The 72,089-nt window shown below is 35.7% G+C and overlaps 3 protein-coding genes and 1 long non-coding RNA gene across 4 annotated transcripts; 2 read left to right on the top strand and 2 right to left on the bottom strand.

Annotated features, from left to right (window-relative positions):
• Positions 1-23,772: 23,772 nt before the first annotated feature.
• On the top strand, positions 23,773-26,519 carry LOC111878209 (3-isopropylmalate dehydrogenase, chloroplastic). Its single transcript, XM_023874714.2, has 11 exons — positions 23,773-24,126; positions 24,222-24,351; positions 24,538-24,649; positions 24,799-24,874; positions 24,966-25,054; positions 25,139-25,225; positions 25,312-25,428; positions 25,515-25,622; positions 25,738-25,791; positions 26,032-26,184; positions 26,292-26,519. Exons 1-11 carry the CDS (start codon positions 23,910-23,912, stop codon positions 26,364-26,366), a joined length of 1,218 nt encoding a protein of 405 aa, XP_023730482.1. The 5' UTR covers positions 23,773-23,909; the 3' UTR covers positions 26,367-26,519.
• A 112-nt stretch (positions 26,520-26,631) lies between these two features.
• LOC111878208 (probable glycosyltransferase At5g03795) lies at positions 26,632-34,285 on the bottom strand. Its single transcript, XM_023874713.3, has 4 exons — positions 33,727-34,285; positions 27,785-28,130; positions 27,246-27,554; positions 26,632-27,005 (listed from the first exon to the last, which is right to left on the bottom strand). The coding sequence occupies exons 1-4, from the start codon at positions 34,158-34,160 to the stop codon at positions 26,634-26,636; spliced, it is 1,461 nt and encodes a 486-aa protein (XP_023730481.1). The 5' UTR covers positions 34,161-34,285; the 3' UTR covers positions 26,632-26,633.
• On the top strand, positions 33,993-34,950 carry LOC128127538 (uncharacterized). Its single transcript, XR_008225390.1, has 3 exons — positions 33,993-34,127; positions 34,385-34,461; positions 34,540-34,950. It is a non-coding gene; the product is annotated as an uncharacterized LOC128127538 (long non-coding RNA).
• A 20,735-nt stretch (positions 34,951-55,685) lies between these two features.
• LOC111878218 (probable glycosyltransferase At5g03795) lies at positions 55,686-61,812 on the bottom strand. The gene is made up of 4 exons (XM_023874724.3): positions 61,384-61,812; positions 56,906-57,251; positions 56,342-56,650; positions 55,686-56,145 (listed from the first exon to the last, which is right to left on the bottom strand). The coding sequence occupies exons 1-4, from the start codon at positions 61,752-61,754 to the stop codon at positions 55,774-55,776; spliced, it is 1,398 nt and encodes a 465-aa protein (XP_023730492.1). The 5' UTR covers positions 61,755-61,812; the 3' UTR covers positions 55,686-55,773.
• Positions 61,813-72,089: the final 10,277 nt, after the last annotated feature.

Raw genomic sequence — 72,089 nt, 5'->3', positions numbered from 1 at the left:
ATTATGGGTCGTGAATGCTTTTATGCGTAAACACAACCGTAAACAGGTATACGACCATAAACACCAAGCTGTTTACGGTCCAAGACACAAAAATACATTTTCCTAGAAAAGTAAAGTATAAACCATATTTTTGACCCAACAATTTCCCCCTTGGTTTATAACTTTCTTTTCTTAATTGACCCAACAAGCTCCCCCTAAAAAGTAGTTGGCTTTTCTTGTTAATCTTCATCGAGAGCTTGGGTTCAACATTAATCTTGATATTCTTCACAACTTCAAGATGAACTTGATGAATCTTCAATGAATCTTGAGCAGTTGGGCTTTTCTTCAGAATTTTACATTGAACGCCCATTGGGTGAGGAGGCTTGACGTACTGATTCTTGAAAGATAGTGCTTTCAGCTTGAGAATCTTCAGAGAGAACATCAGAGAGAACAAATCTTTTGGATCACTTCAGCAGGTTTAAGATAGCAGCAGACTGATTGAGGAGGCTTCAATGCAATCTGTCATATAATCTTCAATTTCAGCTTCACCTTGCTTCTGGGGTTGATAGATTGAATGTCGAAAAAATAATCTTCATTTCTTGCTCCTTCAAATGAGAATTCTTCGATGAGCATGGATGAAGCCTTGGCTCATAAATTCTTCGATACAGTCTCCATGAGTCTTATCTATACCTAAAATCACTTTTCAAGACAAAACAAAACTAAAAGAAAATTTAGCACACAATATTTTTGGGTTTTTCATACTTTCTGAAAAAAAAACAAAAAAAAAATATTTTTGGATTTTTGATTTTTCTGAAAAAGAAATAAAACAGAAATAACACTTTTTTTGTTTGATTTTTGATTTTTTTTAATTCCCCCCCCCCCCTCCTAAATTTGTGCATAGAGGAAAATTATGAACAAATTTAACAAAACAAAAATATTTGGGATCAAAGTTGTGAGACAACCTGAACTTGTTTATCAATACCTTCACATTCATGAATAGATATGGTCAATTGTTGGTATTGTGGTCCACTTAAACACGAAGAATATTGACAAAATTTTCCAAATATACCATTTAGCTGACAACGACCACATGTATTGTTGTCCACTTAAATTAAGCAGCGAGATCTACAGACAACCTCTAAATGGTTCGATTTTAGTTGTACTAGAACATGTTCCCCACTTCCCGATATACTCTGGTTATCAAGAACTTCCAAAGAACTCCTTACTTTAGGTGAGTAAACAATTATTAAGGAAGAAGTCAGATTTAGAAATGGGTGCATATGTTGTGTCCCAGGTCGGATATATTTCAATCGCGCAGAGGGGACAACATATGGCTAACTAGGATAGAGGGATTGAGAGGTAGAATGTTGCATATGTTGTGTCCCAGGTCGGATCTTCCGATCACACATAGGGGACAGCATATGACTAACCGATAGATATAGTTTCATAGATAAGAAGGTGTGTAGAAATAGAGTTACATATGCTGCATTCCAGGTCGGATAAGCAATATATGACTAACAGACAGAAAGAAAGAAAATAATCTTCTACAAACCTACTTTATCAGAACCCTCCAGTCGCCCTATCAGAACCAGAATTAAGGACATAAGTCCGTACATCAAAGAAAATTCGAACCATTGTTCTAGATGCGTATTAATTTAGTGTATCCTGTAGGTTCCCGTGTTTATCTCACTGCGCAATCTACCTGAGCGTCGTATGGTCAGTCCAAACAATCCTATCTAAATCCACACTTTCAAATCCTTCGTGCCTACCAGCACATTGAACACACAGTCTAGACAATTCAGATTCAGTCCTTTACACATGTTTTAGACTACCCGTTATCACTTTATTGATATCACTTCCCCAACAATACTAACAAAGCTATAAGAAAATAAAAAAATTATCTTCAAAATGAATCAGATTAAGATAAACTCAAGAGTATAGAGAAGAAAACTCAAACCGTAAGTCACCGATTGAATTTGCATCCAGAAGGTCTGAGAACAGCACGCATAATCTCATAATAGATCCGAAAATTCTTCATGTCATTAAGCACTAACCCCATTTGTGATCTCTTCCTTTCCTCCTTTCCCGCAAAAGGACACATACTCTCAAGCAAAGGTCAAAATGTTGTACAGTTGAGAGATGTCCCCTATCATGTGCCTAGAACAGCCACTACCAACAAACCGAAGTCTGATGATATGCCTCCATAGCTGCTCCAGCACAGAGCAGGATCAGTTGGTCTTTGGAACCCAGTCCATTTTGAAACTGGGTCGACCTTTGTCATCATTGCAAGGTACTCTCTCCCATGACATATCCTGTTTATCACAAACAGAAGACGATGAAATATTAGAGTCATTAGAAGATTTGAGAGTTTTCACCTTTGGTACCCATCTATATTCGGGTTTAACCCATTTCTTGTTCGATCCGATGGGTGCCTCGACACTTGATTTGGAACTTGAAGCTGACTGCCGAGATGACTTTGACCTAACTAGTCTTGGTTTCGCTGGAGCATCTCTTTGATTTTGCTTCTTCGCCGACATTCCCTTTTTGCCCTTGGGATTTTGATTTTTGGACCTTGTGGGCATTCCAGTCGCCATTGTCTGAACGTGACCTTGAGGGATTTCTGTTGGAGTATCTCCCTCTTGGCGCGTTGTGCCACCCTTGTGATCATCTTGATGATTAAGAAACCATATCACAATTGGTTTTCTAAGGACGTCTTAGTGCATTCTTATGGCTAAGAAGAGGAGTCATGAATTGTTGAAGTGGTTAAATCAAGAAGATGATTCATACTTCGTTCCAAAAACAATTCTTAAAGTTATACTCTAAGATTGTAACTTGAGTGACATGTCTTAAAGAAGGTTTAGAACACTTGTCAAATGTAAGAGTAAAAGTTTTCTACTCTTGTACATTTGAAATTGGTAAGTTGTGATGTTTTGGATAAAACAAAGACCAACTAAGGCTAATTGTGTGAAGTGTTTGTCTTGATTAGAATCTACACTATCTCTTGAATATTTGACAAAAGAGTCTTATATGTCAAGAGGACGGTGGGAGTCTTAAAGGTCTTGAAAGTCTCAAGAACTAATCAAGAATAAAACCTGAGGTTCTTCACTAGCACACGACTTGAGGTTCATAACCTATCGTGTTGACATATTTTGTGCCCATTCCAATTAAATTTGGCTTTGCATATGAGTTCTTAGAGTTCTCAATTGGTTGCACAACAACTTGGAAGCAATAGCAGGCCCTTGAGCTGCCAGGTGGCAAGAAATTAAGATTGAGTTCAGTCCATATGAGTTTGGATTTGTCATTATCCTTGTCTTGTGACTATGGTTTTGAAAATTCACGTGGATAAGAACACATACACCATTAAATCTAAGTGTCATAAGGTTTCTCTCCGATTCATGAAAATGATGGTGAGGAAACACTTTCACTAAGTAGATTTTAGCTAGATAGCAATTGTGATATTTGCATTCTCAAAGTCGTTAGTGGAGCGTGTGTGGTTTACCGGCACACTAACATGGACTTGTGAGAAGTGGCAAAGGTCTAAATAATTGAGACTATGATTACGGCATCCCTTTTCATAGTACTTAAAATTTTTTAGACACACCTATGAGCTATCTAAGATAAGGTGTATGATTATGATAAAGTTTTATCAAAACAATCTAGTATCAGAAATCTGAACTTTGGTAAGAAAGTCAATAAAGTATTGATTTCTAGAAGTCCAACTGATTTCTGAGTATATGTCAAAGCTAGTGGGAGCATAAGTGTTATGCTAATAATCATCATGTTAGTGGTAGCATGATAATTATGATAAAGGTTGCAAGTTAGCAATGTTAATTATAGAAAACAAACAGGTCTCAATTGGGAAAAAGTTGTTTTGCTATAATTAAGGGAGAGGAAATTATACTTCATCTCAAATCTAAAAGCTTAGATTGAGGTTTTAATCGTATTTAGTCAAGGATATATATATATATATATATATATATATATATATATATATATATATATATATGAACTTTATGTTGGAATGACTCAACATAAAGAAATTCTGTATATGGGTCCATTATTTGCGTTCTAAAATTTGATTATGATTGCGGCATCCCTTTTCATAATCTGAATTATGAGAACTTGGCAAATAGGAATGGAAATGTTATAGCAAAAGACTGGTTTAGTCTTTATGTGAGAGATCATGAATCGTGTCCCATATGCTTCAGATATAGGATTGATTATATGTGCTATATTCATCATTTCTAAAATTTTCCAAATGCGTGGGGCATTAAGAAGGGAAAAGGTCTAGAATTGGATATGACTAAAAGGATTAAACAATTGTCGAAGACAATCTAAGGTTTACCAAGGATTGGTTGCTCAAGGACAGTTGGAAGTATAGTGATAATTCTAGAAGGACCATATTGACATAATTTGTAAGGAGGCAACTCTTATTCAGAAGTGATAGTCAAAATGGAATCTGCAAATGTTTCAAAGTTAGAAATTATTCAATCTGTGTAAGATTAGGAAACTTAATGTAAGAAGGATGTTTCCAAGGAGCTGATCTCCTTTGGAATGCTCTGTAATGAGTGTTGTCAAGTCTTTCTGAATTTGTGCATAATCATTACAAGTGGATCAATGCATATAAGTTTAGAATCTAACAGATTTCAGTAAATGACATGAATTTGGAATTCTTGCATTTGCAGTAAGGATTTGGGACGGTGAAAAGAGGATCATTGGAGTTATGTTCAATTGATCTATTTCACAAAGTAAAGATCATAGACAAACATAGTATGCATACTTGGTGTATGGCATGACTAGTGTTTAGAAAACAACTATTGTTTTAAATTCAAGAATAGATAGTTGAAACAATATACAATGAATAATGTGTAATCATATGGTGATAAATAAAAGGTGTTTTATTTATGTTCATAGGTTTTGATACCATATTGGATTCAATTATTATTGTGTTTCACTTTGCATGTTTTAACTTCCTGAATAACTAGGTCATTGTTCTGGATAACTAAGTTATTCAAACCATCCACAGTCGGTCATATGTTGGAAGTAGATATGAATTAAGACTGTCATGGGTTGGCTTGTAGAGGTCTAAGATGTTGGACAAAGGGCTACAACACTCATGAGTGCTCATAAGTTCTGAGTATTGGATTCAACCCGCGCTCATTGGAATCACTTCATGGATTTTATCACAAGTGATCATGAGACGATAATATCTTATATTCTTCAAACCTAGAGATATGAGTTGTTACTATGAGTTGGTTGTACATTGATTGCACGAAAACGCATTCGGTAACTCGATGTTGTAAAACGTGCCTTTATGTATGATTCAACAAGTAGTAGAACAAGCCATATGAGTCGAAGTTTATCCATTCCTTTTACCTTCGGGATAAAAGCGATATCTGTGCGCCCCTCGATGATTTGGTGATGACAAATGTAAGTGCTCGGCCGGGCCAGGACTGATTTGATTTGTTCAATTAGTCAGTCGTAATAAATCGGAAATCGGGAAACAACAAATGGACAGAAAGAATGATTATAATCCATGTCTCAGTCCATATGATATCTAGAATGGAGGAATATATGATCCCTTATCTAATGGACAAGTCATTGACAAAGGTCAGAGTTCATCTACAAGGTCAGAGTTCGACAGAAGCTTTTGAGAGCTACGATTGCCAGTCGGTTCTTGAAGTCATACGCAATAATAGTTTTAGACTTATCCAGGTGGGTGACTGTTGGATTAATGTCTAAGTCCATAACTATAATTGGTGAGACTTGACCTGACCCGACATGGTCCATTTGGGTTGCATGGCATCATGCATTTGGATAGACTATAATGAGAGAAATAACACTTAAGGTTTGTTAATATATTATAACTTCTAATATATTAATAAGATTATTTAATTAGTATTGATCAAGAATTAATCTAGGATTAATTAAGTGATCAAAAGAAGACTAATTAAATATATGGTTTGATTGTGTAAATCATCCATACTCGTATAGTGGGCTAAGACTCCATGGATTATCAAGTTGGGCTAAAACCCATATGATGCTCCATGGTGTATTTGAACCCATGGATTCAAGTAAATGGAAAGCCATGATAATTAGGGTTTACCCTAATTGTGACACTATATAAAGATCATATTCTAGGGAAAATCGGCCACTATGTGTGAGAATGAAGGGCTAGCCGATTTTATGAAGTGTTCCAATTTATCTCAAGTCATTCCATGTGTATTTGATGTTGTGTGAACCATTTGAGGTGTCACACTTGGGGCACTAGGCACTCAAGCTTCATGAAGACAATCTATATCAAAGAGGTATGTAATTCTAACTTGATATATTCATTTGAATCAATGTTATTATGCTAGTTAGGATGAATACCTTGGAAAGTTCATATTTGCATGTATAATAGAGAAAACATAGATCCATGGTATTTAGGGTTGCATGTACACTTAGGAGTGTCAGAATGCTCAAAACCCAACAGCTTCTTCCTGCCCCTGGTGGCGTATCTGTCACACCCCCAAACCAGAATGGCGGAAACATTCAGGGGTGGATGACTTCACGTAGTATCACAACCATTGAATATTGTAAAGAAAGTAACACAACCATCACATATATAATGAAAACGTATGTTGTTGCGTTATACGTATTAGCAAAAGAATATTATAATAAGATGATAAATGTTTAATAATAAAACATCCTTAGTGTTCCCTTCTCCAAATGCTGGTGGTTACCTGTATTACTGATTCCCTTAGGAATACAAGTGGTTTCGAAAAAGTGTCAACAATTAAGTTGGTGAGTTCATAAGTGTTTTGCATTGAAAAGTATGTCCTTTTTTATAGTAAATTGATGAACGAGGTTTTCAGAAAATCCAATATTTTCTATAAATGATTTGAAAAGTTTCCCGTGTTGGAGTGCGTTAGTGTTTTCCATACTTGAATAATAGTGAAAAAATTTGTGTTAACAATAAAATGGAAAACTGATATGCATATATGAATCTCGTAAATCAAACTTTTTTTTATACTTTTATGTGAGTTTTATAACCATACTATTGACACTGACGGCCTGCAACAACATTCTTCAAGTGTTGACATTTGTCACCCCAGACCTGCCGGTCTAACTATAGCTAATAGTTTAGGTGCGGGGTTGTCAATCCCGTATAGATCTATACACAAGTATCACGCTCTCTCTCCAAGAGATTATGGTATATAATACAGGACTTGAAATGCATACATACGAGTACGTTGAAGTTTAAATGTCTCACATTACTTGGTATAAACAGAATTACGATAATAAAGACTTTTACTTCTTTTGAAAGCATTTCATTTGTCGAGATGTATATGTAAAATGTATGAATCACTTGAATACTACACTCATTATAGTTTCTCAAAAGTATGTTTCCATTTAGTAAGAACAACTTGGTGATATAATAGCCCTTTAAACATAACGTTATTTTTGTATCAAAACCCTATAAGAACGATATTATAATTATGTTTATAAAATGATACTTTGAGTTGTAATGTACTTGTATTCCCCCCCCCCCCCCCCCTAAAATGTGAAAAGAATTGAAAAGTAGGGGTATGAACTCACTCGTTAAGTTTGAAGAGAGAGGCTAGAGTTGAGCAGAGTTTCGACCGCGGAAAGTTGCGTCTTCGGGTTCTCGGGAATCTCTGCAGCGTAGATCCTTCGTCGGGGGCTCGAGTGCGGAAACCAAGGTAAGGAAATGGTCTCTGGAGCTAGAAGAATGGCTGAGGAATTGTGAAGGTGTGTCAAAACTCGAAGCTCATGCCATCTATTTATAGTGCTGGAAGAGTGAGTACGCGGGGCGTAATTTTGGAGTACGCGGAGCGTACCTCGTTACGCTGGGCGTAATATGGCGTCATGGCTTACAACTCCTGGCTAGCTAAGCGTAGAGGGGGCGGGCCGATGGGACTCGACTCTGGGTCTAGTACGCGGGGCGTACTCCCAGAGAACGCGGGGCGTAATCCGGCCTGTCCTCTTCTAAATTCCGTAACTTTCGCGTACGAGCTCCGTTTTTCGTGTTCTTTATATCCACGCGTAGGTGAGATTATGCTCTACAACTTTCATTTAGACTCCGTCGGCTAGTTTTGACTTTATTTTTAATGATATATTTTTAATAGGCCGGGCCTCCTAAAGTTCGTTAAAAATTCATAGGTTCTTTATTCGACATCGGTTTTCGTTTGTCTTTTTATCGTTTTATTACCACTGAGGAGATCTTCAACTTCCGTTTAGGTGGCGATAGCTAATTAACGCTCGGTCTTCAATCCGAGTTTTTAGCCCTCTACTACTGTTACGAAACTTTGAAAATTCGTAACTTCTTCATACGAGGTCCAATTTGGGCGATCTTTTTATGCACGCTCACCTTTCAACGAGATCTACGACTTTTGTTTAGATACTTAAGGCTAAAATGTATTTTATTGAGATTTTACTTTTTACGTCAAATAATGTTTTATCGTCGTGTCGAAAATATACGAGTGGTTATACTTTCTTCAATATAACCCGGTTTTGAGCGTGCTTTATGTTTTTGGAAACCTTGGCATGATATCTAATATTTGAGGCATCCCAACTTAGATACTTGAACACTTTATTTTCGAGGTTAATTTCGTTGTATTTGGCTTTCGACTGTTACAATGCTTTTGGAAAATATAGGGTTGTCACAGTATCCTTGCCTTGTCTCTTATTGTTCCCACATACACACTTGTAACAAGAACTCTGTTGCTTTGGAATTAGTGGTCTGTATTTCTCAACGACAGGTTTGTCAAGAGTAACAGAATTCGAAGCAACAGATTCTGAGTTCAAGGAGTCATTGGTTTGTTCAGTGGTTTTCTCCTTGTTCTCATCTTCTGCTACTTTATCTGCACATAAAGTAGAAACATTAGAATCTTCAACCTGAATACCTCCTGACACAAATCTAGATGGTTTGCCATAATAAAGATGTGCCTCCTTGTCAAATTCTTCCTGAGTCATAGGGATAGATGTGTAGTTATGATTGAAAGGTGGAGGAACACTATTATACCCTAGACCCTTGTTTTGATTATCTTTGAATTTTAATTGGGTTTCAAATAAGGACTCGACTGTCTGACTTGACGCAGTATAATTTTTGAAACTAACATCTGTTTTTCCACACTTAATTTTCAAAGTGTCAAGTTCTTCAGTTACAGCAACAAGTTGTCTCTTAATATAGTCATAATTTTCACACATATTGTTATACTCTTCCTGAAGCTTCCTAAAGTCTTTGGTTTTTTACTTCTAATTCAGCCTTCAGGGGTTTCTATCCTTTCCTAAGTTGATATTCTTCGTATTTTAGGTCCTCGACTTCCCTTTTTAGCAAATCATTATGTTCATGACGAATTTTAATCATATCTTCACAAGATGGAGTACATGAAACTTCATTGGTCGGGATGTTTGTGAAAAATGCCCTTTGACTATAAACCTCAAAAGTCAACCTTAAAAGTCAAATTTAAAAAGTCAAACTCAAAAATCAAACTTGAAAATTCAAACCGAAAAGCTAAATTTGAAAATTTAAAAGTTAAACGAGAAAGTCAAAGTTTAAAATCAAAGGTCAAATTTTAAAAGTCAAAGTCAAAATTTAAAGACTAAATTTTATTATTATTATTATTTTTTATTATTTTATTTATTATTATTATTATTATTATTATTATTATTTTTATTTTGGATGAAAAAAGAATTAAAACTAAAAGAAATTGAGTTTTTGGGTTAAAAGTGTCAAATTTCAAAAGTTGGAACCGAGAAAGACGTCTTTTGAATTAAATTTCACAGGAATGAATCAAGAGGCTTCTTAGTGCAACTGGTAAGGCGCGTCGTTGATTAATCAGAGGTCGCAGGTTCGATCCCTCGCACCCCCAAATATGTTTCGCCTTTTTTTAATATGCGAAGGAAGATGCTGCTGCGAACTTCGGATCCTATGCGAGGCTGAGAAGCGATGCGAGGATGCTTGGATGCGAGGACGAGGCCGTAAACTCCGAGTCGTAATCTCGGACCGTGAACTTCGGGCCGTGAACTCCGGAAACCCTAGCTGCTGGCCGCAAACTCCGCCACCCCCTCGCAGGTTACAACCAAAAACAGTGATTTTTGCCCTTTTTTGCTCCAAAAGTCGATCAAGACCCCGTTTTTATGAAAAATGCGAAGAACAAACCCCCCCTAATTTTCAGAGGTCTATCAAAAAACGCAAAAATCTTTCGGGAATAAAATCAAATAAGCTCTAGATCTGACAAAATTGACTGATACAATCCAAGCTCTGATACCAATTGTAAGTCCTTGATCTGCTTGTGTATCACTCAGATCCGTTTTATGGTGCAGAATCTCAATCAAACGGATGATGTCAGATCAAATAGAAGAGAAGGATAAGAAAATGATGAATCTTGTATGTATTGATATGAATGAAGATTCAGATACAAGATTCACACACACTTAAGCTCCCTATTCTCTTATGTTCATCACTCTACTCCTCACCCCTTACACCTATATTTATACATAAGAAACATGGGTTTGGTGAACATGGGCCATGAATGGGTTTACGACCGTAAACCTGTTTACGGCCGTAAACACAACCGTAAACACATATACGACCGTAAACACCAAGCTATTTACGGTCCAAGACACAAAAATACATTTTCCCAGAAAAGTAAAGTATAAACCATATTTTTGACCCAACATAGGATGCTTAATTCATTAATTGGATGAGATTAAGAGACATGTAATGAAAAGTTAGATTAATGATCCATTAAGTGGTTATTTCGACTTAGAGGGTTAAAAGCTCTTAAAAGGCCAAGACAAGTATTAAGATTCTTGTGTATGTGTATGATTAGGCCTAAGATCAAAGAAGATGGATTCATAATGCATTAATCGCAGAGTAGAGGAAAATAAGATAGTTAGTCTTTACTAATTGATAAAGTGAGTTATTTCTCTCATTCCCTCTCTTTATATTATATTATATTATATTATATTATATTATATTATATTATATTATATTATATATGTGTGTGTGTGTGTATGTTGGATCTTGGGGCACTAAGTGAATGTCCCCAAGTAAATAGATAAAGATGGATGAAGAATATGTGTATAAGAGCATGTATCAAAGCATGCACACATATTAAGAGTATGTAAAAGGTATACACAAGATACATGTGGCAGAACATGTATGTATACGAAGATTATATGGGTTTAGATGAGAATGGTAGTTGTTAAATACCTAAGAGATGGAAGATGATTATATGTAATATAATCATAATAGTAAGTATGTATGACTAGCTATCCTTAGTATTCTGTAGAATGCTATATGATACTAGGCATAGATAAAGATTAAGTAATTAATGACTTAAGTACTATAAGAGAAAGAAATAGAAGATTTATTCGGGAACAAAAGTAAGGTTCCTTCGGGGACAAGAGTATGGTTCCTTCAAGTACAAAAGATAGAAGATTCCTATGGGAATAAGAGTAAGGTTCCCACGGGAAATTCCTTCAGGAATAAGGGTAAGGTTCTTACGTAAACAAGAGTATGATTCCTTTAGGAATAAGAGTAAGGTTCCTAAGGTAACAAGAGTATGGTTCCTACGGGAACAAGATTATGGTTCCTATAGGAACAAGAGTAAGGTCCTTTGGGGATAAGAGTATGATTCCTTCGGGGACAAGAGATAGAGTTTCCTTCGGGAATAAAGTAGAGGTTCCTATAAGGACAAATATTAAGATACCTTCGGGAATAAGAGTATGGTTCATACGGGGACAAGAGTATGATTCCTACGAGAATGAGATGATGGTTCCTTAGGGAACATAAATAGAAGATCCATGTTGGGGATGTAAACAAATGAATGTTGAACATCAGTGGAAGCATTTGTAATGGATTTTTGTTTTTCCTCTTGTGAAATTAAAGAAAAAGCACAATTAATAGAAGGTAAAGGATCCATGAAAAGAATTTGACCATGAGATTGAGATAACGACTCATTTAATCCCATGAGGAAATTCATAATGTGCTATGATTTGAAATATTTCTCGATTTCTTGTACTGTATTACATTCACACTTATTACAAGTGCAATGTGGGTGAAAATTGACAAGCTCTTCAGTCAAGTATTTTAGCTTGGTGAAATAAACACCAACAAAGTCTTGGTTTTGCTTCAGACTGACAATTTATTTGTGGATCTAAAAAATATGAGGACCATTACTTTGTTGAAACCGATCCTATAGATCCTTCCACATGTCATGGGTAATTTTTGTAAACATAATACTCGCTGAAATTTCTTTTGATACAGAATTTAAGATCCATGAAATCACCAATTTGTTGTTGTACATCCAAGCATTGTAATTAACTTGATCCGACAAACTTGGTTTAGGAAGTGTTCCATCAATAGATCCACTTTTATTTTTCAAAGAAAGAGCTATTTGCATAGCTTGACTCCAAGAATTGTAATTATCACTGGTGAGAGGTTACGAAACGAGAATAAAACTAGGACTGTCAGAATAATGGAGATAATAAGGATGCATGCGATCATCAATCAGAGCGATCGTAGATCCAGAAGAATTCGATTAAGATGAAAGATTAGTTGACATCTTTGAACAATCAAAGAACACAATAAGAAAAAATGAACGAAAAACAGTAGATTGGAGCAACGAAGAAGATGAACATGATCATAAAGTGATCGGGAAATTAAACGGAAGCTTGAGCATTGCGCTCTGATACCATATTACGAAGATAATATTGAACCATTAACGAAAATCTATTATTGATTCATTACGATTTACAATGAGCTGATCTTACCTTTATACAATGGATACTAACAACTCTAACAACTAATCTAACCGATTAAAGATAAATTACAACATCGACCCTCAACTTCTTTTATTTACAATATAACTCCTAATATGCCATGAGTCGTATCATGTTCTTTCCTTATAGTCAAGTGCCCGGATCCACCTCCTGGTCTTCCATGCAAGCATCACAAAGACAACAAGCATACTATCTATACACATAAACTATCTATCTATTTTCCAGGGTGCGATCCTTGGTCTTGCATACAATTTTCCTGGAGCCACCTCCGGGTCTTTCAAACAAATGCCAAGGGCGACCCCTTGGTCTTCCTATATCTCATAAGTCAATGGGCCGACATTGGTGCCTTCGACCTATAGTATAATGAGGAGACTCACCTCAGCTGCTAAATATCATAGACGGACTACCAATTCAGAAAATCCTCGCGCTAACAACATCAAATAGCACCAAATAAATAATTGGTCCTTTACCCATAGCTAGAAATCTAGACCAATTGCCCAATACTCAGGGTAAAAGTCCATTTACCCTTTCCTCATTTGGCCTAACATCCTAAGCCCAAACCAAAAACTCACAAGCCCACCATAGCCTAATTTTCAATTTGGCCCAAAACCCATCATTGGCCTAATCCAAGAAGTCCCAATTTTCGAAAAGGCCTAAAATATCCATCGGTCAACTTTGGTCAAACTTCTGGTCAATGGTTAAAGGTCAAAAAGTCAACAAGTCAAAGTAGTCCATACATACTGAGTACGCCCTGCATACTCATTTGGTACACCCAGCATACTACGGATCTTGACCAGCCCACGGGGGTTTGACTCAGTAGGTGTTGTGTACCAAGAGGTACGCCCAGCGTACACTGCATGTTCTTAATCCATCTAGAAAAGGTTTAAAACCTTTAATCCAAAACGTCCAATGCTCAGAACTATTTCCAAATCATGACTTCACCCATAAAGTCATTAACTTTGAGCTTTTGCATGGATCAATGGGTCCCAAATCCAAGCCCTAACTTTACAACTTCAACAAGGAGCTAATACACATGCATGGGTAGATATCAACCATCAAGATTACATTTTCATGCATTTGGGACACCTAAAACGTCCATGTAACACCCTGAATTCAGAAGACCTAGAAAGGAAAGAAAACCTCAAGATGAGGAAGTGACTCGTTGAGTAGATGGGTGACTCGATGAGTAGGAGCGCAATTTTGGTTGCGGGTTAAGTGACCCACTCGACGAGTCAGAGGACTGACTCGGCGAGTTAGCCATGTTTTGGGAAAACCCTAAATTGGGAGTTGGTTCCCTATTTAAGCATCTTATTCTCATTCTATCAGCCTCATTTGTAGCCTCCATTATCCAGAACCTGTCCCACGAAACCCTAGTGTTCTCTTTGAGTGTGTGAGCCTTATTGAAAGATTTAGAGTGTTCTTGAAGTCTAGAAGAAGAAGGAGGAGGTTGAAGGTCCAAGAAAAAGGTTGTAGATCCAGGAAGTTTGCTTCTTTATCTTCATTTTCTGGTAATCAAGTTCTCACCTTGACTTCTAGTTTGATAGATCTCTTTATGACCTTTTTTATGGAGTTTATGGTCCAAGAAGGATGTCTTGTGGGATTTGGACGTCCCCAAGCTAGATCCTTCCAGATTTAGAGGTGTTCAGAGTAGTAGAGGCATAAAGGTGGAAGCTTTATGACATTATACCTCTCCATGCAAACTTTAAGGAGTTATTTTGGCCTTTTGAGAAAAAAGGGCCATGCATGGTGCAAAGGTAGTGGCTTTGTGTGATATCACGACCCTAGGAGGCCAGATTTGGGTCTTGGATGCCTTAAGCTAGTTGGAAATCATCTGAATAGTGTTGGACATAAAGAGACTCGTCGAGTCAATTGTGGGACTCGGCAAGTCAGGCCAGTTCTTGCCCCAAAACCCTTCTGTTAAGGGTATGAGTGAGCTTGGAAAGGGACTCAGTCGGCCCGAGTCCATAATGGTCATGAAGTTCATCGTACTCGGCGATTCTAAGGCAATCTTCTTAGTTATGAAGATGGACTCGAAGAGTTGTTCATACAGCTTGGTGAGTCACAGACTAGACATATTCATATGTGGATGATGAACTCGTCGACTTCAAGGATGAACTCGGCGAGTCAGATGAAGTTGGTCCCGATTGTGTGATTGAAGGAGAACTCGTCGAGTTATTGCTAGACTCGACGAGTGGATTCAAGGTTGTATGGGGTTAGAGGAGTATGGACTCAACGAGTTGGTAGACCAACTCGGTGAGTCAGGTCAACTGGATGTTGACTTTGACCAAGTTTGACCAGGGTTGACTTTTGGATTATTATTGTCTAAATGTTGTTTTGGGTATTGATAGTTCGGGAAGCTGAAGGGTCAGCAGTTCAGAAGTGTCAGTTAGCAGTCAAAAGTGTTCTGCAAATCTTCGGCAGTGTGAGGTGAGTCTCCTCACTGTTTGTATGGGTCTACGGCCACAATGTCGGACCATTTAGTTTATGTATGATAGGAAGACTTGGGGGTTATCCCTAGGCATTATGCATGAAAGACCAGGAGACGACTCCTGGCACACAATATGCTATTATGTGTGGCAGGAAGACCCGTGGGTTAACCCTAGGCAATATGTATGAAAGACCAGGAGGTGGCTCCTGGCGCACTGTATGCTATTATGTATGAAAGACCAGGAGGTGGCTCCTGGCACACTGTATACTATTAGGTATGAAAGACCAGGAGGTGGCTCCTTGCACACTATATGTGGAGTAGTCTAGTATAGTAGTATGTATAGTTGTCTTTGTGATGCTTGCATTGAAGACCAGGGAGTGGCCCTTGGCACTTGTCTGTAAGACCCAGGGAGTGGCCCCAGGCTTGACCAGGAAGACCACATACGGCCCGTGCCATAACAGCAAGACTATGTTTGGCACATAGCACCTTATCAAGACTATGTTTAGCCCATAGCACCTTACTTGATTATAGATATGTTTGTTATATATGGCTCATGGTTATGTATGGCATGTATGGATCAGTTGGTATGTATGTTATGTGGTATCTGGGGAACTCACTAAGCTTCGTGCTTACGGTTTTTCAGCTATTTGTTTCAGGTACTAAGGTTTTTCCAAGGAAGGAGCTCGGGGTGATCGCAACGCATCACACCATGTTTTTTCGCACTAGATGATCTTTGGGATTTAAAACTCTAATAATTGTTATATTAAGAATGTTGTTAAATGTTTGAGCAAAATTTATTAAGCGGGTTTTAATTAACAAAAACGAAAATTTTGGTCTTGAATTTTGGGATGTTACAGTTCAGATCTAGTAACCAAACTCTTGGAGCAAACTCATTGTAACATCCATAAAATTCGAGTCAATTTAATACTATTCAGTTATTACAATTTGTTTTCAAAATAGTTTAAACATCAGAGTTTCCAAAAATCAAAATCATCAATCGAGGAAGTGTATGGTCACGCCTTCGCCTTCTCGCGGTCATCCGCTGAACCTGAAATGTGACAACCCGAAATTTCCATTCTGTACAAACTATATCACTTCAATAGAAGTTATAGCAGTCACAGTTAATTTTCAGACTTTTTCGCGTAAGTTTGAGTAATTCAGGGTTTACACTTCAGGAAATATCAGGAGAGTGGGTGCACTAGGGTTTTGTGCAACACTGTTATTCCAACACTCTATTGTATTAGAGATCATTACAGGAATAAAAATATTTTCTGCCAAAAATATCTCAGGACTATAAATAGAATTCTGAACCAAATTCATTCATTATTCGCATTTCCAACTAGAGAAAATCCATTTTCTCTCTCACGGATCTTCGGGTTTTTATCCCAAATCATGAGTACCTCTTTCTAGTAGTGTTAGAAAGCTTTATATGTGTTAATAACATGATTTAGAAGGCTAAATCACTAGATTTAGGAGTTTACTCCCCAAGGTGTTCTTGGGCGGTAAACTCCCGAAACAAAGCCGAGACCGACCCTTGTGTTATGCTACTGCCTTAGACTCATTTATATGTGTATTAGGGACATGAAATCAAGCAAGAATCACCCAAGTTTGGGAGTTTACGGCCCAAGAGTATCTTAGGCCGTGAACTCCAAATTCAAGCTCAAAATGGTGCTTTTAAGGCACCTAAAGCCTTGGACTTTTACCTAGATTTGTTCCCAATAAATCAAGGGCCTTAAACACATAAGAAGCACCTTGCAAAGTGAGTTTATGGCCATGACATGGTTCATGGGCCGTAAACTCATTAAAAGGGCACCAAAGTGTGCCAAATGCCTTCATATGCTTTAGGTAAAAGTCTAGAACCTATCCTTCATATGCAAGAGACTTGAAAACAACAAAAACACCATTCCAAGGGAGTTTATGGCCGTAAACTCCAAAGGAAATGGACTTGGGGCCGTAAACTCCTCTAGGGAGTGTTTCTAGGCCTTAAACCCTTTCAAGAATTGAACCACCAAGTTGGAATAATTCTAGGAATCATTTGGAACTTCAAAACACACAATACACCCATGGTTGGGAGTTTACGGCAGTAAACTCAAGAGTTTACAACCGTAAACTCCATGTGTGTTAGTATATGAGGAGTAAACTCATATATGGGGTCCTTTGGAACCCTAAACACAAGTGCCTTGTCCCACAATAGCTTAGATGCAATCCTTAGGGCTTAAAACACTTATATAAAGTGTTTATTATGTCTAGGATGTCTTAAAATTATCAATTAGTAATTAGAGACTAATTGAGTGCATATATGTGTGATTATATGTTCATTAGGATCATAGTGTGTGTGCAAGTCCTCGCTTGACATCTAGCAATCCTATACCGTTCAGTTCATCCCAATCACCAACTACAGGTGAGTTCATACCCCTAATCAATGTTTTAAATGATTTTAAATTCTTAAATGGGGGGGGGATACAAGTAGAAACAAACATGTTATTAAATCATTGATATGTATTTTATAACTATGTTTTTCATTTAACAGATTTCACATACTACAAAATGTGATGCATGAAATGGTTTTAAATCTTAAAAATAATTTGTTATCAAATGTTTTACTTTTGAAATGTTTAATTAAAATGACATCAAGTCATTGTTAATTATTGTTCAAAACCCATAAGATGTCTTATAAAACCATTTTACATTCTTGAACTAAACTATGCATATACACTTATATTCTTATATATGTATTGATGTTATAGTTTACACCTTTCATTTAGTTTCCCACACCCTTGAGTAGTAAGAGTGTATAAACCTACTTGAACAACCATTTACCTTTCAGTAAATTATCATAGGGATAATTTGTAGATATCAAACATAATTCCTATTACAAGGAATCACACAAGAGTCAGTTTATTCATGAGTCTATACCAGTACATTACCTGATACATGAGTACATTTACATTTGATTACATGATACATGAGTATGTTTACATATACTTACATGATACATGAACGCATTACATGAGTACCTTTACGTAGATACACTTACCTGTGTATATTAACATGAATACTTGTATCTCGAATTTCGAGGATGATTTATTAGTACCTTCTGTGTAACTTATCCTCCCTATCCCCCAGTACCTCGGGATATTTAGACGGGACCCTATCCCCCAGTACCTCGGGATATTTAGACGGGACCCTATCCCCAGTACCTCGGGATATTTAGACGGGACTTACCATTCTGAACCCCACTGATTAGCACCAGTGGTCGATGACCATCTACGGAGGTCTAAGGTTACTACTTATACTAGGTAGATCGATAACCGGGGCTAACCCCTCCACCCACCTGCTGCTGCTACATAGGACAAATGGACAATCTTCGATTGTTCATAAGGTTATACTTTTTGCTTATCGCGATGTTGTGTTACTCCTAGTACCCAGCGATGACACTTACATTATTACTTTTTCTGGACAATCTTCGGATGTTCATTAGGTTACATATTTCGCTTAATGCGATGTTGTGTTGGTCCTAGTACCCAGTGACAACACTTACAATAGTACATTTTCCTGTTTACTTTATTTTGTGATACTTTCACATAAACGATGAGTTAGACTAAGTACTTTAGTACTAAACAATTAAAGGAAAAACTATCATTTTACTTACAATACATTCGGGTCTTGGTAGAAGACTACATTGTCATAACAAAACATTCGGGTCTTGGTAGAAGACTACATTGCCATAACAAAACATTCGGGTCTTGGTAGAATACTACATTGTCATAACAAAACATTTGGGTCTTGGTAGAAGACTACATCTCAAACTGATAGAAAATAAGGGATTTTCTAGGGTTTTCATACTTACATCAACATTTTCATTTAAAGGTTTACATGGCCTTCATAACAAATTTTCATAAGCAAGACAATGACACTTAATTACTTATGAATTCACCAGCTTTAAAGCTGATACTCTCTTTCAAAATAACTTGTATTCTCAGGTCAACAGTAGACAGGTACGATGGCCAGGTTTTGAGAAGACGGAGCAGACAAGTCTCGTCTTTTATTTTGATTGTATATTTTTGGTGTCTTATTACAATGAAAGAACACACATGTATTAAAACTTTACTTATAATGCAATGGATGATGTTGTTTCTTGTTTTTTATATTACACTGTTGTGATACTGTACATGACGTCCTCCACCCCTGAACGTTTCCGCCGTTCGTGGTTTTGGGGTGTGACATGAAACAACAAACTGAAACTGTAAGCTCAAAGGCTTAGTGAGTTACCCCAAAATACCCATACACACAACAATACACATACAATAACAAACAACATACTATGGGTCCAATCATCCATCAGGATGGAATACCCCAGGCCCTCAACCATCGGGTTGGAATGTCCACATACTACGAGTCCAATCATCCTTGGGATGGAATACTCTCAGCCCACAACTATCGGGTTGGAATTCCCACACACAATACATATATAACAGATACTATGGCTCCAATCATCCATCGGGATGGAATACCCCAGGCCCTCAACCATCAGGTTGGAATGCCAACATACTATACATATATAACAAATACTATGGGTCTAATCATCCATCGGGATGGAATACCCCAGGCCCTCAACCATCGGGTTGGAATGCCAACATAACCAATCAAACATGTGCACCTATATCAAATAATCATATAACAGTCTATAAAGACAGCATACTAGGGTCGTATCATCCTCGGGATGGAATACCCTCAACTACCAATCAATCATGTGCACATATAATATGTAATCTCCTACCAGCATACAGACAATCAGACCAAACTATAGGTCACTAAGCATAACCACATCCGATCTACCAGGATACCGATCTAACAGATCATACTAGCATATAACCATCCTATCTACCAGGATATCGATCTAATAGATCATATTAGCATATAACCATCCTATCTACCAGGATACCGATCTAACATATCATACCAACATATAACCATCATATCTACCAGGATACCAATCTAACATATCATACCAGCATATAACCATCTTATCTACCAGGATACCGATCTAACATATCATACTAGCATATAACCATCTTATCTACCAGGATGTCGAGCTAACATATCACAATAGTAACAATCCCAAATAACAAATCAAAGGGCCGACCTTGGTGCATTAAACGTGAGGATAACTCACCTCACAATGTCGATCTGAACTAAAGAATCAAACTCCCGAATCGCTATCTCACCGGAAATCCCGAAATATCACATAATAAATACCACAACATAACATTCTTGACTAAGGATCCACACAATACATCTTGTCCATTCTCTTTATTTGGGCCAAGGCCTAATGCCAAGTCCATAACCTTGAAAGTCCTTATGCAAAGCCCATTATTGGCCCAATTTACCAAATTGGGCCCAACTCCCTAATTGGGCCTCGTTCCAAGATCCATTATCAAAACTTGGCCCAAAACATTATATTCATAAAGTCAAGCAAAGGCCCAAATCCAACTAGTCCATAAACAACCCAAAATTCGAAGCCCAATTGTCAAAGGCCCAACAAAGGACATATGTGGGGCGTACTCGCCTGATGTTGACCACCATCGGGGTGGTTGACCCAGTACGCTGGGCGTATTGGATTTACGTTGGGCGTACGCAGGGTTTCACCAAGACCCTTATAAGTGCTTAATGGCTTAAGCACTTAAGCCCAAACTCCAGATCCATCGACCAAATGTGCCATAGGACTATAAAGTCTCGAACTTTATCACTTTGGAAGTCCAGAAGGTTCTTAGCACATGGTCTTAATCCATTAAGACCTTCCTACTTCATGTATGAGACAAATCTAGCTATTGGGACACCATTTTTATCACTTAGACCTCTTATAAGGTCTGAAAGGACAACTCATTTCGTCCAAATCAAAACATGCACCATTTTGGGACTTTTGGGACAAGAATGCTTCCATAAAGCTAAAATGACTAGATCTATCTCATACAAGTATAAAGTTCCAAGCTTTTTACCTTCTGGAGCTTATTGGGCACAAACCAACTTTAGATATACAAGCTTGATCTTCTTCTCCAACTCCTTGATGCAACATCTTCTTCTTAACATACTCAAGAACACTCAAAAAGCTCAAACACTCAAGGAAATGGCTAAGGTTTAGGGAAAACGACTCTAAGTAGTGGAGCCTGGGGTAAGGGAGGGTTTTGTGCTCATAATGTTGCTTATATAGTTCCCAAACCCTAAATATTAGGGTTTCCTTATGCCATGAGTATGCCCAACGTACACAAGTGTACGCCCAACGTACTAGGGCGTGCCTAGTACGCTCAACATACCCTTATGCACGCGCAGCGTACTCCTCCCGATCCCAATAATTGCAATTTAGCCTTAGACTTTCATAGCTCCACCCTTCTATCCCTAGGGACTAAAAATGACAAATCTTGGGATGTTACACTCATCCTCGTAAAGACAAACCAAAGAGACCAAAATATGCCATAAACCACCCCAAACTAGATCTACCCAAGGAGACGTCAATATCAGAGCTTTTACCTTCAATATGCTGCAAAAGATGTGTAACTTTTGGATCTCCAAGTTCCACTCCAAGTGATGATTCTTTAACAACCTTCTATGTTTTAAAATTATACAAGAACACACCAAGATTCCTCACAAGAGCTCAAGAACTCAAAGATGGTGGCTAGGGGTCGAGATTAGGGTTTAGGAGGTATGGAGGCTGATAAAAGGCAAGACCCTATGAACATAATGAGCTTAAATAGGGGTAAGACCCTAAAAATTAGGGTTTCAAGATGAAGGGAGTATGTCTTGCATACTCTTGAGTACGCCCAACGTACTCAAATGACATCCGCGATCATATCTTCCACTACGCCATGCGTACTAGTCAAAGCTCCAAAACACTTCAACTTTAATCGATCATAACTCTTTCGTTCTAAGTCCATTTTCGACGTTCTTTATATCCACGGAAAGGTAACGAGAAGCTCTACACTTCTATTAACTCATCCTCTTCTTAAGACTTCCTGAATAGAAACCCAAAATTCATAAAGGCTGAACTTGCCAATTTACGGTTATATCCTTGGGCTTTGAAACATAACCGAGCTCTCGGATCACCTAATATATACCCACATCCAAAAGGGTCTAATTATATTTTCCCCTGAGGCTCGAAGCCTTATGAAAACTGATATTCGGGTCACGACCCCGAATAATGAAACGATTCGAAACCGGGTGTTACACACCTTTTATCTCAAGGCTTCCGGTAATCATGACAACATCAAAGAAAGGAAAACAAAGCTCACCAAGAAGAGAGTTATGGAATCAGATATTGAGCTGCTGGCGTTGGTAAAGCCTTGGCCAGAGGCGGAAGATGGTCTCATTGGAGAGAGAAAATAAGGAGAGGGGAGATCCGATTCACATGGGACGTGAGTAAGGTGGGGGAGATACGACACAAAGTTATTCACAAATCTTTAATTGTAAATTAAGGATTTTGAAGAAGAAGATGGGTGGTGTTGTTTTAGGTTGAGTGCTTGTGTGTGTGTGTGTGTGAGAGAGAGAGAAAGAAAGAGACCTGTAGGGTGGGGTGGGTGGTCCCAATCTTTTATTATTAATTAATAAAGCATTAAAAATAATATGAAGAACTACAAAAAAGAAATGAAAGGAGAAAGATTACCCTTTCAATTTTTTCAAAGACCAAAACCACGAAAAATTATCAATTTTGGACTTTTCATACAAGACAAAAAAAATTTAGACTCTGTCTATAGTTTTTGTGAAACCATAAGGACAATTTGTTTAGTTTAATCTTTGTTTAAATATAATATGTGTGATAAAACAATTAAAATTTCTCTTACTCTACCTAAGTTAAATTCCACAAATCCAATTTAAATTAACCATCATCAGCACACAATGTAAATTGCAAGGTTACATTTGTTTTCTAAATTATTCATGCTACATGTTTATCGATTGATAGTGATTGATTGAATTTTTTTTAGAAAATATAGGTGAATTTGAGATATTTGAATCCGCATATGAAACTTTGGATATCTGAAATTCAAATTTCTAAAGTTTCAAGTACGAATTCAGATATCAAAATCGACTATCCAAAATTTTAGATATCCGGTTTTGAACACTCTATGGAAAATAACTTAGGAGGGTAACCAATTATTAATTTTGTTCATATCTAGTTATTTTTTGTATACCATTTGCGGTGAATTTTTGAATTTTGTTTAAGTTATACCCTTATGTATCTCTAGTAGGTTAATGCACAATTGGCATATACGTGGTATCTCCGTCACATATAAAATTGAAAAAATAACTTCAACGAATAACCAAATTTTATTCAAATTGTTCATATTTAATTATTTTTTTTACATTATTAACCATTAAATTCTCATTTGTATTCAAATTACATCATACGAAATTGTTTGGATTATCACTAATACTTGTTGAAATGGATTTTGGTTCTTTAGGTTTGGAATATAACTAACCTAATTTTCGATATCCAAACTTTCAAATTTTTGGATTTCTAATTGGATTGAGGTATAAATGTGAGAATATGATTTTGTTCATTTTAGGACATCCTCCTTAAAGTGAGTTTTTAGGTTTTAATATTATTCATTGTCTATCATGTTGACATATAGGAAGGCACATCGGCACCTAACCACAAGCTCTATTTCAACGATTCAACAAATCCTCACCGTTGCGACGTCGTTTACCATCAACAATGGCGTCCTCAATGCAAGCTCTCAACGTTAGACCCTTTGGATTCAACTCTACATCCGTTGTTCCTCAACGCCAGCCACGGCCGGTGATTATCCGGTGTTCCGCCGCCTCATCCACCGCCAAAAGCTACAACATCACTCTGCTTCCTGGCGATGGAATCGGCCCTGAAGTCATCTCCGTCGCCAAGAACGTTCTTAATCTTGCCGGCTCAATCGAAGGTATGATAAAGATACATATTATTAGTTTGGAGTTAACGATTCGATTGTTATCAGAATGTATGTTTATGTTATAGCGTATGTATGATTTTCGTTAGGGATTGAATTCAAGTTCAATGAGAAGCTTATGGGAGGCGCTGCTTTGGATGCTACCGGAGTTCCGTTACCGGAGGAAACACTCACGGCTGCGAAGCAATCTGATGCCGTTCTTCTTGGTGCTATTGGCGGGTGAACATCTTTTTGTATATCATACCTAATACTTTGATTTTGATTTTACTGAAACAACTTAAACGCATTATACAAGAAAAAACATAATTGGAGCCCTATCCTTTCATCAAAGCTTCAGATTACCAAACATATTTTGTTAGAATTGGAGTTCTGGACACTCATCTTTATTCATGAAATGAATTGAAGGTATAAATGGGATAAAAACGAGAAACATTTGAAGCCTGAGACCGGATTACTTCAGCTTCGTGAAGGTCTTAAGGTTTTTGCAAATTTAAGGCCAGCATCTGTTCTACCTCAGGTAAGTCAATCATGAACATGTAGATACTTGATTATGTTAATTCATTCAATACCTATTAAGGAGCTGTTTCTTTTTGATCTAATGAACTTAAGTTGGATACAATACAGCTCAATTCTTGCTTTACTCTTTATTCTCCTTACCACTTTCAGTTAGTGGATGCTTCAACTTTGAAGAAAGAGGTTGCTGAAGGTGTTGATTTGATGGTTGTAAGGGAACTTACAGGAGGTTAGTGTATAAATTGAAACTTTTTTATTTGTCTTAATGGATGAAGAACTTTTCTTCTGGATATGCCTTACAAATGTTTTATTTCTTAAAGGTATCTACTTTGGAAAACCAAGAGGATTTGGAACTGATGAAAATGGTAATGAGATTGGCTTCAACACCGAGGTTTATGCAGCATATGAGGTTGAATTCTCTCTCACACAATTTCATATTTAAATAGTTTATATTTTATATAAATATGCTAAAATTACCTTTCTGCCCTCCCAGATTGACCGAATTGCTCGTATTGCATTTGAGACAGCTCGAAAGCGCAGTGGCAAACTTTGTTCTGTTGACAAAGCAAATGTCCTCGAGGTTCCAATGCCCTTTAATATTCTTCTTCTTAATTTATTCTTATTCCATTATGAGAAGGGTATTTACGTCTTTTGTAAATTGAACAGGCGTCAATGTTGTGGAGGAAAAGGGTAATAGCAATAGCTGCAGAGTATCCTGATGTTGAACTCTCCCACATGTATGTAGACAATGCAGCCATGCAACTTGTCCGAAATCCAAAACAGGTTTTTTACGATTTTGCCCTTTGTTTATTTTTTTTCTTTTCCATTTTTCCAAATATGCAATTTATTCTATCTCCATTTATTTGCAGTTTGACACAATAGTTACAAACAACATATTTGGTGATATTTTATCAGATGAGGCTTCAATGATCACTGGAAGCATTGGAATGCTTCCTTCTGCTAGTCTTAGTTCATCGGTATTTTTATCTAATTTCTACATTTTCCAAGTATTTATATAATATTATTAATTATTATTATTAATCGTACTTATAAGTTTAGTAATTAGTTTAATATTATTTTATTTTTTTGTAGGGACCCGGACTATTTGAACCAATCCATGGTTCTGCACCTGATATTGCTGGACAGGTATAGTTAATATTTGAAATTCTACTATTTTTTTTCTTTTTTAATAATTTAAAAAAATTGATTTTTTTTTGAGTAAATTACACAAATGGTCCCTATGGTTTGGGGTAATTTGCACGTTTTTGTCCCTAACTTGTTGTTTTAACTCAGAAGCTCCTACAGTTTGTTTTTGTTGTGCGCTTGGTCTCTGTCTTACCTAAAAAGACTATTTTGCCCTTGATTGTTTAATTTATTATTATGCAGGATAAAGCAAACCCCTTGGCAACCATTCTGAGTGCTGCAATGCTTTTGAAATATGGCCTCGGTGAAGTGGCGGCAGCTGAGCGGATTGAGCTGGCGGTGTTGGATGCTTTAAATCGGGGGTTTCGTACCGGTGACATTTACTCAGATGGGAATGTATGTATCTTTTTTCCTATTAAGAAATTGTACTTTTACTTCTTTTTTTATTTAGAAATTAATTTTTGTTTTTTAAAAAACTACTTAAATTGATATATTGGATTCAGAAATTGGTTGGATGCAAGGAGATGGGGGAGGAAGTGTTGAAGTCGGTGGATACAAAGAAAGTTGTATCGGTTTAAATAAAAAGTGAGTTTTTTTAGAGGTTGCTATTAATTTATTATCTCATTTTGAGATTAATCATCTTTGTTTTTTCGGCTCTTTTTATTGAAAATTATTGTATGTAATGTGAAATTGTGGGAGTTTTTCAATCGAAAGTTTTTGGAGTTTATAAAGTGTTTAAATGAATAAGATTCGACAACAATTGGAACAAAATTAAAAGTCGATTTATGAAAGAAACACATATAGATACGATTTACAAACATAATTATCAATCAAAATATTATGATTCACATTTCATTGTGCATATCTCGGATATGAATGTTGAGTCTTCTAAGCCAAATCGAATGAAGCATCATATGGAAAACATCGTACCTCTTTGGAGTCAAATTAACAACGAAATGCTTTCGAACTTGAACACCATTCCTTTGTAACTTTATATACTTCCTTTGTGGTATTGCCATTAAAATATCTTTCAATTGTGGGATTTTCTTTGTTGGTATATCAACCGAGAATGTATCCCAATTCAAAACATCGCTAAATGGCTTTGCATAATCATCCTTGACAAGTACCGGAACACATCCCATGTAAAGAGCTTCCACCATTCTTGGGCTTGCAACTTCCCATCCACTAGCACAAATGCAATACTTGCTCTTTCTCACCTATTAAGAAACCCATATCAACTACATTGTTAAAAAAATTGTTGAGTTGTTGAGTCTGATTGTTTCTATACCTAATAGTTGCTACAACGACCATAGAAACAACCACAAAATCAGACGACTACCCTAGTTGTGTGAACCATGTAAATTGATAATAAACCTCTCTAGTTTGCCTGGATTAATCCAAGCTCTCTCTATATATGAAATCTCAATGTAATTGTAAACTTCAATTTAAAATAGTACCTGTTGATTGTAATCCTCACCTTTTGGGAGGTATTTTAGAATTTTGACGCCATCTTCCGTCTTATTCTCCCAATGTTTGAGAAGTACCTCACGAATGTAGCCATGGACGCCACCGGAGAAAAACACCAAGATTGTTCGTTTCGAGGGGGGTGGCCCACCAAGTAAACCCTCTGTGGTCCCATGTGGGAGGTAGATTTCAGGGATCGAAACATCTCTAGAGAGTTTGAACCCTTCTGATGTATTTGCGTTACATAAGGCACGAATCGAGTTTTTGTATAAGTAAGGAACGGATGTCGATATTTTAGGCCCCTATGAAAATAAAAAATAATAACATGGTATTAAATATTGGTTAGTTAAAGCACTCATGTTGTGACATGACATGCATGTGATTAGACATGATTTATAGTTCTCTTTGATGACCGGTGGGAAATATTTAATCTCAGTCAGTCAAATACATGTCAAATGACATATATGTTCTCATGCCCATTATATGTCGTGCATTCGAGACGTGAACAATTTCTCAAAAGTCAAAAGTGTACCCAATCATGGCACGCAAACATGAAATGGTCTGCTCCGTGACTTCGGTTCCAGTAGAGGTGATTTTGGCTGATAACTTTGATATAGTCTCGAACTGTGTTGTACATAGGATTCCAATCATGGGATCCTACTATGTAAACATAGTTGATAAGTGTTATGATACTAAACGGGAGGAAATACACATGAGCTTTTTCAGGATCTCGTGTACGAAACCGACTGATTTCCATATCGTTGATGAAGATCCCCTCTAACCCGAGGATTCCGTAGCATGGTGCACTATGAAATATCGGAGGGTCTCCTTCTTCATAAACGAAAATTTTGAATCGCTTTTCCATTTCTAGGTAACTCCTACACAAAATTTGCATTTTATGAGTATTTCAATTATCACACGTGCAACATAAAATACACTGGGTGAAAAACAAAAAGTACTATAACTATTCAAACGAACAAAATGGTCTCACTCTTCCTAGCAGTGGCGATTAAGGATTATTTATTTATTTTTGTTGGGGCACTGTTGAAGTTTTTTCAAAAACATAAAGAGGATTTCAAGTAAACTTTAGAAAATTAAGGTATTTATATAACACTAGTTTTATGTTATTATTATGTTGTTATATATATAGTATTGTAGTAAGTTTTAATATAAATATTAAAGTATGATTATTTATATATCGATTGCTGAATAATGATATAAAATTCATAGCAAAATAATAACATAAAAATTGTGTTTTCATGTTTTCACTTGTAAAAAGGATTACCAATGGGAACACGAACTCAGTTGTTCTAATGTGAAAGAAAAACATAAATTTGCAGGGAGTTTTTTCTAAGCTCTCCTCTCTTTTTAATTGTTGGCACTTAGTGCCAACAACTGAAAATGACCTCCTCGGTGACTACCTATTTTATGTTTTTTTTAATTATTATTATTAAATGTTTTAAAGATTAACCCTTTAAATACATATCCAATCTATAATTTTACCAAACCACATTTCTCGACATTCATTACCACAATCAAAAATAGATTCAATCCGTGTGAAAGGTCATGTAACGGGTTCAAACCGAAAGAAAAGTCAAATTACAGGTTCACAAAAGCAACCTAATCCCGACACTCAATTTGCGTACTCAATTCCTTCACTATCAAATTCAATTTGCACAATTTTCACAATTTTCGATACAACATTCATATTTATTTAATTCAATTTTGTTTTTTTTTGTTTTTTTTTTTAATTCGTAGTTTTGATTTTTTTTTATTAATAAATGTTTTTAGTTAAGTAATACTTTTATGTATTTTACATATTACATATTTATTTAAAGTATTTTCTTAAAAAATGATTTAGAAATGGTGAAATGCTAAGGCCATCCAAAATACAGAGAACGAACACATTCGTTGTTGACGTGACCACGAACCACAATCACGAACACCATCCCGGCTGTCCGTGGGAGTCGTGGTCGTGGTGATTTGCGGTGGGGAGAATGGAGGACCACGGACACCTTCTCTCTCAGGCCAACCTTCTTCTTCTCCCCCTCTCTTCTACTTTCCGTTTGTGGTCATCACTGATACACCAACATTGGTTTGTGGTTCGTGATGGTCCTCTTGGTTCATTATTTATCCTCTGTTGGATGGCCTAAGGATCAATTTCTACTTTTTAACGAAGTTATTATTGAAATACATAGAGAAAGAAAAAGATGATGTAACGATGTAAGATAGAAAAGTTAGGGATTAATAAAAAGATCAGGGGATATTTTTTTCATGAAAAAACTTAAAATCAAAAAGCTAAAATTATCTTCATAAGAGGAAAGTTTTTTTAATTTACTTTTTATAGGACATTCATACAAGTTGTCTTTTTACAATTCGTTTAAAATTGATGAGACAGACCAAATCATTGAAAAAGCATATGATAAAAGTTTATTAATTAGCAAGCTCTTTGAAAAAGTTTAATTTTTATTTTTATTTTTATTTTTATTTTTTAATTTTCATGAACTTTTTGGAGTTTTTTTCTTCATTGTTTTCTGTACCTAATAAAAATCTAATCAATCAATTTTTTTTTTATTTTTTATTTTATTTTTTTTTATTTATAATATGTTCTTTGTCTGAATTTATTACTATGTTGTTTTTTATGCATTAACACTTGTACATCTTAAAATATTTTCATTTTGAATTTGTTACTGTACTTTAGTTAATTGAAAAAACTTAGAGGTTGTACAGCTAGTTACCTCACGTATTGGAAAGCCACTTTTCATTATGATTGATCAATATTTTAGTTTATATAATATGTCATTTATAAAATTTCTCTCTTTTTTTCATGTTTATTTAGCTGTTAAAATTTATGAATTTATTGTGAATTTTATTTTTTCAAATTTTGTAGTACATGTCAAATTTAGTTCCACCGTATATATAAGGTCTTATGTAAGCCTTAGAGGCATTTGAAATTGAATAACAATATACCATCTTGAGGTTTTCAATAATTTTGTGTTTGTTTATTTTTGTTTTGCATCAATTTCCAAGTGTTTAGGCCAATTAAGAATGAAATAAGAAGAGAAAGGATGATGTGGTGTTGGGAGGGTTTCGAGAAAAGTAGGGAACTTTGGATAGGGTGTGGTAATTGACGACACGACAAAAATACACGACACGAAATAAAATTGGGACGAAATTGAAATTTGAATTCGTGTTTGTGTCATGTGTAAAACACGACGTCGTGTCATGTTCGTGTTCAAAATTTGACACGATTTAACATTTTTTGTCGTGTTTTTCGTGTTATGTATGAATAAATATTAATTAAATACATTAATTGTTATTTCATGTTAGCTTTGTCGTGTCGTGTCGTGTTTTTCGTTTTTTAATCGGTTCGTTTTCGTGTTAGTTAAAAAAAACACGAGATCGTGTCGTGTCGTGTCGTGTCAGACAAAAACACAATACGATGACCCGATTTGCCACCCCTACTTAGGGTCACCATATGAACATCCATAATATTATAACTTTTTAATGAAGTTTTTCATGAAAACTTAAAATGAAAAGGCTTTATTTATCTCTACAATAAAAGAGTTTTTTCAATTTTTTTTTGGGACCATCAGATAAATTATCTATTTACAGTTGAATTAAAATTAGAAGTGATTTTTTTTTCATGTTTACATTTCAGTGTTTTTTTGGTTTTTTTTTTCGTTTGTTGTTCTTCTATTTTGTGTGTATAATGTTTTGAGGAAAGTAATGTCATATAGTAAAATATCGAAAATGAAGGGACCAAAAACACAAACTCCACAAAATAATGTGACAAAAACTTGAGGTGTCACATTTGGTAAATGTCAGGGACAAAAAATGGCAAACTCTTGAAACCTTTGTGGCTAACAGTAGAGAATATCAAAGTTGGGGAACCAAAAGTGTCAACTCCACAAACTAATGTGGTAAAAAGTTAAAAAAAACACAAATGGCAAAGTCATGAAACTTTTGTGACAAAACTTTGAACAATAGAAAATATACTATTCATATAAGGTGTTATTGGATATATAATGTATTAGATGTGAAACATGTGTATACTACACAGGTCGTTTAAAACCGAAGTTAATATGAATGAGTGAATATTAAACATATTTTAAAATAAAATTTAGAGAAATACAAATGAAATCATGAATAAACAAGTAATTCAATTTGTAATAATAAAAAAAAAAAACTAATGAATTGGTTTGAACCTATACAATCCGATTTAATTTTGAATTTGAGAGTCTGTCACTGTCTGAACTCGTTTACTTATTAGTAAGATTGTTGCGCAAATTAAGAAGACATTGGAAACATGAGAAAATCAAGGAGATATAAATGGAATAGTAATTAAAATGTAAAATCTTGATTATAGACATGCTAATCAATACAAATAGTTTAAAAGAAAATTAAAAATAATAAGAAAATGATAAGTGACAAAAATACAAAACTTTTTTTAGAGCATATAAGAAAAAATTTAAAATTAGAAAAAAAAATGATAAATGACAAAAATTTGTTTTCTTTTATTAGTATAGATTTGACCGTATATTAATAAAACTTATGACAAAAGTTTGTTAATAAGAAAAAGCTTAAGTTTGAAAAGGCTTCCAAATAACTTTTTAAAATTTCATGAGTTTTATAATGAAAAATTCTTAAAATAACTCTAAAAAAAACTATTATCATAATCTTTAAGATATATACAAATAGAAAAAAGATTGAATGGAGTCTAAGATAGGTTTGTTTTTTGTCTGTAAATCTGCGTGACCTCTTCTGTCTGCGCCGCGCAGACCACGCGCAGACATTAGCCTTTGCAGATTGTTTGTTTTTTTGAAGACTACAGACCTAAAAAGGTCTACGTGTCCTCTTTTTGGCGCATATGTGAACCGGAGTCTTCTAACATCTTCAGACATCTTCTAGCCTAAAAAACATATATATCTTTATTTTTTTCAAGTTTTTTTTTTAATTTATATTTTTTTTCCAACTTTATTAATGATAAACAATTTAAAAAAAAAAAATTACAAAACTTAAAAAAAAAATGTTTGACGATACAAACATGATATTTTTGACAAATTTATAAATAAAGATTTATTACAGTAATAGTCGTTGAAGTTGTTTATATAAATATGAAAAAAAATCATAATATATTTTTATATTTTTTTGCCAAAATTTATAAAATATTATTTAATACAATATCGTCAATTTCTCAAAAAAATATATATGGTACGTTTTTAATGGATTTACTTAAAAAAATCGAAGTTTATTTTCATCCAATTTATTTCTCAAATTCTTTGATAACTAATTATAATGTTTAGTTATAACTTTGCAACAAAAGTTGTTGGTTTTTATCAAATATATACGTTAATTCATACCATTTTTATTTTTATTTTTATACAGTAATACATAAAAGTTGATATATATGCATTAATTATTTATAACAAAGTCATAAAAATATTAAAAAATTACTTTGAAGTTAAAAAAAACCAGTTTATTTAGATTTCAATTTATTTTAGTAGTCTGCAGATGTTAAAAAAACAAACAGTCTTTTTTTTCAGACTGCAGACGTTTGGTCCACCTCTTCTACTGCAGAGGTCTACAGATATGATCCGCAGACTGCAAACATTTTATCTCAGAAAAAACAAATATCACCTAATAGAAGTTGGGTCACTATCATATGTGCTTAATTGCCTAGATGGGATAGGGGCGGACCTAGGTAGCCCGTCTTACCAGTGTAAATTCTTTTAATTTTAATTAATTATTTTTCCTATACTATTGTTACCACTAAAAAGAAATTGGGTTACCCGATTTTTTTGTAATATTTTTTAAATTGTGCTAACCCTGACGTCTTGATTGTTGAACCTAAATTTGTGTCTTTGAGTCCACAATGATATGAGATAGGTTTTTTTACCCACAAATTAAATATCTTTTAATATTTTTGTTCTTATTAAATTTTTATCTATTTAATTTATTAAATAAACATTAAATGTTATATATATATTATCATTTAATTGGATAGAAATTAGATAGAAACATTTATAAAAACAAAAAAAATATTTAATTTCTCTTTTTTACCTAGATGAGTTGACCAAAATTTAAAAAAATAAATGAAAAGCTATTAATTAAAAACTCAGACACCCATGAATTGTCTTTTTCCTAAAAAAAGTATAATCTACCGAGTCTAAATTTAGCAAAAAGATATTATGACCTCTTTGTGGATTTTTCACAGTTTTCAAATTTCAATATTATCACTTGTAATATGATATTATCATTAATTTAACTAAAATAATAAATGATCAATTCTAAAAAGAAAACATAGGAAGAATTCTTTTTTCTCACATCCATGATAAAGTTAAAAGAAGATCTTTCGATTCTTTCCTGAAGCATATTGGATATTTGTTGATTCACGCAACCAATGTCATAAGTCATAACCAACGTTTCGAATCCAGAAAATATTTGTAAATCAATTGAAGAACAGAATTGTACCTGTGGAACGAATTGGGGTTCCGATAAACTGATCCAGATGGAACATAATCTGGATCATCAATCGAATTATTTGTTGCCATGGAAGCAGCTTTCTTGATTGCAGCTCGAGCTTGAGCTAAACTTGCTTCAATTCTCTGCAGATTGCTCTGTTTTTTGTTGGGAAAACTTGATAGAATTCGATGAGGATTTGCTTTGATTGAAGAAGAAAGGGCGAAATTTGATGTAGTGGTGTAACGATTGTTGAGAAATGAGGTAGAAGTTGTAGGATGAATGGAGATAAATGATAGAATGATGATGATTAGAGATGGTGTCAGCCATGGAAGTGTAGAACTTGACGACTCTCTGTTCTTGATGCATTTTGTGTCCATTTTCTCTCTCCAGAAAATGGAGCGAGTGTGTTTGTGAGAATTTAATTGCTTATACTCCGTCGACATAATATTACGAAATCTATTATATAAACAAAGGGATATTAACAAAACTATATGTTATGAATAAAGTACCAAACAAAGTTAACAAAAATATTCTTATTTTTGCAAAATGATCCTTTTGTCCTTAATACCATATTTAGGACTATTAATGTTTCTTTTTGACCTTATGAACTTAAGTTGTATACAACTCAATTCTTGCTTTACTCTTTATTCTGTTTTACCACTTTCAGTTGGTGGATGCTTCAACTTTGAAGAAAGAGGTTGCTGAAGGTGTTTGACTTGATGGTTGTAAGGGAACTTACAGGAGGTTAGTGTATAAATTGATTTTTTTTGGATGAACAAATTTTCTTTTGAATATGCCTTACAAATGTTTTATTTTTTAAAGGAATTTACTTTGGAAAACCAAGAGGATTTGGAACCGATGAAAATGGACGCCGGCGGAGAAAAACACCAAGATTATTCGTTTAGAGGGGGTGGCCCACCAAGTAAACCCTCCGTGGTCACATGTGGGAGGTAGATTTCTGGGATCGAGACATCTTTAGAGAGTTTGAAACCTTCCGGTGTATTTGCGTTACATAAAGCACAAATCGAGTTTTTTACAAGTAAGGAACGAATCTTGATATTTCAGGCCCCTATGGAAATAAAAAATAATTTTCATGTTAAAGTGATGCTAGTAACCAAAGTTAATAACATGATATTAAATATTGATTAGTGAAAGCTGTAACGTCCGCGTTTTCAGGCTAGACATTTTCGTTGATGTAATAGTCTAGGTTAACCTTTGTAACCCGTTTTGAAATAATAAGAGCGTATTATTTGTGTATTATGTGTTTCGTGCTTAATTACTTAATTATGTGATTTGATTAATTAAGAATAAAATAAGCGTCAAAATTTAAGTGTAAAATAAACTCAATATCTTTGCATAAAGTTGTAGTGGCCGAAACGAGGTTTCCGAATATATATAGAACGCCCAAATCTGACTTCGTATGAGGAATTTATGATTTCCTGAAGTTTCGACTTAGCGGTATGCAGCCCGAATACTCGATTTGAGATCAAGCGGTTTTTAGCCGAAACAATCTAAACGAGAATCGAAGATCTCGTTGTTACTAGCGAAACGATGAAGAGTTAGGCAAGAACGGACGTCGGACGAAGAAGTTATGAATTTATAACGAAGTTTTCCTGTCCGGGCCTACTAAAAATAAATAATAAAAATAAATTCAAAATTAGCCGATGGAGTCTAAACGAAAATTGTAGAGCGTAGTCTCACCTAAGCGTGGATATAAAGAACGTCGAAAACGGAGTTCGTATGATGAATATATGAATTTTCAAAGTTTATTAAATAATTAATATTTAAATTTAATCATTATGCCCGATATTATCCGAAGAGGAGTCACCGGACTTATCCGGGTTACGCCCAACGTACAGCGAAGCATGACGAAGCCTCGCACTCGAGTACTCCGATGACGCATGCAGTGACGTTTCGGCATTACGCCCAGCGTACCGAAGCAGTACACCCAACGTAATGCGAGGGTTCAGCCCTATAAAAGGGGCATACGAGGGCAACTTCTTTCTTTTACAAACTTCTTTCTTCCTCTCTAGTTTTTGCCTCGATTTGCGTGCCATTTATACCCCGAAGCCCCGGTATCATTCCCGAGCCCCGAAGCAAGATCCGAAGCCCCAAGGATCCCGAAGAGCGTTATTCCCGAGCCGAAGCCCTGCCCGCGAGGAGCCCAATTTTTGTGAAAATCTTCCAGATCTATGGAGAAACACTACTTCTGCAAGTCGTAGTGTTGTCTGATCATCTTCTGATCAAGTGAGTGTGTAGTTACTTTCTTCCAACACATTATTATGAAGTATTTTATATAATATACGTGCTATGTGTATATATTTTGTTGTTATATGTGTGAATATATATTCACTCTCTTCTATCTCATAGATCTGATTTATTCTCTATGAAATACGTGTTATGTGTGTGTGCCTCATCTGTTATGTGGAATATGTATTGATTAAAGCATGCTATACAAGTTTTAAACTATGTATAAAAATGTATATTTTTATCTACTAATATGTTGGGTAGAACATGGGTAGATAGTTGGTGTGTAATAAATAGATGAGAGGCCTCGATGTTGTTTTGATTTAGTCATCTAGTGGAGTTTAGATGACTACCACGGACTTTTCTAGACAGTCTTGTGGAACACTAGCAGGCTCGCCACCTATAGGTGTTAATGAACTTGGGTGTTCATTCGCTGTACTCCATCCCCCCATGGTTGCCTTATTTGACATATATTGCCGGGAAACCCTCGAATGCATGTGTTGTCGCCCCAATGAAATATTCTAAGACTAGGTCCCTTGTGTTAGTTGTTTTAGGGACGTAAAGTGAGAATAACGGGAATGAGTAATTGGGTTATTGTTGGTTGGTGGAATTAAATATAATTATTTATTGTGGGTTGAAAACCCTATATGCTCACCAGGCTCCCAAGCCTAACCCACTCAGTTTCTTTGTATTACAGGAAGTGGCGCGAGGGCATAAGATGGATAATCATCAAGTTGTTTTGTTTACAAGTCTGTATATGTATATATTTGTTGAATGACTTGTAATGTTATCGTTTATGCTTTATGGTCTGTATCGGAACATGACATCCCGAGTTTTGATTATATAATGAAAATACATTTCTTTATGAAATGCTTTGGTAAATATTATTTTATCATACTTTGTGTTTGGGAACAAATTCCGCATCTCTTTTAAAATCAAAATGATTTACTCTGAAAATGTTTAAAAAGCATAAATGAAAATTGGTCTTTTCTGGCCGAGATTTTGGGGATGTCACAGTTGGTATCAGAGCATTAGTTTAAGCGAACTAGGAATTTGTAGGATTTCTAGACTTAAACTTAAAATTCTAAGTGAAATTTTGAGATGTGTGTCTGTGATATTTTAGACACGAGCACTAGTTTATTTTAGGAAAATTGCCTAAAATGCTTTTATGTGCTAAATGTTATATGTTTGCCATATATGATATTATTTGTTCGGATCTATGGTCTGTTGCCGACCGGATCTGGAAACCTTATGTGTGTAGGATTCTAAGCGTACGTCTACGATATTAGAACTAGCATGTAAACGTTTCGGAGTGATAAGGATGATTTGAATATCTATCGTGAATAAGGATCTAATTTCACCTTATTCGGTGTGTAGATCAAAAATGGTGAGAACAAGAAGTGGATTTGGAAATGCTGATGAAAACAGGAATCAACCACCAGTGATTGAGCAAATACCTGTCGTAACAGCAGCACCTGAGCCGATAACAATGGCTGGTGTACAATTGATGATTCAAACGATGTTGGATCGTCAAATGGAGGAGACTAGGCAGTTGCTTCAACAGAATCGTGAAGAACCGTCAATTCAAGTGGAAGAGCCCGAATTGAATGAAGGGCACTCGGAAGGTGGAAACTTCAGTGGGTCTGTTGGTCAAGCCAACCCACCGATAGTTAGGCAAAACAACCATGATGGAAGGAATGATGGAATGGGATGCAAGTACAAGGACTTTCTAACTTGCAAACCATCGACCTTCAATAGAAAGGAGGATCCGATTGGAGTTATGGATTGGATCTCAGAAATGGAGTTAGCCTTCATGACTTGTGGCTGCAGAGGCAAGTTGCAGACTATCTATGCAGTGCGTCAGTTCCGAGGTGGAGCAGTTCGATGGTGGAACACTCTAGGAAAGACTTTAAGCCCTAATGAGCCACTGCAGTTGTCATGGGCAGAGTTCTTGGCGCAGTTCAAGCGCAAGTTCTGCTCGGCCCAAAACCTGTTGGAGTTAGAGAACAAGTTTCTGACATTGACAAAAGGCAGCATGTCAGTTGATGAATACACAAATGCTTTCACCGATAAGATGGAGTTTGCTTTGCGCATCGTGCCAGATGAGCTGACAAAGGTTGACCGGTACACAAAAGGACTTCCATGGGAGTACGTGGTGCCAGTGCGCCAGGCAGCTATTTGGGCTGCCAAGTCTGTTGAGGACATGATAAAGGGAAGGACCGCCGACAAGGTTAAAGTTGGAGAGAAGAGAAAGTTTGAAGGAACTTCAGGTTCCAATAAGAAAAGCAAATTTTCGAAGTCTGATTCAAAAAAGTTTGGAGGAAAAGGAGGCGAAGCGAAATGGTGTGATAAGTGTAAGAAAAAGCACTTTGGGAAATGTAGTGAGGATGTAACCTGCTACAAGTGTGGAAAGATTGGGCATTTTGCCAATGAATGTCCGAACAACAAAAGGATGTGTTTTGGTTGCAATGAAGAGGGACACATTTTGAAAGACTGCCCGAAGAAGAAGGAGGCAGCTAAGCCCAACATTCCACCAAAGCCGAAGGCGAGAGCCTTCCAGATGACACTTGAGGGTGCGAAAGATGAAGCTGATGTCGCTTTAGGTACCTTTCTCGTAAACGAACTACCTGCTCAAATTTTGTTTGATTCTAGAGCCAGCTACTCCTTTATTTCGCATGAGTTTGGTAGGAAACTAGCATTGCCTGTTGATAGACTAGATAATGCTTTATTAGTCGAAGTTGCTAGTGACAAGTTTGTACCTGTTAGACATCGTATGAAAAACATCCTAATCGAACTTAATGGGAATAAGTTTCACGAGGAATTATTGTCTATCGAACTAAATGGTTTCGACATCATTCTGGGAATAGATTAGCTTAGTGCCAATGATGCCGAAATTTTATGCAAGAAGAAGATAGTTAAAGTAAACTCGCCTGGGAAGGAATCGTTTATGGTCTATGGAGATAAACGCAGAGTAAATTCTGGAATCATTTCCCTAATGAAAGCCAGAAAGTGTTTGACCAAGGGGTGTACATCATATTTAGCATTCGTGATCGATGCTAAGAAGGAAAAGAAGGTGATGCAGAGTATACCAGTGGTGTGTGATTATCCGGAAGTATTTCCCGAAGATCTTCCTGGATTACCACCTGATAGACAAGTGGAATTCCGTATTGACTTGTTACCAGGAACAACGCCGATTGCAAAAGCACCCTACCGACTAGCACCGACGGAGATGAAGGAGCTGATGATGCAACTTCAGGAGTTATTGGACAAAGGTTTCATTAGACCGAGTTCATCACCCTGGGGAGCTCCGGTGTTATTCATAAAGAAGAAAGATGGAAGTATGAGAATGTGCATCGATTACAGAGAGCTGAACAAGGCAACAATAAAGAATAGATATCCGTTGCCGCGGATTGATGACCTGTTCGATCAACTTCAAGGCTCAAGTTATTTTTCAAAGATCGACCTAAGGTCAGGATATCATCAGCTAAAAGTAAGAGAGCAAGATATCGAGAAGACTGCGTTCAGAACTAGATATGGACACTACGAGTTCTTGGTTATGTTGTTTGGACTAACCAATGCTCCAGCAGCGTTCATGGATTTGATGAATAGGGTTTGTAATCCGTTTCTAGATAAATCTGTGATAGTGTTCATAGATGACATTCTGATTTATTCAAAAAGCCAAGAAGAGCATGGCAGACACTTACGAGAAGTGTTGGAAGTCTTGAAGAAGGAGAAGTTGTATGCGAAGTTCTCCAAATGTGATTTTTGGATTCGAGAAGTCCAATTCTTGGGTCACGTGGTCAACCAAGAAGGGATAATGGTTGATCCAGCAAAGATTGAAGCTATAATGAGGTGGGAACAGCCGAAAAGTCCCACGAAGATCCGAAGCTTTTTAGGATTAGCCGGATATTACCAAAGGTTTATCCAAGGCTTTTCTTTGATTGCTACTGCATTAACATCTTTGACCCACAAAGGAGCTACTTATGCTTGGAGTGATAAGCATAAAGAAGCATTCGAGAAGCTAAAGAAGAGGCTATGTGAGGCATCGATTCTATCTCTACCCGATGGAGTTGAAGACTTCGCTGTTTATAGCGATGCGTCTGGGGTTGGATTGAGTTGTGTTTTGACCCAAAGAGAAAAGGTGATAGCATATGCGTCTCGACAGCTGAAGGAGCATGAAAAGAATTACCCGACTCATGATTTGGAGTTGGCAGCGGTAGTTTTCGCTCTAAAAATATGGAGGCATTACCTCTATGGCACGAAGTGCAAACTTTTCACTGATCATAAGAGTCTCCAATATCTCTTTAGTCAGAAAGAATTGAATATGAGGCAACGACGCTGGCTAGAATTACTTAAAGACTACGACTGTGAGATACTTTACCACCCCGGTAAAGCTAATGTTGTTGCTGATGCTCTCAGTCGGAAAGTCAATCTTGAAGGAAAAAGGCCAAGAGCGTTGAGAATAGAAGTTGTCTCGACAATTGTGGAAAGTATAAAGAAAGCTCAAGAGGAAGCTTCTGAGAAGAATGACCGAAAGGAGGAACGTTTGGGAAAAACGTTGGTGTTTGATACAAACGGTCATGGACTGAAGGTGTTCCAAGGTCGGATTTGGGTACCTAAGTCTGGAGGAATAAGAGATCTTCTGATGGAAGAAGCTCACAAGACCATGTACTCAATTCATCCCGGCAGCAGTAAAATGTATAGGGACCTGAAACCCTACTACTGGTGGCCGACGATGAAGCTTGATGTTGCAAAGTATGTGGCCGAGTGTGTGACTTGTGCAAGAGTCAAGACACAACATCAGAAACCATATGGGAGTTTAGAGCCTTTACCTGTGCCTATGGGTAAATGGAAAGACATTGCTATGGATTTTGTCACTAAACTATTCAGAACAAAAAGTGGTCACGACATGATTTGGGTGGTCGTTGATCGATTCACTAAGAGTGCGCATTTCATAGCAGCCAAGGAGAAATGGTCTATGGATAAACTTGCGAATTCTTATGTGAAGGAAATTGTGAGGCTTTACGGTGTCCCGTTAACGATTGTGTCAGATCGTGACAGCCGGTTCACCTCAAGGTTTTGGAAAAGTCTACAAGAGGAAATGAGTACCAAGTTGTGTTTAAGTACAACTTACCATCCACAGACTGATGGTCAGAGTGAAAGAACAATACAAACACTTGAAGATATGCTGAGAGCAAGTACCCTGGAATTCCTAGGTAACCGGGATGAACATTTACCTTTGGTAGAATTTTCCTACAATAATAGTTTCCACTCGAATATAAAGATGGCACCTTATCAAGCTTTGTATGGACAGAAGTGTCGTACGCCGTCGTGTTGGCTTGAGGCTGGGGAAAAGCAGTTTATGGGTCCCGAGATGGTCCATTAGACTACCGAGAAGTTGAAAATAATTAGAGAAAGAATGTTAGCAGCTCAGGATTGTCAAAAGAGCTATACTGACAAGAAGCGAAGACCAATGACTTTTGAAGTTGGAGATTCGGTTTTGCTTAAAGTCTCGTCGTGGAAGGGACTTATAATGTTTGGTAAATGGGGAAACTTAAGTCCGAGGTTTATTAGACCGTTTAAAGTTCTTCAGAGGATTGAGAACCAAGCTTACAAGCTCGAATTACCCGAAGAACTGAATGGAATTCACAACACTTTTCATGTGTGTTATTTGAGGAAGTTCACGGGAGAAGTTCCCGATATAATTCCAATTTCTGAATTGAGAATTGATGAAAACAAGAGGTTAGTTGAAGAACCAGAGACATTTGTTGACTGAAAGACTAAGAAGCTTCGACGCAATATGGTCGAATTAGTGCTTGTTCGTTGGAAACATTTGAATGGGCCAAATCTCACCTAGGAAAAGGAGAGTGACATGTTGAGCCGCTATCCACATTTGTTTGTTAATGTGTGATTCCGGGTACCGAAACATCCTAAGGGGGAGAGAATTGTAATGTAACGTCTGTGTTTCCAGGCTTGCCATTTTTTAGCAATGTAATAGTCTAGGTTAACCTTTGTAACCTGTTTTGAAATAATAGAAGTGTATTATTTGAGTATTATGTGTTATGTGCTTAATTGTGTGTCTTAATTTAATTAAGAATAAAAACTAAGTGTCAAAATGAAATGTTAGATAAAGCCGATATCTATGGATAATGTTGTAGTAGTTGAAACGAGGTTTCCGTGCATATAAAGAACGCCAAAATCCGAGTTATAACGAAGAAGTTATGACCTGTCGAAGTTTCGCGACAGAACCGGCACGACCCAGCGCGACCCAGCGCGACGTAAATAGTGAATTTAAGGTAGATAGATATCTATCCTTAGTGATCTAAATGAGAATTTAAGATCTCATCGATAGTAGTGCAACGACGGAAAGACGGACGGAAACGGAGTTCAGATGAAGGAGTTATGAATTTCGAACGAAGTTTTCCTGTCCCGACCTACTAAAGATAATATATAAGTAATATACTTATAATATATTAAAAATAAAGTCAAAATTAGCCAATGGAGTCTAAACGAGAGTTGTAGAGCATAATCTCACCTTCGCGGCGATATAAAGAACGTCGAAAACGGAGTTCGTATGCGAAAGTTATGAATTTTTGAAGTTCGGGGCGCGAAACCCCAAGACTGTCAGAGACCACGACGTGGCAAGCAGTGCGACGACGTTGCAAATCTCCTGTCACCTCCGGAAGGCCCTCAGATGCAACTTGGGATGACGCATGCAGTGACGACCAAGCCCACGCCGTGGAAAAAGGTTGCCACGACGTGGCAAGGGCCAAATTTGCCCTATAAATAGATTTGAAGGGCCAGCCGTTTAGGGTTGCTATTTTCTCTCTTCTCTCTCCCGTTTTACCTCGATTTGCGTGCCAGAAGTACCCCGAAGCCCCGGTATCATTCCTGAGTCCCGAAGCAAGATCTGAAGCCCGAGAATCCCGAAGAGCGTGATTCCCGAGCCGAAGCTCTGCCCGCGAGAAGTTCGATTTTTGTGAAGATCTTCCAGATCTGCGGAGAGATACTACTTCTAGAAGCCGTCGTGCTGTCTGATCATCTTCTGATCAAGTGAGTGTATACTACCTTTCATAAACACGATAATAATACAAGTATGGTTTGAGTGTATTAAGTATATTGTTGTTTATATGTGTGAATGTGTATTCACTTTCTTCTATCTCATAGATTTGATTTATTCTCTATGAAATACGTGTTATGTGTGTGTGTGCCTCATCTGTTATGTGGAATATGTATTGATTAAAGCATGCTATACAGGTTTTTAAACTATGTATAAAAATGTATATTTTTATCTATTAATATGTTGGGTAGAACATGGGTAGATAGTTGGTGTGTAATAAACAGATGAGAGGCCTCGTTGTTGTTTGATTTAGTCATCTAGCGGAGTTTAGATGACGACCATAGACTTTTCTAGATAGTTTTGTGGAAACATTAGCAGGTTCGCCACCTGTAGGTGTTAATGAACTTGGGTGTTCATTCGCCGTACTCCATCCCCCTCATGGTTGCCTTATTTGACTTATATTACTGAGGAACCCCCGATGCATGTGTTGTCGCCCCGATGAAATATTCTTAGACTAGGTCCCTTATGTTAGTTGTCTTAGGGACATAAAGTGAGAATAACGGGAATGGGTAATTGGGTTATTGTTGGTTGGCGGAAATTAAATATAATTATTTATTGTGGGTTGAAAACCCTATATGCTCACCAGGCTCCCAAGCCTGACCCACTTAGTTTTATTTGTATTACAGGAAGTGGCGCGAGAGCATAAGATGGATGAACCATCAAGTTGTTTTGTTTACAAGTCTGTATATGTATATATTTGTTGAATGACTTGTAATGTTATCGTTTATGCTTATTGGTCTGTATTGGAACATGACACCCCGAGTTTTGATTATATAATGAAAATACATTTCTTTTATGAAATGCTTTGGTAAACATTGTTTTATCATGTTTTGTTTTTGGGAACAAATTCCGCAACTCTTTCAAATCAAAAGGATTTACTCTGAAATTATTTAAAAGCATAAATGAAAATTGGTCTTTTCTGGCCGAGATTTTGGGGATGTCACATGTAACGCCCGCGTTTCCAGGCTAGGCATTTTCGTTGATGTAATAGTCTAGGTTAACCTTTGTAACCCGTTTTGAAATAATAAGAGCGTATTATTTGTATATTATGTGTTTCGTGCTTAATTGCTTAATTATGTGATTTGATTAATTAAGAATGAAATAAGCATCAAAATTTAAGTGTAAAATAAACTCAATATCTTTGCATAAAGTTGTAGTGGCCGAAACGAGGTTTCCGAACGTAAGTTGTAGAGCGTAGTCTCACCTACGCGTAGATATAAAGAACGTCGAAAACGGAGTTCGTATGATGAAGATATGAATTTTCAAAGTTTATTAGATAATTAATATTTAAATTTAATTATTATGCCCGATATTATCCGAAGAGGAGTCACCGGACTTATCCGGGTTACGCCCAGCGTAATGTTGTACGCCCAGCGAAGCATGACGAAGCCTCGCACTCGAGTACTCCGATGACGGATGCAGTGACGTTTCGGCATTACGCCCAGCGTACCGAAGCATTACGCCTAGCGTACCAAAGCAGTACGCCCAGCGTAATGCGAGGGTTCAACCCTATAAAAGGGGCATACGAGGGCAGCTTCTTTCTTTTACAAACTTCTTTCTTCCTCTCTAGTTTTTGCCTCGATTTGCATGCCGTTTATACCCCGAAGCCCCGGTATCATTCCCGAGCCCCGAAGCAAGATCCGAAGCCCCAAGGATCCCGAAGAGCGTTATTCCTGAGCCGAAGCCCTGCCCGCGAGGAGCCCGGTTTTTGTGAAAATCTTCCAGATCTATGGAGAAACACTACTTCTGCAAGTCGTAGTGCTGTCTGATCATCTTCTGATCAAGTGAGAATGTAGTTACTTTCTTCCAACACATTATTATGAAGTATTTTATATAATATACGTGCTACGTGTATATATGTTGTTGTTATATGTGTGAATGTATATTCACTCTCTTCTATCTCATAGATCTGATTTATTCTCTATGAAATACGTGTTATGTGTGTGTGCCTCATCTGTTATGTGGAATATGTATTGATTAAAGCATGCTATACAGGTTTTATACTATGTATAAAAATGTATATTTTTATCTACTAATATGTTGGGTAGAACATGGGTAGATAGTTGGTGTGTAATAAATAGATGAGAGGCCTCGATGTTGTTTTGATTTAGTCATCTAGCGGAGTTTAGATGACTACCACGGACTTTTCTAGACAGTTTTGTGGAACACTAGCAGGCTCGCCACCTGTAGGTGTTAATGAACTTGGGTGTTCATTCGCTGTACTCCATCCCCCCATGGTTGCCTTATTTGACATATATTGCCGGGAAACCCCCGAATGCATGTGTTGTCGCCCCAATGAAATATTCTAAGACTAGGTCCCTTGTGTTAGTTGTTTTAGGGACGTAAAGTGAGAATAACGGGAATGAGTAATTGGGTTATTGTTGGTTGGTGGAATTAAATATAATTATTTATTGTGGGTTGAAAACCCTATATGCTCACCAGGCTCCCAAGCCTAACCCACTCAGTTTCTTTGTATTACAGGAAGTGGCGCGAGGGCATAAGATGGATAATCATCAAGTTGTTTTGTTTACAAGTCTGTATATGTATATATTTGTTGAATGACTTGTAATGTTATCGTTTATGCTTTATGGTCTGTATCAGAACATGACACCCCGAGTTTTGATTATATAATGAAAATACAATTCTTTATGAAATGCTTTGGTAAATATTATTTTATCATATTTTATGTTTGGGAACAAATTCCGCATCTCTTTTAAAATTAAAAGGATTTACTCTGAAAATGTTGAAAAAACATAAATGAAACCGGTCTTTTCTGGCCGAGATTTTGGGGATGTCACAAAAGCACTCAAGTTATGACATGACATGAGTACATGTGATTAGACAAGATTGATAGTTCCTTTTGATAGTTGGTGGGAATATTTAATTTATTTTTATAATATTCTTAATTTCAGTCCGATGTATATAAAAAAAGTTAATGTCATATGTGTTCTCATATCTCTTGTATGTCATGCATGGAAATGTGAACAATTACTTTAAAATCAAATTTTACCCAATCATGGCATGCAAACATGAAGTGATCTCCTCCGTGACTTTGGATGATTTTGGCTAATAAGTCTAATGTAGTCTCGAATTGTGTTGTACATAGGATTCCAATCATGGGATCCTACTGTGTAAACATAGTTGATAAGTGTTATGATACTAAACGGGAGGAAATAAACATGAGCCTTTTCAGGATCTCATGTAAGAAAACGACTGATTTCCATATCGTTGATGAAGATCCCCTATAACCTGAGGATTTCGTAGCATGTGCACTATGAAATATTGGAGGGTCTCCTTCTTCATAAACGGAAATTTTGAATCGCTTTTCCATTTCTAGGTAACTCCTACACAAATTTTGCATTTTATAAGTATTTCACATATCACATGTGCAACATAAAATACATTGGGTGAAAAACAAAAAATACTGTAACTATTAAGGAACAAAATGGTCTAACTCTTCCAAGCATGACGTTTGCAACATATCATATAAACACAAATCGATAAAGCAACAACCTTTGAAACTTAGTTTGAGAATCAGTGCAAACGCACAAACATTGGATAGTTGTGGCACCAAATTTTTTTCTAACCAAATGCAAAATAGTAGTGTCACTAATATTTCAAGAGGTTGCACCTTAATAGAAAATCAATTTTTTATACACTAACTAGCTGAAGTGGAGGCCCGGGAGCCCCCGGGAACCACTTGAGTCCGCCCTTATTAAAAGTAGTATTTCGATACTAATCAAATTTGTTAATTATTTAAATCAATACAAATATAATAAATATAAGACACGAAATAAGAACCACTTGAAATTTACTCTCTCTTTCTCTCTCTCTCTCTCTATATATATATATATATATATATATATATATATATATATATATATATATTCATTGTTGAATAATGACATAAAACAATATATATAAAATTTGTAACGACGTAAATCTTCAAACCAAATTTTTCATTTTAAAAACACATCAAACTCATAATATATTTCTCAAAAACATAATTGTTCAAGTGTCAACATAACTCCACATAAAAATTATCATTATCCCAGAATCCACATGATCTTGAAATTGGTGGGTATAATCAAGCCGATGCCTTCCCGCGATCCTGAGAAGTACCTAAAACACATATCACACAACACGGTAAGCACAAAGCTTAGTGAGTTCCCTAAAATACCACATACACAAATAATAAGCCTCTCATGGCTAGAACTCGGCATGGACCCTCCGGTCTCATGCGTCTCGGTGAAGACCCTCCAGTCTTACGGCTCACTGTGGACCCTCTAGTCATGTGTCTCAGTGAGGACCCTTTGATCTCACAACTCGGTTTGGATCCTCCATTCCTATATCTCAATGAAGACCCTGCAGTCTTAAAACTCGGTTTGGACCCCCCGGTCCGATCTCAGTTAAACACATAATATCATAGCATATATCACAAAGACAGAAATGCATAATATCACATAACTCAATATAAGCACATAGGACCCTCCGGTCGATAACTCAAATAAGACCCTCTGGTCACTCGGTATTACCACGCAGATAAGTATAGTGAGAAGACTCACCTCGTAAGTAAGCAAGGAAAACTAGATACCCCTCGAACAACCTAATCTCCGCCTACACGTAATAAGCATCTCTAATTAACTCATAAAGATCACAACTTTATATAAACTCATGCTAATATCTTTCTAACTCTTGGGATGGGTAAAATACCATTTTACCCCTCCATGGTCCCCTTAATCCCTGCCTTGACCAAACCCTAAAGTCAACATAAGTCAACACTAGAGTCAACTGTCCATGTTGACCTGACTCGCCGAGTGCACCTATGTGACTCGCTGAGCCCCCATTGTTCCTCAAAGCATCATGAAAACCCAACTTAACTCGTCGAGTTGTCTCATCAACTCGCCGAGTTACCCTTGTCCAGACTCATCGGGGAAAACCCTAACTGACTCGTCGAGTCAGCTCCTTGACTCGTCGAGTCCCTTGAGTTAAATTCTCATTCAGACGTTTTAAGGCAGAACCCATGCCCTACATTCCAGATCTGACTTCCTAAGCCTCGATTATGATGTAAGGCTTCGATCTTTACGTTTATGCATGGCATATTTGCTCCATAATGCCAATTCAAGCTCCAAAAAGGGTTAGATGCACAAGATATTATCTCTAGCTCAATAAAGTTTGGATCTTTGGACTCACAAGACCTCCTACACTCCAGATCTGAGGTTTCAACCTCAAATCATGCTCAAAGTACTCAAATGAAACAAAAGAGATGGGAGAAAACCCTAGAAACTCCCTAAACCAAGATCTCATAAGGAAATGATCAAGTTAGCATCTTTTTACCTCTAAATGAAGCAAAACTCTTATGAACCTCTAGATCCAAAGCCTCCTCTTGATCCAACCTTTGATACTCTCATCTTCTCCTTCAAAAGTGCACTAATAACCACTAGATTAGCTCCTCTCTCACTCTTTAGCTCAAGTGGACGATTAGGGTTTCTCTCAAGGGTGTAAGGTGACTGGTGAGGCGGAAACGAGGGCTTAAGGCCCCTTAAATAGGTCACAAACCCGGAGATTTAGGGTTTCCTCACACAACGCCAACTCGGCGAGTCGGCTCTCTGACTCGTCAAGTCGGTCATTAAACCTACGTGACCAATCCAACTCTACTCAACGAGTTTGACACACAACTCATCAAGTCACTCATTAAATCCCAAAAATAAATAAATAAATAAATGTAATACCTGGGAGTCGGGATGTTACAATTCTCCCCCACTAGAATCAGACTTCGCCCTTGAAGTCAAGCTCCGGAAATAACTCTGGATACTGCTCGCGCATCTTGGACTCCGGCTCCTAAGTCCACTCATACCCCTTTCGATGTTGCCATTGGGCCTGAACCAGGGGAACCTATTTGTTCCTCAGAACCTTCACCTTCCAAACCAAGATCGCTATTGGCCTCTCAATATAATTCAAGCTCGCATCCACCTAAATATCCTCTAAGGGTACCACCACCGTCTCATCGGCAACACACTTCCTCAATTGAGACACGTGGAAGGTGTTATGAATCTCACTCAACTCTGTAGGTAGCTCCATCCGGTAAGCTACCTTGCCCACTCTGGCGATCACTATGAAAGGACCAATGTAACGGGGCCCCAACTTGCCCAGTTTCTTGAATCGGATCACCCCTTTCCATGGGGATACCTTCAGGAGGAAAAAACTCCAACCTGGAACTCTAACTTGGATCGTCGCCGATCTCCGTAACTCTTCTAGCGACTCTGGGATGTCAGTAACATCTGTCTAACCTGTTGAATCTAGTCGGTCGTCTTCAACACTATCTCAGTTTCACCCATCACTCGTTGCCCTACCTCTCCCTAACATATGGGAGTCCGACACCTCCTCCCATATAAGAGCTCAAAGGGAGGCATGCCAATACTGGAATGGTGGTCGTTGTTGTAAGAAAAGTCAACCAAGGGGCAATAGGTGTCCCAAATTCCTCTGAAGTCCATAACAAATGCACGCAGCATGTCCTCGAGCGTTTGAATCGTCTGTTCACTCTGCCCATCTGTATGCAGGTGGTATGCGGTACTAAAATGCAACAGAGTACTCAACTCCTCATGAAATTTCTTCCAGAACCTGGAAGTAAAATGCACATCTCGGTCTTACACTATCGAGGTCAACACTCCATGTCGTGCTACTACCTCTCTCACATAAATCTTGGTTAGTTTCTCTGCAGAAGAGCTCTCACTAATGGCGAGGAAGTGAGAACTCTTCGTCAACCGGTCTACAATCACTCATATCGCGTCAACCCCACGTGCGATCCTCGGTATCTTGGTTATAAAATCTATCGAAATATGTTCCCACTTCCACTGGGGAATCTCTAGAGGCTGTAATGGGCCATGTTGATGCTGATACTCTGCCTTAAACCGGTGACAGGTCAAGCACTTCTCAAGTACCCATGCCACGTCCCTCTTCATACAAGGCCACTAGTAATCTCTCTTCAGGTCCAAATACATCTTAGTGTCCCCTGGATGGATCGAGAATCCCGATCTATGTGTCTCCTCTATCAGTATGCGTCGTGCTCCACCTGTATAGGGCACCCAAATTCGCTCTAGGAAAGTCATAAGCCCACGAATGTCCGTTACAAACTCGGAAACCTGCCCAATCACCCGCTCCTTCTCCAACAGTGTCAACGGCACAAACTAATATAGAAAAAGTAGAGAAGGGACCAAAAGTGACAAATTCATGAATCTTTTGCGGCAATAATTTGAACAATAGAAAGTTTACTATTCATAAGGTGTTATATGAATTAATTGTATATATAGTGTATCTGACCTACCAAATCATTAATAAAACTTATGACAAAATTTTGTTAATTAACAAACTCATTGAAAAAGCTTAGGTTGAAAAAAGCTTCCAAATAGCTTTTTAAAATTTCATGAGTTTTTATAATGAAAAGTTCTTAAAAAAACTACTATCATAATCTTTGAGATATATACAAATAGAAAAAAGATGGAATAGCGTATAATGGAAGTTGGGTCACTATCATATGTGCCTATATACATTAATACATGGGATATGAGTGGACATAAAGTATCCCCGTTCTACCTTTTAGTATTTGTTAAAAGAGTGTAAATTCTTTTATTTATTATTTATTATTTTTTGGTTACGATTAAAAAGAAATAGGGTTACCCCCAAACTTTTTTTATAGGAAAAACCGTAGTAAAATCTTTATGTATTGACCCTATAATCGATTTAGTCCCTTTATTATTATTTTTTTGCAATTAAGTCCTAATTACTGGTAAACGTAATCAAAGCAGGATAATTATTGGGTTAGTCGATACCCCATCGGTACTATGCGTATGTGGCACCTTACGTGTAAATGAGGGGTTTACCATTCCATTTCCACTTCGTTCGTCATATGGGGTAAATCGATTGAGAGAAAAAGGCTAGGGTTTTCCAAAGAGAAACATGAAGGAAATATGGTTTTACTGAGAGAAACGAAGGTAAACCCCGACTGTTTTTATTTATGGCTATCGAATCAGAGGAGTTCACCATGAAGCATCTAGAGAATACGACTTTGAAGAATACGAGGACGATGAGGAAGTGCTCGATACTGAACTTATAGATATGGAACTGGAAGATGATTTCAAAACACATGGTAAAGAGAGATGCAAGGATGATTTATTTAACTTCGGTTCTAATTTTGAAGATAATAAAGTCGATGAAGACAATGGCGCTTCTGATGAAGATGAAGAAGGGTTTGGGTCAGCAGAGGAAATCAATGACACAACAGGGGTTAATGATCTTCATTTGGGCTTCCCCATTCACGATTCATTAGTTAAGTGGAATAAGATGAAGCCCCTTTTTGGTGAAAGGTATGAATCACCACATCAGTTGCAACAATGCCTCACTAATTATGCTATTAAGACAAGGTATAACATTACATTTGTGAAGTGTAACACTATGAGATTAGTTGCCAAATATGCTTCTACGATGAAGTCCTAACCCTGTCCATTTAGAGTTTATGCTTCTTAGATGACTCAAGAAATGTCTTTTCAAATTAAAACCTTTGTTCATGATCACAAATATGTTAGAAATTTCAATATTTCAAATTTATTGAGCCCTATATGGCTAACAAGACACTTTTTGAAGGAGTTGATAATGAAACATAACTTGAAGTGTAAGGAGATGCAATCAATAATTAGAACCAAATTTCATTGTGGGGTGTCTTGGTATAAGGCTTACAGAACAAGGTGTAGGGCAATTAACATTATAGATGGTAAACTCACAGACCATTATGCAAGGGTGTGAGATTATTCTCATGAGTTACTAAGGCCAAATCCTGGTAGCACTGTCCAAGTGGGTGTCACTGTCAATTCAGATCAAACAACATACTTTCATAGGATGTATGTGTGTTTTAAATCAATCTAGTAAGGTTGGAAAATAGGGTGGCGTAGGGTAATTCGTCTAGATGGATCTTTCTTGAAAGGGACATGTAAAGGAGAATTACTCACAACAATAGGGAGGGATGCAAACAACCGAGTGTGTCACACCCCAAAACCACGAACGGCGGAAACGTTCAGGGGTGTAGGACGTCATGTAAAGTATCACAACAGTGAAATATAATAAACAAGCAACAACATCATCCATTTCATTATAAGTAAAGTTTTATACATGTGTGTTCTTTCATTGTGGTAAGACACCAAAATATACAATCAAAATAAAAGACGAGACTTGTCTGCTGCGTCTTCTCAAAACCTGTCCTCCGTACCTGTCTACCGGCGACCTGAGAATACAAGTTATTTTGAAAAGCGAGTATCAGCTTTAAAGTTGGTGAGTTCATAAGTATATAAGTGTCATTGCTTTGTTTGTGAAAACCTGCTATGAATGCCATGAAAACCTTTAAGTGAAAATGTTGAGGTAAGTATGAAATCCCTAGAAAAACCCTTATTTTCTATAAGTATGAAGTGTAGTCTTCTACCAAGACCCAATGTTTTGTATGTATGAATTGCAGTCTTCTACCAAGACCCGAATGTTTTGTATGTATGATTTGCAGTCTTCTACCAAGACCCGAATGTTTTGTATGTATGAATTGCAGTCTTCTACCAAGACCCGAATGTTTTGTATGTATGAAGTATTTTTCCTTTGTGTAGACTAGTACTAAAAGTGCTTAGTCTAACTCATCGTTTATGTGAAAGATATCACAAAATAAAGTTAATAGGAAAAATATAAGCAGATAAGTGTTAGCCTGAGGTACTGGTGCTAACAAATGAATGTAAATGTTGACCGGAGGTACTGGGGCTAACATATTACATATAACCTAATAGACATCCGAAGATAGTCTAATTCTTCCTCTGTAGCAGCAGCAGGTGGAAGGAATGGTTAGTCCCTGTAATGTCTTCCTAGTATAAGTATTAACCGTAGGCATCCGTAGATGTTCATTACCCACTGTTGCTAACAGATGGGTTCCGGAATGGTTAGTCCCGTACGTATATCCCGAGGTACAGTGGGATATAGGCCCATCTAGGTATCCCGAGGTACTGTGGGATAGGGTCCTTTCTTAAATATTCCGAGGTACAGTGGAATATGTAGGAAGATTTACTCAGAAGGTACGAATAAATCATCCTAATAATGCGAGGTACAAGTAATCCTATCAAAGTATACAGATAAGTGTATCTATAGAAAGGTACTCATGTAATGCGTTCATGTAATCGTGTTCATGTATCATGTAAGTATATGTAAAGGTACTCATGTATCAGGCAATGTACTAGTATAGACTCATGAATGAACTGACTCTTGTTTGATATCTCCTGACTATCCCTATGATAGCTAACTGGAAAGTATGCTGTTGTTCAAGTATTTTTATGCAAGGTATCTAGGAGCTTTGAACAATAATATAAAGTGACTTGAAGTCATTATACAATTCAAAACTAATACTTCTGTTGTCTAAGTATTTTAAGATAGAAAACCATTTCACGTGACTTCTTTTGAAATATGTGAAATCTACTGAGTGAAAACATAGTTATAAAATACATGGAACTGATTTCATAACATGTTTATTTCTACTTGTATTCCCCCCCCCCATTAAAGCATTTAAAATCCTTTAAAACATTGATTACGGGGTATGAACTCACCTGTAGTTGGTGATTGGAATGAACTGAACGGTATCGGATGGCTAGGTGTCAAACGGAGACTTGTTTACACGCACGAGCCTAGTTATCATATAATAAGCATATATATAACTAATTAGACAAATAATAACTTAATAAATAAGTTAAAACACATAGGAAACATTTAAACACTTTTATGAGTGTTTAAGGTTCAAATGGTTGCATCTAAGTTGCTACGGGACAAGGCAAAAGGGTTTGAAACATCAAATAGCTTTGTATAGGAGTTCACCACCCAACAACCCCACATCTTGGAGTTTACGGCCGTAAACTCATGGGTTTATGGCCGTGAACTCCTCAAAGGGTTGTTTTGTGGTGCTATCTTGCTTCTAGAACACTCCTAGCTTTGTTGGAATAATACATGAAGTAGTTTTAAGGCTCTAGAACACTCCATAAGGTAGTTTACGGCCTAAAGTCCTTCATCCTAGAGTTTACGGCCGTAAACTCTTGGATTTTAATTGATTTGAAGCACTTAAACAACAAGGATTGCTTTCATGAATTTATCTAAGGCTTATGGGGACAAGAGGCACACTTTGGTGCCATTCCTTTGAGTTTACGGCCCAAGAACATTATCTTGGCCGTAAACTCACTTTGATATGTGATTTTGGTGAGTGTTGGTCCTTCCATTTAGTGGGTACAACTCCTTGTAAAGAGCTAGGCCCTTAGGTGTCATGAAAACACCCTTTGTGACCATTTATATGGAGTTTACGGCCTAGGAGAGTTCTGGGCCGTAAACTCCCTTTCTTTTGTGTCATTTGAAGTGTTTAAGACCTTAAGCTACTTGGGGAATTAATCTAGATGCAAGCCTTAAAGTCCTTTAGTCCAAAAACCACCATTTAGCCCTTTGAAATGGAGTTTACGGCCTAAGAGAGTTCTGGGCTGTAAACTCCCAATCTTGGGTGGTTTTGTGTGTGATTTCTTGTCCCTAATGTGTTTACCTAATGTCCTAAGGCCTTATTCTAGCATCAATATCCGATTTGGCTTTGTTTCGGGAGTTTACCGCCCAAGAACACCTTGGGGAGTAAACTCCTAGATCTCATGATTTAGCCATCTAAATCATGTTATAAGCATCTCATAAGCATTCTAATACTACTAGAAAAGGGTACTCACAATTTGGGATCAAAAACCCGAAGATCCGTCAGAGGGAAAATGGCTTTTCTCTAGTTGGAATTGTGAATAATGAATAAATTAAATTCAGAAAACTATTTATAGTCCTGAAATATTTTGACAGAAAATATTTTCATTCTTGAACTTGGACTGTAACATTATGAAACTTGAAATGTCCAAATTTCACAAACTCAGGAGCATCCACTCTCCTGATATCTCCTAAAGTGTAAACCCTAAGGTACACTAACTTGTTCGGAAAAGTCTGAAAATCACTGAAATTATCCTGACTTCTATTGAATAGATATTGTTTGTACAAATGGAAATTTCGGGTTGTTACAGAGTGTATCCTATTGCTTGGGCAGTTGTTGACATTGAAAATAAAGCTAATTGGAAATGGTTTCTAGAATTTCTCACAAAGGATCTTAACCTACAAGATAGAAGAGGGTTTACTATAATTTATGATAAACACAAGGTTTGTAACTTCTTAGCATATTAATGATTGTTCCTTATGATCATCTTATATGTTTAAGTATTTATTTTTATTACATTGCAGGGATTGCTTGAAGAAACAAAGGAATTACTACCAAATGTGGAACATAGACGGTGTGCAAGACACATATATGCTAACTTTAGGAAGACCGATAGTGGATTGGAGTTCAATAATATGCTATGGGCATCTTCCTTTTCAACTGTTGAGATTAATCATCTTTTTTCGGCTCTTTTTATTGAAAATTTTTGTATGTAATGTGAAATTGTGGGAGTTTTTCCATCGAAAGCTTTTGGAGTTTGTGAAGTGTTTAAACTTAAAGCAACAAGATTTTACAAAAATTGAAACGAAATTAAAAAATTGGTTGTAGCAAGTGATTTATTAAAGAAACACAAATAGATACAATTTACATACTTGATTATCTATCAAAATATTATTATTCACATTTCATTGTCCATATCTCGGATATGAATGTTAAGTCTTCTAAGCCAAATCGAATGAAGCATCATATGGAAAACATCGTACCTCTTCGAAGGCAAATTAACAACAAAATGCTTTCGAACTTGAACACCATTCCTTTGTAACCTTATATACCTCCTTTGTGGTATTGCCATTAAAATATCTTTCAGTTGTGGGATGTTCTTTGTTGGTATATCAACCGAAAATGTGTCCCAATTCAAAACATCGCTAAATGGCTTTGCGTAATCATCCTTGACAAGCACCGGAACACACCCCATGTAAAGAGCTTCCACCATGCGTGGGCTTGCAACTTCCCATCCGCTAGCACAAATGCAGTACTTGCTATTTCTCACCTATTAAGAAACTTGTATAAACTCAACAGTCTTATTGTTTCTAGACCTAATAGCGGCTATGGTGACCAATAGGACGATTACCATAGTTATGTGAACAACATACATTAATAATAAACTCATCTAGTTGACTCGGACCATTCTTAGCTCTGTATATAAAATCTCAATATAACTGTAAACCTCAATTTAAAATTAGTACCTGTTGATTGTAATCCTCACCTTTTGGGAGGTATTTTAGAATTTTAACACCATCTTCAGTCTTATTCTCCCAATGCTTGAGAAGTACCTCACGAATGTAGCCATGGACTCCGCCAGAGAAAAACACCAAGATTTTTCGTTTCGAAGGGGGTGGCCCACCAAGTAAACCCTCCGTGGTCCCATGTGGGAGGTAGATTTCAGGGATCGAAACATCTCTAGAGAGTTTGAACCCTTCTGATGTATTTGCATTACATAAAGCACGAATCGAGTTTTCGTACAAGTAAGGAACGGATCTCGATATTACAGGACCCTATGAAAAATAAAAAATAATAACATGGTATTAAATATTGGTTAGTTAAAGCACTAAAGTTATGACATTGAAGTTATAACATGACATGCATGTGATTAGACAAGATTTATAGTTCTCTTTGATGATCGGTGGGAAATATTTAATCTCAGTCAGTCAAATGTATGTCAAAAAACAGTTTAATGTCATATATGTTCTCATGCCCCTTATATGTCGTGCATTTGAGATGTGAACAATTGCTTAAAATTCAAAGTGTACCCAATCATGGCATGCAAACATGAAATGGTCTGCTCCGTGACTTCGGTTCCAGTAGGGGTGATTTTGGTTTATAACTTTGATGTAGTCTCGAATTGTGTTGTACATAGGATTCCAATCATGGGATCCTACTATGTAAACATAGTTGATAAGTGTTATGATACTAAATGGGAGGAAATAAACATGAGCTTTTTCAGGATCCCATGTACGAAACCGACTGATTTCCATATCGTTGATGAAGATCCCCTCTAACCCTAGGATTCCGTAGCATGGTGCACTATGAAATATTGGAGGGTCTCCTTCTTCATAAACGAAAATTTTAAATCGCTTTTCCATTTCTAGGTAACTCCTACACAAATTCGCAATTTATTAGTCTTTCAGGTATCCTGTGTGCAACATCACAAACGGAAATACATAACAAATAGAACAAAATTTGATAGTTTAACAACCTTTAAACTTTTGTTTAAAAATAGTATTTCGTTAAGAGTTAAACACAGTTAACTATTTAAATCAACGGTGGTATAATAAATACAAGACACTAAATAATAATGATGGACTGAACATGGCCATTATAATTAGGGGATTAAAACAAAGATCGAGTTAAATAAGTTGTAGGTTAAATTAGTTTTTTTTTGGTTTTTTTATAGAAATTATATTAATATTTTTAAAATAAGATTATTATTAAGTGGATATTTGTTTCAAATAATATTTGAAAGAAATAAAAACCCTCAAAATTTCAAAATTGATGTTAAAAAAATATAAATATAGCATTCATTTACAAAATGAAACGAAATGCAACTTCATCATTCACCCCTCTTTATGTTTTGATACCGGTTAAAAAGACTTGAAATTCTAAAATTGGCATATGCCAAAACGTTATCTTAATTAGTTTTGCAAAGAGTGTTAGTAAATTTATCGATTCACACTTATTAATAACTATAGAGATTTTCCAATATGTGCCATAAGAGCATCCATAATGCATAGTTCAATGAGAAAATTGAATGAGATGACATGGCTAATTGACATTCAATAAATTAAACTCTACCATTGTGGGATGCCATGTTGGTATTCAATAGATATGGAGTTCAATGGAACATATATTTAATGAATGTCAGTAAATTTATCGATTCACATTTACTACACAACTCTAATAAGTTTGATGTCTTGTGGATGCCATAAGTGTACATATAAGAAACATTAATTGAAGTATTAATTATAAGAAATATTACCATAATTAAATGTGATTAACATTAATTGTGTGTAATATTACCATAATTAAATGTAAAATATATTAATTATAAAAAATAGTATTTATAATTAATATCTATCACATCTAATTATGATAATATTTCTCATAATTAATACTTCAGTTAATGCTTCTTATATGTGTTCTTAAGACATATTAGAAAATCTTATAGCTATATTAATATTTATCAATATTGAAAATGTCCATTTAAAAGATTAAATAACCTTAAAAAAAATAAAAAATTATCATCAATTAAAAATGTTTACCTTTTTATTGTTATATTCAACAAACCTATAAAATTTAAAGTGTTTTAAAAAGCGTATAACAACATGCATAACAATATGTATTAACACTATAAAATTTCATTACTTAAATTGAAAAAAAAATTATTGGTTAAGTAAAAAAGAAATACCAAAGGGTTTCTAGTCCAACGGTATCTAGTATTGTTTTTCGTTTTTTTGGCTGAGAGTTCAAGTCACATTATGAACATAAATAGATTTAAAGAATAATTTAGGAATATATTGATTTTCGTTTAAAAAAATTGATACCAACCAAATCTAACCCCTTAAACTAACTACTAGCCCTAAAGCCCAAAGGGTTGAGAGGTTGTGAGACTTTTTGATTGGAATTTTCTTTACTACTTTTTAACCTTTTAATATTTTATATATATTCAATTATTTTTAATGAAATGATAACATAAATTCTCGGACTTTTTTTAAATATTTGCAAGCACTTTCAAAATTTTCAAAAATTTATTTTTAATGACTTTTTAAACTTTTTATCTACTATCTAAACCAAATGGAAATGTGGCGATGAGTTGGAGCTTGGGAGGTAGAGGTGTGAGGACGATATTAGATGTGCCTTATAACTATGGTTGTAGAACTCGTTATTTGGTGTCTGTTCGGCCGACTACCGAGCAACGAGTATTCGGGGAGTACTCGGATTCGGTAATTCATGTATAAATATTTTTAAGGAAATTATATATGTCAAAATCATAAGTTAAAACGATAAGTTGATTGAAATATATATCAAAATTAGATACATGTGAATACACAACAACTGAAAAACACACAATGATCTCACTTCGTGAATAATTATTGAAAATTTAAGATATATATGTCCTAATAATCACATGTGTGTGTTAAATAATAAAATATTAAGTATATTATACATATTAATCACCGAACTGATCGAGTTTTACAACAATGTTCACTTTAATAAGGGGCCGATCAGGGAGTACTCGGATTTTGTAACTCGCATTGGTAAGGGGCCGAGTATCGAGTACTCGAACGAGTAATCGGCCAACTCGGCGAGTTTTACAACACTACTTATAACCTAAAGAGTTCACCATTAAGAATTACCATTTTTTTTGTAACTTTTTTATTTTACCACACCATATTTCACAACTTTCATTTTCACAATCAAAATAGATTTTCAAGCTGAAAGAAAACGCTACGGGTTTACAAGAGCAACCAACTCCCAACATTCAATTCACATACTCAATTCATGCAATTCACTCAATATGAAGCTCAACTTTCACCATTTTCAAAACTTTCGGTACAAGTCATATTTTGTTTATCCAGTCCTATATTTCTCTTTATTAATGTATGTTTTTAATTAAATAATAGTTTTATATATATTTTAATTAGTTTTTATTTATTTTATTAAAAATGGTTTAGGGATGCGAGGGGTGATAATTTCCACTAGTTTTAAGGAAGTTATGAATGATATAAGAAGATAAAGAAAAAGTTAATGTGGTTTTAATGAAGGTAGGAAAGCTAAGGATTAATATTCATCACCCTAAGAGAATTCATGATGAAAGAGCTTTCGATGATATATATATATATATATATATATATATATATATATATATATATATATATATATATATATATATATATATATATATATATATATATATATATATATATATATATATATATATATATATATATATATATATATATATATATATATATATATATATATATATATAAACTCAATTTATCTCTACAATAAGAGAGTTTTTCAAATTTGTTTTTACCTTTGCATAAATTGTCTATTTACAATTGGTTTAAAACTTGAAAAAACATATGATAATAACTTATAAATTATAGATCTCTTTGAAAAAGAGCCCTCAAATGATTTTTATTTTCTAAATTTCTTTCAGTTTTTAGAAGGAAAAATATTGAAAAGACTTCAAAAAACTCAATTATTGACGTTTAAGATATTCAAATTAGTAAAAAGATTGAACGGAGTAGAATAGAAGTTAGGTCACATCATATGTATATATATAGATGTGTTTATATACGTTAATAGATGGAAGATGAAATAAGTTTTTATTTATTTTTCACAATTTAGTTAGTCGACTCTAAAATTTAAAATCTATTATAGTCTCTTTTAAATCTAAATTTGTAATAAATAATAATCTTTCAGTCATATTTTCATTTATTTTAACATATGTTATTTTATAGTTATTTTAAAATAATTTTTTTTTCACATGTCATTTTATGATTTTTTTTTTCATTTTAGTAAATTTTAGATATTATTTAAATATAATAATTATAATAATAAATGGATATCAATTTCATTAATATAAATTTTTATTTATTTTTATAATTCTTAAATTAAAGCTCAATTATTAGTTTGTTTACTTATTTAAATTCAAAAAAGAAATAATCACTTCAATTTCAGTAATTCAATATTTTTTTCACTTTACTTATAGATTCAAACTCCTAAATTTTTGACTTTCATATCTAACTTTATTAATTAAAACTCGTATATTATACATATTTCACAATTAATTTAAAAATAAATGAAAAAAATAAATTAAAAATTAAAACATGCATAAAATTGTCTTTTTCCTAAAAAAAAAAAATAATAATATAATCCACCGAGTCTAAATTTAGCAAAAAGATTTTATGACCTCTTTGTGATAAAATGAAGGTAGATTTTTCACAATTTCAAATTTCAACATTATCACTTGTAATATACTTCGTGTAACATAATATAATCATTAACATCTAGATATAACTAAAATAATAGTAAATCATCAATTCTAAAAAGAAAACATAGGAAGAATTCTTTTTTGTGACATTCACGATAAAGTTAGAAAGGATCTTTCCTGAAGCATATTAGATGGTTGTTGATTCACGCAACCAATTCATAAACAACGTTGTGAATCACATAAGTAGTCCAGAAATTATTGGCAAATCAATGAAGAACAGAATTGTACCTGTGGAACGAATTGGGGTTCCGATAAACTGATCCAGATGGAACATAATCTGGATCATCAATCGAATTATTTGTTGCCATGGAAGCAGCTTTCTTGATTGCAGCTCGAGCTTGAGCTAAACTTGCTTCAATTCTCTGCAGATTGCTCTGTTTTTTGTTTGGAAAACTTGATAAAATTCGACGAGGATTTGATTTGACTGAAGAAGAAAGGCTGAAATTTGATGTAGTGGTGTAACGATTGTTGAGAAATGAGGTAGAAATTGTAGGATGAATGGAGATAAATGATAGGATGATGATGATTAGAGGTGGTGTCAGCCATGGAAGCTTAGAACTTGACCACCCTCTGTTCATGATGCATTTTTTTGCGTCCATGTTCTCTCTCTAGAAAATGGAGCGATTGTATTTGTGAGAATTTAATTGCTTATACTCCGTGGACATAATATTACGAAATCTATTATATAAACAAAGGGATATTAAAAAAACTATATATTATGAATAAAGTACTAAACAAAAATAACAAAAGTATTCTTATTTTTACAAAATGACCATTTTGTCTTTAATGCTATATTTAATTATTTATTACTATTAATGTTGAGAGTGGTTGTGACAGGGCAAGAAACGAAGAAAAATAGACCGAACACATAGTCGGTTTAAACATATTTTTGGTCCGAGAAAAACGGAAAAAAACCAACATAGTCACAAGTATAATAAAGATTTATGGGTGTTAAAGAAAAAGCTAATCGAAAATGGTGGATTAGTTTCAGATTGACTAATGTTGAACAATGATGATTTAACCACATCTTGACTAGCCATAAATACTAGGAAAACAACAAAACTACATATATATATATATATATATATATATATATATATATATATATATATATATATATATATATATATATATATATATATATATATATATATATATATATATATATATATATATATATATATATATATATATATATATATATATATATATATATATATATATATATATATATATATATATATATATATATATATATATATATATATATATATATATAGGATCCGGTTCCTGAGATGACTCATTTTAAAGTGAGGACACTTTAAAAAAATTGAAAAAAATCTAAAAAAAATACAAATCATAAAATCGAGCATAGATATATTTCAAGCAGTGGTATCAACGCAGAGTACTAATTGCATCATTAAAATTGATCCATGATTCAGTTTTAGTTTTTTTTTTTGCATCATTATGATCCATGATTCAAATTCAATGATCCACTTTTTTTTTTTCTACTGGACATAGATCTATGCTCGATTTTATGATTTTTATTTTTTTAAAGATTTTTTTTAAATTTTTTTAAAATGTCCTCACGAGTCATCACTTTAAAATGAGTCATCACCCGATCTTATCTCTCTCTCTCTCTCTCTCTCTCTCTCTCTCTCTCTTTCTATATATATATATATATATATATATATATATATATATATATATATATATATATATATATATATATATATATATATATATATACTTGGACCACATGTATTTAAAACCTCTATGACTTTTCAATTTCTTTTTAATATTATTATAAATTGGTTAATAATGTTAAACTAATGCAAAAACTAAATTCTCATCATAAATTAACTAAACTACAATATGAAAACATTTTTTTACTTTTATTTATAAAATTATGACTTTAACTTTTTAACATATTATAGTTAAATTACATATTATAATCAACTTATTAATTTAGATACGTTGTCGTATGTGGGAAATTGTTATTTTAAAGTCACAACTTTTGTATAATTTATGATTTTATGCAAAATATTTAAATTATCAATTTCAATATAATGTTAAACAATTAACTTAAACTTGATTTTTTTTTTATAAATAGTTAATAGTTATAAAGTATAGTGTTAAACATAAATTGTAATCCTATATTAAAAGTGAAACTATTTCTTATAATCATTAAGAATTTTTTAAATAAGTAGCTTAAAAATAATTTACAATAAGAATAGTTAAAAGTAATATTATATAAAAAATTATAATGTTATCTTTAAAAATAAAAACAATGTTTGTTGTTTTGAATAGTTACAATCAAAGAAACTACTAATATTCATCAAATAAATTTAAAAAAGTTAAAATTTTGAAACAAAATTAAAATAATTAAGAGTATCCAAATACGTTAATTTAAATAACTTAAAACAACAATAGTTAAAAGTAACATTATATACAAAAATTATATTGTTATCTTTAAAAACAAAAACAATATATGATGTTTTAAATAATTATAATGACAAAGATTAAAATCTTAAGCAAATAAACTTTTTAAATTTAATTAATCATAACAACAACTATACATATCATTAAATCATATATTATATTTAATTTTATTCATGAGTAACCTACAGGTAGAGACCATTGAGACAATTGAGATTATAGAATTTTAAAAGATTTTCACATTATCATATAAAATCAAAACAAATAATGTTTGTACCATCCTATTATAAGATTTATTATATAAGAGTTAACAACAACGTCATCGGTATATTTAAAAAACGTATATTTGTAAATATTTCAAATATATTGTTGTATTATGTGCAACGCATGAGTATTCATGTAACATCCTGTTTCGAGAAGTTTCTTATTGTGGGAAATAAATGGATCATAAAGGACTTGGACTTTAAGGGAATAAGATTTAGACTCTATTGGATGTTGAAAATATTGGTTATGTAATCCAAGCCCTTGGTGTGCGTTGGAGTCAAAGGGGGTAAAACGAGAAAAGTGATGTTTCAGACTTCTTGCATGAAATATAGATTTTTGTTCATGAGGGTTTTAGTCAAGATATCTAGATAATATTGTGGGTCTCTTTAATAACTTTCCGTGGATATAAAGATCGTCAAAAACGGAGTTGGAATGAAGAAGTTATGACCGTTTGAAGTTAGGATGGTTTTGGGTTAAGCTGCGTACACTGGGCGTACAAGGGCATCCCTGAGTATGCTAGGCATACCAGAAGTACGTTGGACATACGCGATCAGTGCCCAAGCCCTATTTAAGCTCCTTAACTTCCCCAAACCCATTTCATTCTCAGCTTCCACCTCTCTAACAACCTCCCTTGAAACCCCAACCCTAGTTTGAGCCTTGTGAGCAAAAAGAAGATGTTTTTAAGTGCTTTGGAGTGTTCTTGGTGCATCTTGGAGAAGAAGGAGCTCATTGGGGGAAGTGTTGGTTGCATTGGAGCTTGTAGATCCAAACTTTGTTCACCTTGATCTTCCTTATAGAGGTATAAAGCTTGAATCTTGATGATTCATTTGTTAGATCTAGCTAGTTTAGATCTTCAAAGTTTGTGACCTTGTTATGGATAAAGTTGGAAACATTATCCATCTAAACATCATTCTGATTCAGAATTGAAGATTGGAGACTTGGACTTAATGGATTAAGTTGATAAAGATGCACTTTTTGGTCCCTTTTAGACTTAAAGACTAGATCTTGGTTGTTTGGACCATTCAAATGGATAAAGTTGGAAACTTTATCCATTATGGAGCTATTAGGAAGCATAAAAATGTAGTCTTGATTGTTAGTTTCCTTCCATTCATGATCTAGGTGTTGGATTAGCGTCTAAGTCCAAAACTATAATTGGTATGTACTTAACCCGATTTGGCACGGTCCATTTGGGTTGCGTGGCATCGGAACAATTGGATAGACAAAATGAGAAAAAATATACTTATGATTTACATTAATATATTATAAGTTCTAATATATTTGTAACGACCTAATTTTCACGCCCAAAAATTTCATTTAAATTAAGTGGTTTGTAAAACATTTGTAGTAAAACATCATCCGATCATATCATTTCATAAAACATATCTCGTGTCTGAAAACCAAAACATGAAAATAATAATAATAATGTCAGAGTACAATCCCAGAACATCTCATAATGCGGAAAACCAATGTGTGTGTATGATGTGCCACTACCGCGCCAACTCCTCCCCTTCGCTGAAGAGGCACCTGAAAACAAAAATGTAAACTGTAAGCACAAAGCTTAATGAGTTCCCCCATCGTACCACATACCATACAATCACATCACATACATACTGCCAGGCATTTCTGGGGTGCCCGACCTACCCGGTACGGCCATTCTGGGTTGCTGACCTACTCGTACCGTTATTCTGGGGTGCCGACCTACCCATGCGGCCATTCTGGGGTGCCGTCCTACCCGTGTCAAGCCATTCTGGGGTGCTGACCTACCGAAGTCGAGCTATTCTGGGGTGCTGACTACCCTTCGGTCCTAACAACCGAACCTCAGGGACTATTTCACACCCTACTACTACTATCACATATATCATAGCATAATCTATTATCAGACATATCTGGGGTGTCCGACCTACCCTTCGGTCCTAACGACCGAATCTCGGGGACCTTTCCCCCTCCTACTACCTCTATCTCATATAACATATCATGCTAGCAGCTACACATATCATAACATACAGTTAGGCATATCTGGGGTGCCTAACCTACCCTTTCGGTCCTAACAACCGAACTCCATCACTATCACATATCATATCACGCTAGCATATAACATATCAGGTAGTAGCGACACATATGAATATCACAAAGACAAACATCTAACATACAATCCTTACTGGTGGGCCGGCATTGTGGCCGTAGACCCACCGCTACTGGAAGGTAACTCACCTCGTAGTAGCTGCTGAACTGTGCAGGAATCCTCTGACTACTGCCGCTGCTGCTCCGGAAATCCTCCGGATAAAATTCACACAAAACACTTAGTCATACACTGCTAACTGTTCTTAGAGTAAAATGACCATTTTACCCCTGACCAAGTCAAAGTCAAAGTCAACTTCTAGTTGACCTGACTCGCCGAGTTGGCTCGCCAACTCGCCGAGTCCCTATCCTTCCATTACACCTCATACACGTCTCTACTCGTCGAGTTAGGCGATGACTCGACGAGTTTTCATTCTAAATGAACATCGACTGAATCCTCATCCGACTCGCCGAGTTGTATGAACAACTCGTCGAGTTCATCATCAACTGATACACAGGTCCTGTCCTTTACTCGCCGAGTTGTATGAACAACTCGTCGAGTTCATCTTCATCCTTAAGAAGATTGCCTTGGACTCGCCGAGTCTGTTCATGCACTCGCCGAATCCAATGAATTTCCAGAACAATGGCTTAATCCAGAACGTTGGGTCACTCCTTGGGACCCCCTTAAAACCTTTCCACACTCAACTGGGTCCTTATGACCCTCAACTGATATGGGACAGAACCTTGGACTCGCTGAGTCCAAGAACGGACTCGCCGAGTTGGTCACATTCACTCACTGAATCCTCGATTTCTGATGTACAACCCTTGATCAAAAGGTAGATATATGCTTCTACAATCGATCTAGCACGTAAAGTTACAACCTTTACGTGCTTGCATGGGACTTTAAGCTTAAAAGGTCCTAAAACAAGCTCTCACAATGCATGGGGCCTTCTTTGAGTGCAAAAGCCACTCCTTTCTGCCTTGTAACCCCTTCAGGGACCTAGATCCGAAACATCAACCTCAAACCATGCTTGCAATCATGGTTGGTGACCAAAATGGCTTACAAAAGCCCTAAAACTCCACAAAATGGGATCTATCAAAAGAGAGAGCAAGGTATAGACTTTATACCTTCTGAAGTCTGCAAATGATGCTCAAAACCGAATCCTTCTAGCCTCCTCTTGATCCGTCAAGCTTTTCCTTCCTTCATTGGATCACAAAAGCACCAAAATCACTCCAAATGCCTTAGATCGCTTCAATAACGACTAGGGTTTGCTATGGGGGTCTTCTGGGAGCAAATGGGACTAAGGAGGCCGAGTTAAGGTGTTTAAATAGGGTGCAAACCCTCAGATTAGAGTTTTTGTCCAAATAGGGTCTACTCGCCGAGTCCGGGACCCGACTCGCCGAGTCCACCGCTTAAGTCTCGTGTCCCTTCCCGTTTCTACTCGGAGAGTTGGACCTTCAACTCACCGAGTCCAAGGCCAAAATGCAAGGTATAAAACAAGAGAATATGTACCAAGAACCAGGTGCTACAATATTAATATGGAATCATATTATTTAATTAGTATTGATCAAGAATTAATTTAGAATTAATCTAGTGATAAAAAGGAACTAATTAAATATGGGCCAAGTTCATTTAGGTTGGGCTAAGCTTTCATGGATAGTCCATGGAGTGTTTAACTCATGGATCCTATGGAAATGAAAGGTCATGGGTATTAGGGTTTACATGAATGTAACCCTAATCATTCACACTATATAAAGATGTCTCTAGTTCATGAAATGGGCACTAGTGTGTAGTATACAAGAGGGCAAATCCGATTTCATAAGAGTGAACTTAAGTATTCTTCTTCTCAAGTTATTCCAAGGGTTTTTGATGTTGTGTGAACCATTTGAGGTGCAACACTTGGGGCACTAAGCTCTTAAAGGTTCAAGACTTCAAGCTCCATCAAAAGGTATATCATTCTACTAGATTCTTGTATTGTATATACTTCATATTATTCTAGTTAGGATGAAACATTGAAATATTGAATATTTTCATGTATAATAGTGAAAACATAGATCCAAGGTTTATAGGGTTGCATGTACACCATAGGAGTGTTAGAATGCTCAAAACCCATCAATGGTATCAGAGCCTAGACTTGTTTTCAATTATACTAGATGCAAATTACTGAAAAAGCTGGAAAAATCAAATTTTTTGCTGTCTGGACAGGGGACTCGACAAGTCCATTGAGCAAATTCATCCAACTCGTCGAGTTGGTTCTTGCACTCGACGAGTTGGACCCTCTGATAGCATATATTCGAGTTTTTTGGCTGGAACTGGACTAGGAACATTACCCTTAGCTGTTTTTGAACTTGTAAACCTGTTTTTTGATGTGGTAATGCTCATGCTAATCAAATTTCAAAAATAATTTTCAATAAATTCATGTTTTGTATTAGTTTAATGGTTAGGATAATTTCATGAAAATTGTTTGATTTGAATTATCTTGTTCTTATGAGTTAGTTTAGATTAATAGAAAATTATGTGATAATCTGTTTTCGATCCAAATTGATATAAATGTTGTTCATAATATGTGTTTTTGTAACTTGTCCTCAAATTATATGAAAAGTCACATTTATGATTTTTCAAACTCATAAGATTTCCATAAGTTATAAAAATGAAGAGTCTCATTTTTTTAAATGCTTTAAAGTCTTCCATAACTTGTCCTCAAGTTATGGAACTTGAAGAGTTTTTTTTATTAAAACCACTTTAAAGTTTAAACTAATAAGTTATGGAATTGAAAAGTTTAAACTCATATACTATTATAATATTAATAGTTAATAGTTATATATATGTATAATAACAAAGTCAGTCTTACCGTTAGTAGGCCTCATTCACAAAGTTGGTCTATAAGGGGGGGGGGGTATAAGGTTATTGCCTATAAAATGGCAGTTTAATGGGTGTCCACTCTCACCCACCGCTTCCTTGACCGGTGGAGGGTCGTTATCCGAACATGTTTGACAGGACTCTAATTCTCCCTTCATTATAAGTATAATGATAAATATAAAGTAACTAAACCTTTTATAAATTCTCAATCTTAGTTACTTTAGGAAAATGTGAATTTGGTGCTAACCCATGAAATTACACTTTGCACCTTGCTTAAGTCGTTAGTGGAGCGTGTGTGGTTAACCGACACACTAACTTGAATTTAACAAGGTTGGCAAAGGGTGGCTTAAGGTTTATCATAAATCGGTGGAGCGGGTGTGGTTAACCGACACATCGATTAGGTGATAAAAATTAAGAGTACCAAGTATATTTGCATGGTTATTCACACATTGTTTGTGATCCTCGGCATCCCAGTCACAAACTTGAGAGGGCACAATCGAGATTTAAACATGACATTGAAAAGTTCAATGAATCTCAAAAGATCTAGGAGTTTCAAATCCAATTAAAACCTAATAAATTATTTCGTTTTTCATGGTGGAAATTGGTGAATCGTCATTCACCTACCTTCAAATATTTTGTAGCTTGGATTATGGCATCCCTCTTCCAAGTTATAAAATATTGTGTTGGGTCCTAGCCTTAATATTTCATATTGGGTGTTCTATTAAGGACTTATATCAACTAACTTGAATTTCTCCTATTGTAGATGTCTGGTTCAGACAATTATGATCTTCCCAAATCTCTTGGAACAAGCTTTCCTAATGAAGATGATGTCTCGCGATTGGATCATGGAAATCATACTTCTCTTCCTCCACCTCCTCCAATTATTCTCCCTGACCCACAAGCTCGAAGACTTGAAAAGTTCAAGATCACTCAAGCCCTACTTGGAATGAAACGTAAAGATGGAAGACCTGTGTGTACTCATGTCTTAGAGATGAAGTCACACATTGACAGGTTGAGAATGTTGGGTGTCGTTGTCCCAAGGAAGTTAGCTATTGACTGGGTCCTTCAGTCACTTCCTGAGTCGTATAGTGAGCTCATTAAGGATTACTATATGACAAATCACGACATGACCCTTATTGATCTTTCTTATTTACTTGTTGCTGTTGAATCAAAATTTTTTTGGCGCACTAGAAAAGTAAATTTGGGTGGAAGATCTACTTCTCAAACTTCCATGGACATTGACAATGGAAAAATTGGAGGTGCAGAAAAGTTTTCTCTTCCCAATGGAAAGGGATCGACCTTGGTCAACCCGGTTGACCAAAAGGTAAAGGGAAAGGCTAAGTCTGTGACAGTCCCATATACCATTCCCAAAGAGTCGATATGTTTTTACTGTCAGGAGAAGGGACAATACCTGAAAGATCTGAAAGAAAGTAAAGACAAAATGTTTGACTCTGATTCAGGTAAGTCCACTATCTAACCCTGTTAAGTTCCTAATTATTGATTCTTAATACATGGTATGACTCAGTTGCATTTTGATGTGTGGAAGGATCAAGCAAAGGGAAGGAAACTTAAAGGAAGAGTATGATGAATTTGATTGCGAAGATGGATTTCAATCTCATGGTTTGAAGATCAGATTTTTGAGCTATTGCTTAGGAGTTATGATAGATTGCTAGGAAGTATGTAATAGCATAGTTTTCATTTAAAGTTGCATTGTAAGGAAAAAGTTTTTTCCTGCATTTTATAAATAAATAAAATTTTGTTTTGTTTTATTTTATATCTCCTTGCAATGACAATTATGAAAAATTGATGTTTGTATGTTTCTGGCAATAATGGAAATACGAATTTGATTCTTTAATTTGTGGTAGCGTCTAAATTTACCAAATAAGGAAATATTCTCATCAACCAAGTTTCAGTTGGATAGAAACTTGGAATCATGCAACTTGTATTGTATGATGAATGAGAATTTTCATCTTTGGAAAAATTAAGACTGATTCCTTGTTCACATGTATATGTGAGTCAAGTGAAGGACAAAGGGATCGGGTACACTTGGTTGTGCGTTGGTCAGGTCCACCATAAAGATCGATAAGACTATTTGCCATGATTTACCAAAGTTTAGTAAATATGGTTATACTTAAAAATTTAAGTGTAATTTTGAAACATTGGAAAAGTTTCGATGTATGGAAAAACGAATGAGAAGAATCAAATTAGGCAGAAAGATAAAAGTTTCTCAAATCTGAAAAGATGGGAGAGTACTTTAGTATCATGTTTTGTGATCATCTTAATGATTAAGAAAGCATATCACAATTAGTCCTCTAAGGACATCTTAGTGCATTCCTATGGCTAAGAAGAGGAATCTTGAATTGTTGATATGGTTAAACCAAGAAGATGAGTCATACTTCGTTCCAAAAACAATTCTTAGAGTCATACTCCAAGATTGTAACTTGAGTGACATATCTTAAAGAAGGTTTATAATACTTTTCAAATGTAAGAATAAAATGTGCTCTACTCTTGTACATTTGAAATTGGTAAGTTGTGATGTTTTGGATAAAACAGAGACCTAAAGGTTTTTGAGCATTCTAACACTCCTAAAGTGTAGATGCAACCCTAAATACCTTGGATCTATGTTTTCTCTATTAGACATTGACCCAGAAGGGCGTGGCCTTTGACTGGGAAGAGAAACAAGAGGAGGCATTCCAAACGCTGAAACGAGCCTTATGCACCGCACTGATACTATCTCTCCCTGAAGGGATAGAAGACTTCGTGGTCTATTGCGATGCATCCAATCAAGGGCTCGGCTATGTTTTGATGCAATGAGGTAAGTTCATAGCCTATTCCTCAAGATAGCTAAAGACGCACGAGGTCAACTACACCACACACGATCTTGAGTTAGGAGCAATTGTGTTTGCTCTGAAGATCTGGAGACACTACCTGTATGGTATGAAAAGCACTATCTTTACATACCACAAGAGCCTACAACATATATTCGACCAGAAGGAGCTCAATATGAGACAACGACGGTGGGTTGAGCTACTCAGTGACTACGAATGCGAAATTTGTTATCATCAAGATAAAGCCAATGTAGTATCTGACGCCCTAAGTCGGAAAGATTACTCTGGTCGTAGAGTCAAATCATTGACTATGACTATCCATTCACACTTGTCCACACAAATTAAAGAGGCCCAACATGAAGCCTTGAAATCTGAGAATGTGGCGGGTGAATCCCTGAGAGGGATGGATAAGAACTTGGAAGTCAAGGGTGACGGAGCCTTATATTTCATGGATCGGATCTGGTCACCAAAACACGGTGGTTTCA

The sequence above is a fragment of the Lactuca sativa genome, chromosome 8 (genome assembly GCF_002870075.4).
Source record: "Lactuca sativa cultivar Salinas chromosome 8, Lsat_Salinas_v11, whole genome shotgun sequence".
NCBI classification, from domain to species: Eukaryota; Viridiplantae; Streptophyta; class Magnoliopsida; order Asterales; family Asteraceae; genus Lactuca; species Lactuca sativa.
This window is presented reverse-complemented; position numbering and strand designations above follow the sequence as displayed.

Coding starts and splice junctions, on each gene's coding strand:
- LOC111878209 (XM_023874714.2), top strand. CDS start 23,910: ATGGCGTCCTCAATGCAAGCTCTCAACGTTAGACCCTTTGGATTCAAC. Junction 24,650..24,798: donor CAGCATCTGTTCTACCTCAG/GTAAGTCAATCA, acceptor TACCACTTTCAG/TTAGTGGATGCTTCAACTTT. Junction 24,875..24,965: donor TGTAAGGGAACTTACAGGAG/GTTAGTGTATAA, acceptor TATTTCTTAAAG/GTATCTACTTTGGAAAACCA.
- LOC111878208 (XM_023874713.3), bottom strand. CDS start 34,160: ATGTCGACGGAGTATAAGCAATTAAATTCTCACAAACACACTCGCTCC. Junction 27,555..27,784: donor TGTTTGCGTGCCATGATTGG/GTACACTTTTGA, acceptor TTATTTTCATAG/GGGCCTAAAATATCGACATC. Junction 27,006..27,245: donor GTGAGGATTACAATCAACAG/GTACTATTTTAA, acceptor GTTTCTTAATAG/GTGAGAAAGAGCAAGTATTG.
- LOC111878218 (XM_023874724.3), bottom strand. CDS start 61,754: ATGGACGCAAAAAAATGCATCATGAACAGAGGGTGGTCAAGTTCTAAG. Junction 57,252..61,383: donor AACCCCAATTCGTTCCACAG/GTACAATTCTGT, acceptor GAATTTGTGTAG/GAGTTACCTAGAAATGGAAA. Junction 56,651..56,905: donor TGTTTGCATGCCATGATTGG/GTACACTTTGAA, acceptor TATTTTTCATAG/GGTCCTGTAATATCGAGATC.